This window comes from Stegostoma tigrinum, chromosome 45, assembly GCF_030684315.1.
Source record: "Stegostoma tigrinum isolate sSteTig4 chromosome 45, sSteTig4.hap1, whole genome shotgun sequence".
NCBI classification, from domain to species: Eukaryota; Metazoa; Chordata; class Chondrichthyes; order Orectolobiformes; family Stegostomatidae; genus Stegostoma; species Stegostoma tigrinum.
The window spans coordinates 8,696,736-8,768,824 of record NC_081398.1 but is presented as its reverse complement, the minus strand read 5'-3'; the positions used below and the strand labels follow the sequence as shown (position 1 = coordinate 8,768,824).

General features: G+C 47.3%; 1 protein-coding gene across 2 annotated transcripts; it reads left to right on the top strand.

Moving 5' to 3' along the window:
• The first annotated feature begins 13,709 nt into the window (after positions 1-13,709).
• Positions 13,710-63,446, top strand: LOC125448745 (fibroblast growth factor 11-like). Of its 2 annotated transcripts, XM_048524239.1 has the most exons (6): positions 13,710-13,881; positions 14,767-14,787; positions 47,391-47,501; positions 49,107-49,210; positions 57,231-57,429; positions 63,292-63,446. In XM_048524239.1, the coding sequence occupies exons 1-6, from the start codon at positions 13,710-13,712 to the stop codon at positions 63,423-63,425; spliced, it is 741 nt and encodes a 246-aa protein (XP_048380196.1). In that variant the 3' UTR covers positions 63,426-63,446. The 2 variants fall into 2 exon arrangements, with proteins under 2 accessions (XP_048380196.1, XP_048380195.1); XM_048524238.1 differs by lacking the exon at positions 14,767-14,787 and having other exon boundaries at positions 13,710-13,902.
• The last annotated feature ends 8,643 nt before the right edge of the window (positions 63,447-72,089 follow it).

Sequence of the window (72,089 nt, the reverse complement as noted above, 5' to 3'; positions counted from 1 at the left end):
GGCACTACAGGACAATTTAGCACGGCCAACCCACCCTAACCCGCACATCCCTGGGCACTACGGGACAATTTAGCACGGCCAACCCACCCTAACCCGCACATCCCTGGGCACTACGGGACAATTTAGCACGGCCAATCCACTCTAACCTGCCCATTCCTGGGCACTATGGGACAATTTAGCACGGCCAATCCACCCTAACCCACACATCCCTGGGCACTACGGGACAATTTAGCACGGCCAATCCCACCCTAACCTGCACATTCCTGCGCACTACGGGACAATTTAGCACGGCCAATCCACTCTAACCTGCCCATTCCTGGGCACTATGGGACAATTTAGCACGGCCAATCCACTCTAACCTGCCCATTCCTGGGCACTACGGGACAATTTAGCACGGCCAATCCACTCTAACCTGCCCATTCCTGGGCACTATGGGACAATTTAGCACAGCCAGTCCACCCTAACCCGCACATCCCTGGGCACTACGGGACAATTTAGCACGGCCAATCCACTCTAACCTGCCCATTCCTGGGCACTATGGGACAATTTAGCACGGCCAATCCACCCTAACCCACACATCCCTGGGCACTACGGGACAATTTAGCACGGCCAATCCACCCTAACCCGCACATCCCTGGGCACTATGGGACAATTTAGCACGGCCAATCCACCCTTAGCTGCACATTGCTGGTCTGTGGGAGGAAACCGGAGCACCCAGAGAAAACCCACACAGAGTTGGGGAGAACATGCAAACTCCACACAGACAGTCGCCTGAGGGCAGAATGTATCCTGGGTCCTTGGTGCTGTGAGGCAGCAGTGCTAGCCCCTGAGCCACCCTAAATAAGTAGGCTAGTACAATACTCAGTACCCTGGTTGCATTGTCACCAGTGCTGAGCCTAACCTCGCTACTTTTAGTTTGCCGCACGTCTGTTTTGTTAAATCCTCACTGTAACCCACTGATGAAGGAGCGGTGTACGATCCCATGGCTGTGAACTGCCTGTCTTTCTGCAGCCATTAGTTGTCTCCCATCTTGAGGCAGCTGGTAGAGAGTGGGAATGAGGGCAGTGACTCACTGAGGTGACCCCTTTTCATGTCATTAGCTTGTTTCGGAACGAGCCAGAAAACAATCTGAGTGTGAGCCAGAAAGTGCAAGTCCTTTGCTAGATTGAATGGGACAGAAATCAAACCTGCAGTTTCTGCTCAGGCCCTGGGCAGGCTCAGCGGAGGGATACCTGGCGATGGGGACACAGTGTTCCAAAACCCTCCTCCCTCCCAACTGACCCCCATTGTGCAGTAAATCAGGCAGAGAACGCGTATTCAGCAACGACCTGCACTCTCAGAGCCCCGTTATTGCTGCATGTACACCCCCAAATGTGCTTCACCCAAACTGTTACTGAACAGATTTCCGTTCTGACATGAGCAAACGCCTGGACAAAGAGGTAGGCTTCAAGGAGCTCCGTGGGCAGGGAAAGACAGTGAGAGAGCGAGAGACAGAGAGGATAAGGCAGACAGGGAAAGACAGAGAGAGGCAGAGAGGGAGAGGCAGAGAGTGGCATAGAGGGAGAGACAGAGGGAGGCAGAGAGGGAGAGACAGAGAGAGGCAGACAGGGAAAGACAGAGAGAGGCAGAGAAGGTGAGACAGAGAGAGGCAGAGTGGGAGAGACAGAGAGTGGCAGACAGGGAAAGACAGAGAGAGGCAGAGAGGGAGAGGCAGAGAGAGGCAGAGAGGGAGAGGCAGAGAGTGGCATAGAGGGAGAGACAGAGGGAGGCAGAGAGGGAGAGACAGAGAGAGGCAGACAGGGAAAGACAGAGAGAGGCAGAGAAGGTGAGACAGAGAGAGGCAGAGAGGGAGAGGCAGAGAGTGGCAGAAAGAGAGAGACAGAGAGAGGCAGAGAGGGAGAGGCAGAGAGGGAGAGACAGAGAGAGGCAGAGAGGGAGAGGCAGAGAGGGAGAGGCAGAGAGGGAATTCCAGAGCTTAAGGCTTGAGCAGCTGAAGCCACAGTCACCAACATGCAGCGATGAAAACTGAGAAAGCATGAGAGGCCAAAATTAGAGGAGTACACTGATCTCAGAGTGCACAAAAGGCACGGTTATTCCAGCACCCAGTGAGGGAGGGTCTGCTGGGACACAGTGAGGGAGGGTCTGCTGGGACACAGTGAGGGATATCCTGCTGGGACACAGTGAGGGATTCCCTGCTGGGACACAGTGGGAAAGCGCCTGCTGGGACACAGTGGGGGAACCCCTCCTGGGACAGAGTGGGAAAGCGCCTGCTGGGACACAGTGCGGGAGTGCCTGCTGGGACACGGTGGGGGAGTGCCTGCTGGGACAGAGTGGAGGAGTGCCTGCTGGGACACAGTGGGGGAGTGCCTGCTGGGACACAGTGGAGGAGTGCCTGCTGGGACACAGTGGGGGAGCGCCTGCTGGGACACAGTGGGGGAGCGCCTGCTGGGACACAGTGGGAAAGCACCTGCTGGGACACAGTGGGGGAGCGCCTGCTGGGACACAGTGGGAAAGCGCCTGCTGGGACACAGTGGGGGAGCCCCTCCTGGGACACAGTGGGGGAGCCCCTCCTGGGACAGAGTGGGAAAGCGCCTGCTGGGACACAGTGCGGGAGTGCCTGCTGGGACACGGTGGGGGAGTGTCTGCTGGGACAGAGTGGAGGAGTGCCTGCTGGGACACAGTGGAGGAGTGCCTGCTGGGACACAGTGGGGGAGCCCCTCCTGGGACAGAGTGGGAAAGCGCCTGCTGGGACACAGTGCGGGAGTGCCTGCTGGGACACGGTGGGGGAGTGCCTGCTGGGACAGAGTGGGGGAGTGCCTGCTGGGACACGGTGGGGGAGTGCCTGCTGGGACACAGTGGAGGAGTGCCTGCTGGGACACAGTGGGGGAGCGCCTGCTGGGACACAGTGGGGGAGCGCCTGCTGGGACACAGTGGGAAAGCACCTGCTGGGACACAGTGGGGGAGCGCCTGCTGGGACACAGTGGGAAAGCGCCTGCTGGGACACAGTGGGGGAGCCCCTCCTGGGACACAGTGGGGGAGCCCCTCCTGGGACAGAGTGGGAAAGCGCCTGCTGGGACACAGTGCGGGAGTGCCTGCTGGGACACGGTGGGGGAGTGCCTGCTGGGACAGAGTGGAGGAGTGCCTGCTGGGACACAGTGGGGGAGTGCCTGCTGGGACACAGTGGGGGAGCCCCTCCTGGGACAGAGTGGGAAAGCGCCTGCTGGGACACAGTGCGGGAGTGCCTGCTGGGACACGGTGGGGGAGTGCCTGCTGGGACAGAGTGGGGGAGTGCCTGCTGGGACACGGTGGGGGAGTGCCTGCTGGGACACAGTGGAGGAGTGCCTGCTGGGACACAGTGGGGGAGCGCCTGCTGGGACACAGTGGGGGAGCGCCTGCTGGGACACAGTGGGAAAGCACCTGCTGGGACACAGTGGGGGAGCGCCTGCTGGGACACAGTGGGAAAGCGCCTGCTGGGACACAGTGGGGGAGCCCCTCCTGGGACACAGTGGGGGAGCCCCTCCTGGGACAGAGTGGGAAAGCGCCTGCTGGGACACAGTGCGGGAGTGCCTGCTGGGACACGGTGGGGGAGTGCCTGCTGGGACAGAGTGGAGGAGTGCCTGCTGGGACACAGTGGGGGAGTGCCTGCTGGGACACAGTGGGGGAGCCCCTCCTGGGACAGAGTGGGAAAGCGCCTGCTGGGACACAGTGCGGGAGTGCCTGCTGGGACACGGTGGGGGAGTGCCTGCTGGGACAGAGTGGGGGAGTGCCTGCTGGGACACGGTGGGGGAGTGCCTGCTGGGACACAGTGGAGGAGTGCCTGCTGGGACACAGTGGGGGAGCGCCTGCTGGGACACAGTGGGGGAGCGCCTGCTGGGACACAGTGGGAAAGCACCTGCTGGGACACAGTGGGGGAGCGCCTGCTGGGACACAGTGGGAAAGCGCCTGCTGGGACACAGTGGGGGAGCCCCTCCTGGGACACAGTGGGGGAGCCCCTCCTGGGACAGAGTGGGAAAGCGCCTGCTGGGACACAGTGCGGGAGTGCCTGCTGGGACACGGTGGGGGAGTGCCTGCTGGGACAGAGTGGAGGAGTGCCTGCTGGGACACAGTGGGGGAGTGCCTGCTGGGACACAGTGGGGGAGCCCCTCCTGGGACAGAGTGGGAAAGCGCCTGCTGGGACACAGTGCGGGAGTGCCTGCTGGGACACGGTGGGGGAGTGCCTGCTGGGACAGAGTGGGGGAGTGCCTGCTGGGACACGGTGGGGGAGTGCCTGCTGGGACACAGTGGAGGAGTGCCTGCTGGGACACAGTGGGGGAGCGCCTGCTGGGACACAGTGGGGGAGCGCCTGCTGGGACACAGTGGGAAAGCACCTGCTGGGACACAGTGGGGGAGCGCCTGCTGGGACACAGTGGGAAAGCGCCTGCTGGGACACAGTGGGGGAGCCCCTCCTGGGACACAGTGGGGGAGCCCCTCCTGGGACAGAGTGGGAAAGCGCCTGCTGGGACACAGTGCGGGAGTGCCTGCTGGGACACGGTGGGGGAGTGCCTGCTGGGACAGAGTGGAGGAGTGCCTGCTGGGACACAGTGGGGGAGTGCCTGCTGGGACACAGTGGGGGAGCCCCTCCTGGGACAGAGTGGGAAAGCGCCTGCTGGGACACAGTGCGGGAGTGCCTGCTGGGACACGGTGGGGGAGTGCCTGCTGGGACAGAGTGGGGGAGTGCCTGCTGGGACACGGTGGGGGAGTGCCTGCTGGGACACAGTGGAGGAGTGCCTGCTGGGACACAGTGGGGGAGCGCCTGCTGGGACACAGTGGGGGAGCGCCTGCTGGGACACAGTGGGAAAGCACCTGCTGGGACACAGTGGGGGAGCGCCTGCTGGGACACAGTGGGAAAGCGCCTGCTGGGACACAGTGGGGGAGCCCCTCCTGGGACAGAGTGGGAAAGCGCCTGCTGGGACACAGTGCGGGAGTGCCTGCTGGGACAGAGTGGAGGAGTGCCTGCTGGGACACAGTGGGGGAGTGCCTGCTGGGACACAGTGGGGGAGCCCCTCCTGGGACAGAGTGGGAAAGCGCCTGCTGGGACACAGTGCGGGAGTGCCTGCTGGGACACGGTGGGGGAGTGCCTGCTGGGACACGGTGGGGGAGTGCCTGCTGGGACACGGTGGGGGAGCGCCTGCTGGGACACAGTGGGGGAGTGCCTGCTGGGACAGAGTGGAGGAGTGCCTGCTGGGACACAGTGGGGGAGTGCCTGCTGGGACACAGTGGGGGAGCCCCTCCTGGGACAGAGTGGGAAAGCGCCTGCTGGGACACAGTGCGGGAGTGCCTGCTGGGACACGGTGGGGGAGTGCCTGCTGGGACAGAGTGGGGGAGTGCCTGCTGGGACACGGTGGGGGAGTGCCTGCTGGGACACAGTGGAGGAGTGCCTGCTGGGACACAGTGGGGGAGCGCCTGCTGGGACACAGTGGGGGAGCGCCTGCTGGGACACAGTGGGAAAGCACCTGCTGGGACACAGTGGGGGAGCGCCTGCTGGGACACAGTGGGAAAGCGCCTGCTGGGACACAGTGGGGGAGCCCCTCCTGGGACACAGTGGGGGAGCCCCTCCTGGGACAGAGTGGGAAAGCGCCTGCTGGGACACAGTGCGGGAGTGCCTGCTGGGACACGGTGGGGGAGTGCCTGCTGGGACAGAGTGGAGGAGTGCCTGCTGGGACACAGTGGGGGAGTGCCTGCTGGGACACAGTGGGGGAGCCCCTCCTGGGACAGAGTGGGAAAGCGCCTGCTGGGACACAGTTCGGGAGTGCCTGCTGGGACACGGTGGGGGAGTGCCTGCTGGGACAGAGTGGGGGAGTGCCTGCTGGGACACGGTGGGGGAGTGCCTGCTGGGACACAGTGGAGGAGTGCCTGCTGGGACACAGTGGGGGAGCGCCTGCTGGGACACAGTGGGGGAGCGCCTGCTGGGACACAGTGGGAAAGCACCTGCTGGGACACAGTGGGGGAGCGCCTGCTGGGACACAGTGGAGGAGCGCCTCCTGGGACAGAGTGGGAAAGCGCCTGCTGGGACACAGTGCGGGAGCGCCTGCTGGGACACAGTGGGAAAGCGCCTGCTGGGAAACAGTGGGGGAGTGCCTGCTGGGACACAGTGGGGGAGCGCCTGCTGGGACACAGTGGGGGAGCCCCTCCTGGGACACTGTGGGGGAGCGCCTGCTGGGACACAGTGGGGGAGTGCCTGCTGGGACACAGTGGAGGAGCGCCTGCTGGGACACAGTGGAGGAGTGCCTGCTGGGACACAGTGGGGGAGCCCCTCCTGGGACACTGTGGGGGAGCGCCTGCTGGGACACAGTGGGGGAGTGCCGGCTGGGACACAGTGGAGGAGCGCCTGCTGGGACACAGTGGAGGAGCCCCTCCTGGGACACTGTGGGGGAGTGCCTGCTGGGACACAGTGGGGGAGTGCCTGCTGGGACACAGTGGAGGAGCGCCTGCTGGGACAGAGTGGGGGAGCCCCTCCTGGGAAACAGTGGGGGAGCCCCTCCTGGGAAACAGTGGGGGAGCGCCTGCTGGGACACAGTGGAGGAGTGCCTGCTGGGACACAGTGGGGGAGCCCCTCCTGGGACACTGTGGGGGAGCGCCTGCTGGGACACAGTGGACGAGCGCCTGCTGGGACACAGTGGGGGAGCCCCTCCTGGGACACTGTGGGGGAACGCCTGCTGGGACACAGTGGGGGAGCCCCTCCTGGGACACAGTGGGGGAGCCCCTCCTGGGACACAGTGGGGGAGCGCCTGCTGGGACACTGTGGGGGAGCCCCTCCTGGGACAGAGTGGGAAAGCGCCTGCTGGGACACTGTGGGGGAGCCCCTCCCGGGACACAGTGGAGGAGCGCCTGCTGGGACAGCCAGATGCTCGGTCCTGTTCTAGGTAGTTTCACTGTTCAATACTGACTACACCACACGGGGTATTGGATTAAGATTGTTGAATACAACTGTCTTCTGTCAGCGACGAAACGCATTGCGGCTGATTTACCAATCCCTCCCCCTCCCCCACCTACTCACTTCTCCAATCCGCCAGTAATTTAATTAAGATGTGATATCTGATGTAGGTTTGAATCTCTTTGGGGAGCTGCGTAACAGACAGATGCTGATTAAAACTCTGCAACTTGTTGTAAATGAATCTTCCCCAAGGCACTGAAACCTCAGAAACAGATATTACAGGACAATCTCTGATGAAGGGTCTAGGCCCGAAACGTCAGCTTTTGTGCTCCTGAGATGCTGCTTGGCCTGCTGTGTTCATCCAGCCTCACATTTTATTATTACAGGACAATCTGATGGGCACTTTGATGTTTGCTCACTCTTTGTTTTAAGAAAAGGGGAGAGTAAAACTGAAAAGAGCTGAAGAGTGACGGAGGAATGGAGAGAGGAGGGTGAGATAGTATGGCAGACAGACTGCAGGATAGAGAGAGCCAGAGACAGGGAAAAGGTTTGAGAGACTTGGGTGTTGAGTTTTGGAGTGGCACTGGGAGTGAAATCCACAATGGAGAGAGGGAGAGTGGGATGAAGGAGATAGAGTAGTGATCGCCTGAAAGATAGAGAGGCAGAGTGAGACGGCCACAGAGTTTAGAAGTGGAGAGGCAGAGAGGCAGAGAGAGAGAGAGAGAGACGTAGGGTGGGAGAAGTAGAAAGAGACAGAAAGACTGGATGAGAGGCAGAGAGGATAGATGCAGAGAAAGAAAGCTACAAGGTGAGAGAGCCAGAGACAGAGATATAGGCAGAGAAACAAAATCACTAGTGGAGGAAGGGCAAAGAGAGAATGTGTACTAGAGAGAGAGAGAGAGTCAGACAGACAGGGAGAGAAAGAAAGAGACAGAGCCAGACACACAGCGAGAGAGGGAGAGAGACAGCTAGAGAATGAGAGAGAGAGAGAGAGAGCCAGACCACACAGCGAGAGAGAGAGAAAGAGACAGACACACAGCAAGAGAGAGACAGAGACAGACAGGGAGTGAGAGAGAGAGAGAGAGCCAGACCATACAGTGAGAGAGACAGACAGAGAGTGAGAGAAAGAGACACAGAGCCAGACACACAGCAAGAGAGATAGAGACCATGCTTCGTACTGACATATCACAAGGGGACAGTGTGTGGTATAACCTTGTGCTGTTGCTCGTATCCCTGTGTTTATTTGAACTGGTCGCCCACCATCTAAGAGGTGGCATATAGAGAGAAAAGTGGACCACAGCACAATCATCAGAGACACATGCAAACACACACTCATTCCCTCATAAAACTCACACTTACAAACACACACTCACACACAAATACATACACACACACACACATACAAATTCACACACACACAAACACACACACACACAAACATGCAAACGCACACATGCTCACTCTCCAAAACTCTCTCAGTTTTTATCTCTCTACATCTCTCACACACAGTTTCACTTACACACACATACACGCTCACAGTTTCTCTCTTTCCCACATGCGTACATAGTCTCACTCACACACGCATGCACACACACTCTCTCACAAATGTGCACACACACACTATCTCATGCACAGTCTTTTTCACATGTACACAGTGTTTCTTGCACACTCTCTCACACACATACTGTCTCCCTCGCACACACATGCAGTCTCTTTCACACGCACTGCCTCTCGCACATACACACAAAATCATAGAGAGAGTGAGTCACCATTAGACAGGGATGGTGAGAAAGGAAGATGCCTCACAAAGACAGTGATACACTGTATAGAGGAGAGAGGCAGAATGAGTGTGAAACTTATGCACTCTGTTAGTCCCTGTGCACACTTAGCGAAGTCCAAACTTCTCTTCAGTTTTGTTCCAAATCTGGCTCCTGGATTAGGAACAAACAGGTTGCCCTGGAGAATCAGAGATAATGGGAACTGCAGATGCTGGAGAATTCCAAGATAATAAAATGTGAGGCTGGATGAACACAGCAGGCCAAGCAGCATCTTGTGCTCCTGAGATGCTGCTTGGCCTGCTGTGTTCATCCAGCCTCACATTTTATCTTTGCCCTGGAGAATCTCCTTGACAGTGATCTCAAGCTGCACAGGGCCATATCCTTCAGGACATCAAAGTGCAGGTTAGCAGCTCAGACATGGTGGGGGTGGTGGTGAGATGGTGACATGGTAACCTGAAGCTGAGTAAGGTGGGGGTTGTGGGACAGAAGGGATTGTGTAGGATTACGAGTTGTGTTGACGTGTCACATTCCAAACTCCTCTAACGCTGGCCTGTATTCCCTGCCCACCATGATTTAAAATCTTCACCACAGGTGGGTCATGCCCTCAGCTACCTACGTCCTTCAACAGCTGCTTAAAACTAATTCTGAGGAAGAGTCACCAGACCTGAAACATTAACTCTGTTTTTTACTTCACAGATGCTGCCAGGCATGCTAGCCTTTTCCAGCAACTTTATGTTTTGTTATCTTCCTAAATGAAAAAATGAAACTAGAGATATTGTTGGTCTTACAAGTCCCAGAATTCAATCTAAAGATCGCCACTTAAAAAAAATTCACTGGGGACAAACATCTGTATTCCCATCATCCACCCTATCCAACCAGCGCCCCCTCAGTCCTCCTCGGGCCATTTCAATAAGATCAACCTCTCATTTCTCTAAACTACAATGTGTACCAGACCAGCCTGTCACACCTTTCCTCATCTGGTAACCATCCCCATCCCAGGTACCAGCCAACTGGACATTCTCTGAACCAATTCTAATGCCTTTACATCTCTCACTTTAAGTAAGGAAACTATAGCAGCTCACAATTCTCCAGATGTGGCCTCACCAAAAACTGTCCAACCATGGTAAGACATCCCTAATTTTCAATTCCATCCCCGTTGTGGTAAAAGGATGATAGATAATTAATTCAGAGGAGAAAAGAGTCCTGACTTTCACTGTTGAACCCTGCTCCCTCCCTAGACTCCGGACTCTGTCCAGCTCTGGGTAGGGATGTAGCGTCAGGACTAACGCCAGCCCTGGGCGAGTGGAAAATATGTGTCTCTTATGTCTTTGAGCGAATCTCTGACCCCTGTGTCTGTTTCCCTCGTATCTCTGCCCCTTGAGTTCCCAGCTCCTCATGTCTCTCCCTGTGTATCCATTGCCTCATGTCTCACTCTCTCTGTGTCTCCACTCCATTCTGTCTCGCTCCCTGTGTCTCCACTCCATTATGTCTCGCTCCCTGTGTCTCCACCACCCCCTCGTGTGTCTCTCCCTGTGTCTCCACCCCTTCGTGTCTCTGTCCCTCTGTCTCCACACGCTCATCTCTCTCTGTCCCTCTGTCTCCACCCTATCGTGTCTCTCTTCCTGTGTCTCTACTCTTCTGCCTCTGTCCCTGAAATCACTGTTTCCTTATGTCTTTCTCCCGCTGTCTTTCAGTTTCTGTGACCTCATGCCCAATCAATGCCCCTGTTGCTTTGGGTAATTCTGTTCAATTCAATAAATAAATAAATAAATAAAGGTAAAAGTAATTCTACTTCTTTCTCTGTGTTAACTTGCTCTGTATGCCTAGGGAATATTTTCCTTGACACTGCTACAACAAGCAATTTGTATGTTTGCACTTGGGAGTCTCTCTGAGCCCATGATCGATGCTGTTGCAGGACTGAGAGAGAAACGAAAGCACAGCGGCAGCTTTGGTGTAATTTCACTGTCAAAGGTGCAAAATTCCCTCGGGCCAGGAGGACAATCTGAGCAGGCGTACGGCTGTTTCCCAGTTAAATTATGGGAAAAAATGGAGAGATTTATAAAGGCATTTTATTGATCCAGTCTGGATTGTGGCCCCCGGCATTTCTGCTGTTTCCAATTCCAAATCGGTTATCTTGTCACCATCACAATTTGAAGTGTCTGATTTTTCCATTCAGTCTCCTGAGGAAGCGCGTCAACTCAATTATCCAACGAGATAATGCTTCGTGGAAGATGGGCGTGGTTGTTGGCGGTTGCTCATTCCAGCTCTAGGACCTCGCTGCAGGAGTTCCTCAGGCTAGTGTCCTAGGCCCAACCATCTTCAACTGCTCCATCAATGACCTTCCCTCCTTCATAAGGTCAGAAGTGGGAATGTTCGCTGATGATTTCACAATGTTCAGCACCATTTGTGACTCCCCAGATACTGAAGCAGTCCGTGTTCAAATGCAGCAAGATCTGGAGAATATCCGAGCTTGGGCTGACAAATGGCAAGTAACAAAAACAGAAGTTGCTGGGAAAGCTCAGCAGGTCTGGCAGCGTCTGTGAAGAGAAATTGGAGTTAATGTTTCAGGTCCAGTGACCCTTCCTCAGACCTGAAAGTGGCAAGTAACATTTGCGCCACACACAAGTGCCAAGAAATGCCATTGCAACAAGAGAGAGTCTAACCATCACCTTTGACTTTCAATAGTATCGCCATCACTGAACATCCCTCCTACTATCAACCTCCTGGAGGATTATCGTTAGACAGAAACTCAGCTGAGCCAACCATATGAATGCAGCAGCTACAAGAGCAGGTCAGAGGCTGGAAATCCTGTGGTGAGTGACTCCCATCTTGACTCCCCAAAGTCTGTCCACTGCCAACAAGGCACAAGTCAGGAGTATAATGGAATACTCCCAACTTGGCAGGATGGGGGCAGCTCCAACAACACTCAGGAAGCTCTTCCAGGACAAAGCAGCACCCCCTTGTTTGTCACCATGTCCCAACAAGTTCATAATTCATCTCTCAACCTCTGTGATCCTCAGTAGGATTGGAAAGCATCGCAGCAACTTACCAAGGGTTACGCAACACTTTCCAAGCCCATGATCTCTACTATCCAGAAGGACAAGGGCAGCAGATACATGGGTACGCCGCTCGCCTCAAGATCCACTCCAAGCCACTCAGCATCCTGACTTGGAAATAAATCGCCGTCCCTTCACTCTCGCTGGGTCAAAATCTTCAAACGTCCTCCTTAATAGGCCGTTTGTGTCCATTACATCACACAGGTTGCAGCTGTTCAAGAAGACAGCTCACCACAACCCTCTCAACAGCAATTAGGGATGGACGGTAAATGCCTTAAATACCATGCCCACGTCCTAGGGAAAAGAATAAAAGATGTCTTTAAAATTCTTAAACTCTGTTTTGAAGTAACTGGGTGGTTTTTCAGATAGATTTCTGGATGTCACTGACACTGCCAGTCAAGACAGGAGAGCTGGCCACCCATTGCGAGGCCCCTTTCAATAGTTGGGCTTCAGATAGGTATGCCAGGTCATCACAACATCGAGGGCCGAAGGGCCTGAACTGTGCTGTAATGTCCTTTGTTCTATGGTGGCAACCACAGTCGGCCATTTTAGACTGGGTCCAAAAATCCAGGAGATTGAAACTTCACTCCAAGTTAGGGACTGTGAAACCATCACTGACTGTTCTAAAAACTCTTCCTGGTTCACTAATGTCCTTTAGAGAAAGCAATCTGCCTCCCTTACCCGGTCTGGCCTGAGAGTGATCCCAGACCCAGGGCAGCGGGGCTATCTCTTAACTGCCTGGTGAAATGGCCAAGCCACTCAGCTCGGCAATACGGAAACGATCACTAGCGATGCCCACGTCCTGTGAAAGATCTTTCAAACAAAAATGTAGTGAGCAGGAGGAGTGAGTAGGTTGGCACAGGCTCCATAAATTATTCACGGTGCACAGAAACAGACCCTTCGGCCCAACTCATCCATGCTGACCTGATATCCTAAATTAATCTAGTCCCATTTGCCAGCATTTGGCCCATATCTCTCTAAACCCTTCCTATTCATGTACCCATCCCGATGCCTTTTAAATGTTGTACCAGCCTCCACCACTTCCTCTGGCAGCTCATTCCGTACACACACCACCCTCTGCGTGAAAAAGTTGCCCCTCAGCTCCCTTTAAAATCTTACTCTCTCACCTTAAACGTCTAGTTTTGGACTCCCCTACTCTGGGGAAAAAGACCATGTCTATTTACCCTATCCAAGCCCCTCGGCCTCCAACGCTCCAGGGAAAGTAGCCCCAGCCCACTCAGCCTCTCCCTGTAGCTCCAACCCCGGCCACATCCTTATCAATCTTTTCTGAACCTTTTCAGGTTTCACAGGGCGGCAATTAAGGAGCAGAGTCTCCTTTAAGGACAGGTGATTCCCCCACCCTGCCCCCACACCCCCAGCTTGGGCTTTGTTCACAATGCCAGTCAATCTGGGTAAGAAAGCCCATTCCATCCTTTCTGTTTTAAAAGAAGGCAGTGACTTGTACAGCACCCAGCTAGGGGCAGCAGTGTGGCATTTCTCATTGGAGCGCATCGGAGAGGGAGAGAGAGAGAACTGGTGCTGTACTGGATCAACTGCTCCCAGCCTGCTATTCCCCTGTCACTTTAAGTCAGTGTAGTGACCAATCTCCAAGGCTGAGAGAGATAGAGAGAGAGTCAGGCATTCACCTTGTGCCAGCTCCTGAGTAACACAGACAGGAGAGAGAGAAGGAAAGCACTGGTGCGATAAAACCAGAATCCAACCAGCAGCTGCTTAAAGGACACAGAGTCTGCAACTGAAGACGGGCAATGTGAAGGGACTGCGAGACCAGGAGGTATTTTAACTAAGGGACTGTGTAGCCCAGGGAGAAATTGAAACCCTGCTCTCTCTCTCTCTCTCTCTCTCTCTCAACGTCACTGACCCCTTTGCCTGGTCACCTCCAGCTCCCTCACTGCCACCCGCACCCCCACCCCCTTCCACGGTGGGTGAACTGTGCATGGCAGCATGGCAGCGTTAGCCAGTTCACTCATCAGGCAGAAGCGGGAGCTGAAGGAACAGGGCAGTAGCCGGCCCACCCCTGTTAGCAAGAAACCGTGCACCAAGGCGAAGAAGTCTCTGTGTGAGAGGAACATCCTCATCCTTATCACCAAGGTACAGCTGTGCGGAGGCTGGAAGGGCCGGCAGGACAGCGGGCCAGGTAGGTGGGCATGGGGCATGGGCTGGCAGGGTTGGGGTGCACGGGGCATGGTCTGGCAGTGCTCTGCGTGGCATGGTCTGGTCAGTGGGCATGGTCTGGGCAAGGCAAGGCTGGGCATGGTCTGGGCGAGGGAGGCTACAGAGCATGGGCTGGAGGGCAGGGCAAGGCTGGGGGTTTCGGAATGCAGACATGAGCCCTCCTTCCTGCCCACCGTCCCCTCTCTTGATGCCCCCCTCCCTCCCCCATTCCCAGAGCGCTGCCTTTACTAGGTTAAATGTCACCAACAACAAAAACAGAAGTTGCTGGAAAAGCTCAGCAGGCCTGGCAGCATCTGTGAAGGAAAATAATCAAAGTTAACAAAAAAATCAGAGTTGTTAAATATCAGCAGCTCCATTTAGGACCCTAGTAACATCTCGCACCAATCCCCCCACCCCCATCCCCTCCCTACACTCACTGCCCCTTTGGGTTTTGGAAAGCACAAACAGTGTCTCCGATCCACCCCCCAGGAGTTTTCAGTGTGTCAGTGTTTTTTGTGTGTGTGTGTGTGTGTGTGTGTATGTGTGTGTGTGTGTGTTGTAGTGTGCGAGGGAGTGAGAGGGAGTGGGTTGTGAGAGAGTGAGGGAGGGAGTGTGTGAAGGGTGAGGGAGTGGGTGTGAGAAAGTGAGAGAAAGTGAGTTTGTGAGAGAGGGAGTGAATGTGTGAGAGAGAGAGAAAATGTGTGAGAGAGGGAGTTGGTGTGAGAGAGAGTGTGAGGGAGTGAGTGTGTGTGTGAGAGAGAGTGAGTGTGTGAGGGGAGAGGGAGTAAGTGTCTGAAAGAGGGAATGAGTGTGTATGAGAGAGGAACTGAGCATGTGAGAGAGGGAGTGAGTGTGAGAAAGAGGGAGAGTGACTGAGCTTGAGAGAGTGAGGGATTGAGTGCTTGAGATAGAGTGAGAGAGTAAAGGTGTGACTGTGTGTGTGTGTGTGTGTGTGTTTGAATTTATATGTTTGAGAATAAACATGTCTGAGCTCAGGGTGAGTGTGAGCTTGGGGCGAGTGTGAGCTCAGGGTGCGTGTGAGCTCAGGGTAGGCGTGAGCTCGGGGTGAGTGTGAACTCAGTGTGAGTGTGAGCTCAGGGTGAGTGTGAGCTTGGAGTGGTGCAAGCTCAGTGTGAGTGTAAGCTCAGCGTCAGTGTGAGCTCGGGGTGAGTGTGAGCATAGGAGAATCATTTCTAGTTCCTTACCCCTTGCAGACATTGGTGTGTGTTCAGATAGAAGTCCCCAGGAAATACATGGGAATGGTTCCGAGCCCAGCAGGAGATTTCCCAAATCCCACTGACCTCATGTCAGCTTGTGGAATGTGTGCAGGTAAATCCCCACAGAGCCTTCCCCAGGGAAATGAAAGGTACAGATTTCATCACAACAATCGATCTGACCAGCATTTGATCTTAAATGGATCAGGCTGGAGCGGTAGCCTGTGTGAGCATCAAATTGATTGAGAACAGTTGGCCGTTAACAGCCAAGTCAATGCAGCAGCTCCCATAGGACACTGAGCAGTGTGGGAGCTTTCTGCCGAGGAGGGAGTGGGGAATTGCCAGTTTGTCCTGTGCGATTGGCTGGGAGACACGTTTGCAATCTCCTGTACAGGAAGATGGATTGTTCTCAGAAGATTGGGGAATGTGGGAGGGGCAATGAGACCCCGGGTGTCCTTGTACATCATTCGCTGAAAATAAGTGTTGCAGGAGCAGCAGGCAGTGAGGAAGACAAGTTGTCTTCATCGCAAAGGGTTGCCTTACAGGAACAGGAACTGTACAGTGACCACCCCTGGAGTATTGTGTGCAGTTCTGGTCTCCTCTTCTGAGGAAGGACATTCTGGCAATGGAGGGAGTGCTGCGAAGGTTTCCCAGGCTGATTCCTGGGAACGACAGAACTGACACACGAAGAGAGCCTGAATCGGTTAGGGTTACGTTCACTGGAGCTTCGAAGAATGAAGGGGGTGTCTCGTCTATAAAATACTAACAGGACTTGACAGGGTAAACACAGGAAACGATGTTCCCAATGAGTGGGCGGTCCAGAACCAGGGGCTCACAATCTAAGGGCAAGGAGCTGAGGACTGGGATGAGGAGAAATGTCTTCTGCCAGTGAGTGAGGATCACGTGGAATCCTCTGCCACAGAAATATTAAATGGCTTCAAGAAGGAGTTAGATATAGTGACTGAGTTTGAGAGAGTGAGGGATTGAGTGTGTGAGATAGAATGAGAGAGTGAAGGTGTGACGGTACAGGGCTAAGGGTATGGGGGAGAAAGTGAAATGAGCGCACTGAGTTTGATGAGCAGCCATGAACATATTGAATGGGGGGAGCAGGCTCAAAGGTCTGAATGGCCAGCTCGCAACGTCTATGTTTCTATGCAGGGCCTGAGTCAGAAACAGAAGGCATATGTAATCAATCAGAGTGCCCACACTGCTTTATTCTCACTGAGGCACACTGACAGGTTGGTCACTGCTCTGATATGCGGTCAAATTGCACACAGCAAGATCCCCTCTAGCGGCCCTGGTCATGGGGTAGATTTTGACCCATTTGCCTCCCCTATCCAGAGAAATGAAGAGGATCCCAATCTCCACTTACCGCCCCTTCGCCTCTCGACCCCGACCACAACCACCACCATTGTAACTCTTCAAAATGGCAGCTGGTAGCCCTTTTACACCTCAGCTAGAGACAAAGTGGAGTCCCCAGTTTAACATTCCAGTTCAGAATTCCGAAATGGATCCTATCACAGGCAGTCAGCTGTCGGAGAGCCTGAAAGTCACAGAGATCACATTTCTTGGCCGGTCCTGAGCACAGCGGGTGCATTCAGCATAATTTAATCAGCTCAATGAAGATACGTCCACTTCCCAACATTGTCTACCTGATGGGGTCAGTCCAACAGCATGTTGATGAGGCCTCTCCTGAAGCTCTGTATCCAGTTGGGTCGCCCTGTTATAGGAAGGATATTACTGAGCTGGGCAGGGTTCAGAAAAGATTCATCAAGATGATGCCAGGAATGGGTTTGAGTTAAAAGGAGAGACTGGATAGGCTGGGACTATTTTAACTGGAGTGTAGAAGATTGAGGGGTGACGTTATAGATGTTTATAAAATCATGAGGCATATAGATAAGGTGAACAGCAAATGTCTTTTCCCAAGGATGGGGGATTTCAAGACTGGAGGGCATTATTTTAAGGTGAGAGGATAAAGTTTTTTTTAAAAAAAGAGGGCAACTTTTTTACACAGAGAGTAGTTGGTGTGTGGAATGAACTTCCGGAGGAAGTGATGGATGCAGATACAGTTACAACATATGAAAGACATTTGGATAAGTACATAAATAGGAAAGGTTAGGAGGGATATGCGCCAGGAGCTGACTGTGCTACCAGTTTAGTTTGGGACTATGGTTGGCACAGACTGGTTGGGCTGAAGGGTCTGTTTCCATGCTGTATAATTGTAAACTGCCTGAAGGTGGGTTTGTACTCTGAATGTGGCCAAGGTGAGTCTTCCAGGAGGCATTTGTTACAAACCTACGAGGGAGATGGTGAACGTGTACAGACAGTATAAGATAAAGGTTGCAATTCTGGAAAGGAGGAGACCAGGAGCAGAGGGGTCGGGGAAGTGTCAGGGAAGGAGAATGGCATGTGTGCATAGTCCATTAAAAGTGGCGGGACAGCTTAAGAGAGAGAGAGAGAGAGAGAGAGAGAGACGGTCAACTCCAATGGTGTGGTCCCCCCTCAACGCTGACTCTGGCGTTTGGCTTGGCTGTGAACTTAAGATTGTGCAGTGGGATGCGAGCCTGAGACTCAGACTCAGAAAGTGCCAGCCACTGAGCCAGTGGAATAGATCCTCAACTTGGACTTTGTGCCCAAGCGTCAGCCAAGGCAAGAAACGCATGTCCCTTTTAAGAGAAAAGATTCCTCCAATGCATGTCTGTATGACAGGGATACGTGTGATTTCTCATTCTTAACGGTGCCAGTCAGTTAGTTTTCCTCACATCCCCCCAGCCCCCACCAGGCAATCCCTCGCTTCCGACATTGACACATCCTATCCTCTGGCTGTACAATCAGGGAATATTAATTCAAACCTGCTCTACAACTCACAATTAACTAATCAGTGTGATTAATCAGAGCATGAAATGCTGCAATGCTCGGCTGGATCCCTCTGGGAGTATGGCCCAAAGGACACACTCACACACATACACTCTCTCACACACACACAGACACATACACACAGACACACACACACACACACACACACACACACACACACAACATACACACACACACACGCACACTCACACACACACACACACACACGCACACTCACACACACACACAACATACACACACACACGCACACTCACACACACACGCACGCACACACACATACACACACACACACTCACACTCTCCCTCTCTCTCTCTCGCGCGCACACACACACAAACACACACACACACACACACACACACACATACACACACACACACACACACACACACACAGATCCAAGCCATCTATTGGATGAAACGTTAAAACAAGCCATATCTCAAACCCCACAACATCCTGCCCAAACCCCCCACCCTCCCATACCCCCCAAGCCCTAGTCGCCTGGCCCCTGTTGAGTGGGATCCCCCTGCCCCTGATTATTTTACACAAGAGCAGCTGGAGATCCTCACCTCTGTGCATTCCTCAGAAACCCCACAGCAACACCACCTGCCCCTAGCATTGCGACAGCACCTTCCATTAACACACCATGGTCACAACACCTGATCAAAGACTATCCTCTTGACAACAACCTCTTAAAAATTCAATCATGGGATGAGGGTGTCGCTGGCCAGGCCAGCATTTATTATCCATCCCTAATTGCCCAGAGGGCAGGTAAGGGTCAATCACATCGCTGTGGGCCTGGAGTCACATTTAGGCTAGGCCAGGTAGGGATGGCAGTTTCCTTCCCTAAAGGGACATTAATGAACCAGAGATAGTGGGAACTGCAGATGCTGGAGAATCTGAGATAACAGGGTGTAGAGCTGGATGAATACAGCAGCCAATCAGGATCAGAGGAGCAGGAAAGCTGGTGTTTTGGATCTGGACCCTTCTTCAGAAAAATGAACTAGGTGGTGCCCACATCCTAAGAATGTTGGGATAATGCTTTGGCCTCAAGAGGTGGATGTTATCCTTTTTTTCCTATGTGGAAAGGTTGTGACAGAGGTACTGGGCAGTCTGTCACATAGCCAATAAAGTAAACAACTTGTGAGGCCTTGATTTTTGTTTAAAGTTGGAACAATAGAGGCAGCCTGAATGGGTGAGGTCAAACTCCCACAGGATTTTGAGTTTTAGTTTTTCAGTCACAGTTGCTGGGTTCTTAAAGCTGGGTTTGGAAGCTGCAGTGCATTTCTCCCCGTTACTGTCTCTCTCTCTCTCTCTCTCTCTCTCTCTCTCCCTCTCTTATAGAGATTTCTCTTGATGGTTTTCCTTCTGGTTTGGCGAATTCCTGTGAGTCAATCTATTTTACTGAGTTTGCCACTGCCAAGGGTGCGTTCATGGGCTGTTACTATATTGGAACAATCCCTGTTTAGTAGTTAAATAAGCTATTATACTCTTAAGTTTTCCAATAGAGGTAAGTTATTCCAATTTTGCTGTATTTGAACGTATAACATATGAACAAAGTGTATTTTGCTTTAAGGCAGGCAGTTTGACCAAACTAATTGTGTTCAGAATGCAATGCCTTGCCTTTAAAATAAGAAAAGGCTATCTCCTTCATGTATTTATTGAGGGGGTTTGGTCTGGTCCATAACAATGTATAAATAAAAAGACATGGATGAGTTTGCAGTCAGATTGGAATTACATTAGGAATATGCCTGATTGTTTCTCCATCATCTGCCCAAGAGGGAAAAGTCCTCCTGTGCTGAAGGGGGCGCTGCATTGTCCAGAATACTGTCACTCGGAGGAGACAATAAACCAAAATACCTTTTCTCCTGGTATGGGCCAAGAAGCCACTATTGGAAAAAGTCTTAAGGTTAACGTTTATCCCTCAACCGACCCGATTCTCTTGCATGGCTCTTTGTGGGATTTATAGTGAAACAAAGCCGGCATGAGAGGGCCAACTGGCTAAGTCTGATTGGAAAGCTGATTAAACTAGGTATTGTGGTAAATAGACATAAGAGAAATTATTCAAGACTTCAACAAAAATACGCTCCTTTGTAAAATAAAGACTTGAAAAGACCCATCCACAGCTCACTCTGGAATTGAAGGAGAGCATCAAATTAAAGGAAGGAGCTTATAAGGACCAAAAACAGAAGTTGCTGGAAAAGCTCAGCAGATCTGGCAGCACCTGCGAAGAAAAAGGATCAGAGTTAACGTTTTGGGTCCAGTGACCCTTCCTCAGAACAGTTCGGTAACTAGACCCAAAATGTTAACTCTGATTTTCTTTCTTCACAGATGCTGCCAGAGCCGCTGAGCTCTTCCAGCAACTTCTGTTTTTGTTCCTGATGTTGCAGCAACTGCAGTTGTTTTGGTTTTTATTCAAGGAGCTTATAAGGTTGTTCAGAACAGTCCCAAGTCTGACAATTGGGTGTATTTTAGAAACTAACAAGTTGATCAAAAGAGAAAACATTGCAATTGGCTCTAAATCCATTTTCATCACTGACAATCCCTCACAGAGCAGGATGACTCTGTCCCACTCTCTGGGTGAGTCCATAGGTGGTTGTACAGACCGGTGCAGGGGGGCAGGTGGGGGCAGGGGGAGGTGGGGCATTGGTGTGACAGCCTTGCTTCCACTTTTTCCTCCAACAGCATGTTGCAAGTTGCTCAACACCTTTCCTCTTCCACTTTGGATGGTCTTGGGCCAGTCATTACCAGGTGATGATGGGAATGGCGCACTTCACCAGTGAGGCTTGGAGGGTATCCCTGAAGCACTTCCTCCATTCGCCTGGGCCATTTTGGAGCTGGGAGTAGAGCACCCACTGGGGAGTCTCATGTCGGCCACGGATGTTGCGCCCAGCCCATTGTAGCTGATCAAGGAGGGGTCAGTGCCTCGATGCTGGGGGATGTCAACCTGGTCAAGGGCGCTGGCCTTGGTGTGAATATCTTCCCAGCAGATTCACAGGATCTCGTGCAGGGAGCGATGGTGGTACTGCTCCAGCTCCTTGAGGTATCTGCTATAGACAGTCCATATGGGAGGGCAAGTCTGTATGCTATAAGCTTACTTTGGGATCTGATATTGCTGTTCTTGAACACCCTTTTCCTCAGGTGGCCAAAGATGCTGGCTTTCTTCATCAATAGCAGTAAATTAGACATCAATATGAAGGCAGGACAGACATAGACACACAGGCTAGACCAAGGCTACAGGGCCACAGCAAGGCCCGATCACCCAAAAGAGGAGAAAGGTGGTCTCCTGGCATGGCGGTCTTGTCCCGGCTCAGAGATCTCATCTCCATGTGGATGTCTTCCTCATTTTTGACATCCAGGTGTTCCAGTGGTCTGGCAAGTGGTGTCACCCAGGAGCGGAGGCCTTGGCCCAGCTTGGCTGTATTCTTCGACGGAGGCTTCTGGCCCAGCATTCCAGTAGCCCAGTGCGGCGGTCTTATCTCGGAATGGTGGTCTTATCCCAGCTGCATCTTTTGGGTATTCCATCCTAAATCAGCTTTCCCTGAGACCAGGTGCTGTTAACTGAACTGCAATGACTGTGTTAACTGAACTTTGTCTTAATTTGACTTTTTTTAACAAAGAATTATGTACGACTTCTGACATTGATGTAGGCACTGTGGTTGGGTGACGTAGAAAATTTTTCCCTGTATTTTCCATGTGGTACACGTGACAATAAATTTTCTGATATAACAAAGTGTGGAACTGGATGAACACAGCAGGCCAAGCAGCATCTTAGGAGCACAAAAGCTGACGTTTCAGGCCTCAACACTTTTCTGATGAAGGGTCTAGGCCCGAAACATCAGCTTTTGTACTCCTAAGATGCTGCTTGGCCTGCTGTGTTCATCCAGCTCCCTACTTTGTTATCTCGGATTCTCCAGCATCTGCAGTTCCTATTATCTCTGATCCAATAAATTTTCTATTCTATTCTATTCAACCGATACCATGCACCCATTCATCCTCAACTAACGTAGTATTATCCAGGATTACCCTCTCAGCCCATCAGCTGATCTGATCAGGACATCCCGAGCAGTATCCAGTGAACTCAAGAACTTCTGTTTCTACTGTTATAACACCATGTCCATTTTAAGTCTTGATAAAACTCTGTGAAGAACATTAACTAATGTGGTTTGCCCCACCTTAAGGCAGCAGATTTGCCTTTGCAAGGTGCTATGATCTTAGTTGTCTCTACAACAAGATAGTAAGTATGTGCCCTGTGCAATGCCACCCTCCTGAGTACTGGCAAGAGTTTATGTGACAGAGAAGGTATTTGGTGATGACAGTTTCATTAAGTGACAGTTGGCATGTGGCACAGAGGAGTTCAACAGCAGATTGTCAGTAACGTATCCCATCATTTCGGGTAACTAATTAACTTTCACTGCCCTTGTCAACTTGAAACACAGTCATTGAAAACTGGGGAATTAATCTTCAACACTCTACAACTGTACCATCACTCTCTCACTGAAGCTACTTTTACAGCATTACTAAAACATGTGATAGCCACATCCTAAAAAGACAAGGGAATCAAATACATGCAAAAACCATCACCTTGAATTTCTCCAGCAATTCACACACAGCATTCCTGATGTTGCCATAAATCGCCCTTGTACTCTGTTTGTAATATTCAGAGTTTGATACAGTATGACCAATCTAGAGATTGATACTCTGTATCTACATTTGAGAGATCAGTACTTTCAGACTTGATTAGAGATATTGCTGGTCTAGATTAGGGAGATCAATACACTGTGTCTGGACTTTGGTGATCAGTAGCCTGTCTTTAGACCAGGGAGATCTGTAATCTGTGTCTACACTATGGAGATTCATACTCTCTGTTTAGATTAGGAAGATCTGGTCACCCTGTTGTAGGAAGGACAGTGTTCAGAAGAGATTTACCAGGATGTTGCCAGGAATGGAGGGTTCAAGTTATAAGGAGAGGCTGGGACTTTTATCATTGGAGCGTAGGAGGTTGAGGGGTGCCCATATTGAGGTTTATAAAATTGTGAGGGACATGGATAAGGTGAATGACAACAGCCTTTTCCCTAGAGTGGGGAAGTTCAGAACTAGGGTGGTGTATTTTTAAGGTGACAGGAGAAAGATTTGAAAAGGACATGAGAGACAACTTGTTTTCACAGAGAGTTGTTCGTGTGTGGAATTAACTGCTAGACCAAGTGGTGGATGTAGATGCAGTTACAACATATAAGAGACATTTGCATAAGTTCATAAATAGGAAATATTTGGAGATATTTGGGCCAAACACAGGCAGGTGGGATTGGTTTAGTTTGGGAACATGGCTGGGGTGGACTGGCTGGACCGAAGGGTCTGTTTCCATGCTCTAAGACGCTATCTATATTCTATGTCTCGATTAGGCATATCAATACACTGTGTCTGGACAAGGGAGATTGTTGCTCTATGACTAAACAAGGGTATAAAGAGGGGGAAAGAGAGTATGAGAATAAGCTTGCGGGAAACATAGAGCTAACTATAAAAGTTTCTAGAGGTGTCTACAGAGAAAAAGTTTGGTGAAAATTGATAAAACCAAAAGAACTGCAGATGCTATAAATCAGGAACAAAACAGAAGTTGCTGGAAAAGCTCAGCAGATCCGGCAGCATCTTTGAAGAAAAAAATCAGAGTTAAAGTTTCAGGTCCAGTGACCCTTCCTCAATTATTTATTAGTGTGGTGCCATTCAAGGGCTGCTTTGTTCTGGGTGGTATCGAACTTCAAGCTGTTTTGAGGAAGGGTCACCGGACCCAAAACTTTAACTGTGGTCTTTTTTCTTCACAGATGCTGCCAGACCTGCTGAGCTTTTCCAGCAGATTCGGTTTATGTTGGTGAAAGTTGATGTGCATCCCTTACAGTCAGAAATGGGGCAGGTTATAAAGGGGAACAAAGGAATGGCTGATGAAATCATTAAATTCATCTTTTGCTTCTGTCTTCACAGAGGAAGACACAAACAACGCATCAGGAATGATGAGGAGCAAAGGGTTTGGTGAGAGGGAGGAACTGAAGCAAATCTGTATGAGTAGAGAAATGGTTGGAGATATTGATGGGATTGAAAGCCAATTTAACCTCAGGGCCTGATAATCTACATCCCAGAGTACTTAAGGAAGTGGCCCTAGAAACAGTAGATGCATTGGTGGTCATCTTCCAGGATGTTTTATTCTCTGAAACAGTTCCTGTAGATTTTAGTGTGGCTAATGTAACCCCACAATTTAAAAAAAGAGCTAAAGAGCAAACAAAAACCCAGTGAGTCTGGCATTGGTACTAGGAAAGATGCTGGAGTCCATCATCAAGGATTTTATAGCAGGGCACTGAAGGAGCTGAAGTAGAATCAGGTACAATCAGTGTGGATTTACAAAAGAGAAATCATTCTTCACAACTATGCTGGAATTCTTTGAGGATGTAATGTGTACAGCAGATTAGGGGAGCCAGTGCTTGGTAATTATAATAAGGTCAGCCAGATGGACCGCATGGAATATGAGGTCCCTGATTTGGGCTGTTAATCTGGTTCATCCAGGGAGCCCTGGCTGACCTATAAAAAGGCGAATGTCAGATATAGTGACACTCTAGTACCTGACTCTGTGTGAGGCAGAACTACGGTTGGGTGTGGGTGGATACCACAGTGGCAAGTGGTTAGCACTCCTGCCTCAGAGCACCAGGGACCTGGGCTCAATTCCATCCTTGGGTGCCTGCCTGTGTGAAATTTTCATGTTCTCCCCATTTCTGTGTGGGTTTCCTTCAGGTGCTTCTGGTTCCTCCCACAGTCCAAAGACGTGCAGGCTAGGTCAATTGGCCATGCTACATTGCCCCATCATGTTTGGGGATGTGTAGGTTAGGTGTGTTAATCATGAGAAATGCAGGTTTACAGGGAAAGGGTAGAGGGACTGGTCTGGCTGGGATACTCTTCAGAGGGTTGGCATTGACTTGTTGGGCCAAATGACCTGTTTCCACATTGTAGAAGTTCTCTGATTCGATGACTGTTCATGTGTAAATAAAGGGTGACAGAAGGTTGGTTAGCAGACAGGAAGCAAAGAATAGCAATAAATAGCTTTTTTTTCTGATTGCCAGGAAGTGATTTGTGGGATACCACAGGCCTCAATACTAGGATCCCGGCCATTCTCAATATATGTTAATGATTTAGGCGAGGGAACTAAATGTGTTATGGACCAGACTAGACTGCCTCAAAATCTATTATGAAGATAGGCTAGACTCTAACCTTTTCTTATTTTAAAGGTAAATGTCAGGTGTTGTGTTCCAGATGCAATTCAGTTGGTCAAACTACTCTTTGTTAGGCAAAACACAATTTATTCGAACTATATTTAAAATACAACAAAAGAAAGAGGAACTTGGAATAGCTTAACTCTATTGGAAAACTTGACAGAATAATAGATTATTTTACTACTAAACAGTAACTGTTCCAATGTAGCAACATCTCATAAACATGCCCTTGGCATAGGCAAATTCATGTCTCACATGCAGTTCTCTAATCTAGGAGGAAAGAACATCAAAAGACAATTCTGAGAGAGAGACAGTGTAGCAGCTGGGACAGATTTAGTGCCTTCCAACCTGGCTGAGACCTCCGCAATAACTGCTGAGAACTAAAACTAAAAATCCTTGATTTGTGAGAGCTCAACCACACCCGGTCAGGCTGCTTCTATTATTCTAACTTTAAAAGAAAAACCCAAGGCCTCACAAGCTATTTATCTTCTCATAGATTGCTCATCACCCATTCCCCAATCTTAATCTAAAGGAACCAGGACTAAATAATGTCTTAAAGCCACAGCATCATCACAAATATAATGTCTCAATTTGCAGGTGACACAAAGCTGGGTGAAAGGGTGGGCTGTGAGGAGGATGCAGAGATGTTGCAGCATGATTTGGATAGGCTGACGAGTGGGCAAATGCATAGAAGATACAATATAATGTGGATAAATGTGAGGTTATCCATTTTGGTGCCAAAAGGAGGAAGGCAGCTTATTATTTGAGGAGTTGTAATTTGATGAAAAGGAGTGTTCAATGAAGCTGGGTGTCCTTGTGCACCAGTTGCTGAAGGTAAGCATGCAGGTGCAACAGGAAGTCAGGAAAGCAAATGGTATGTTGGCCGTCATTGCAACAGGGTAGAGTAACATGGATATCTTGCTGTAATTATACAGGACATTGGGAAGGCCATGCCTATAATATTATGTGCAGTTGTGTCTTTGTAGCTGAGGAAGGATGTTCTTCCTATAGAAGGAGTGGAATGACCGTTTACTAAATTGATTCCTAGGATGGCAGAGCTGACGTATGAGCTGAAATTGAATTGGTTTGGGTTGTACTCCCTGGAGCTTAGAAGAATGAGGGTGGGGGGTGATCTCAGAGGAATCTATAAAATACTAACAGGATGAGATAGGTTAGAAACAGGAAAGATATTTCCAATGGTAAGGCAGCCTAACATCAGGGGTCATACAGTCGTAGTGTCATATAGCATGGAAACAGACCCTTGTTTAATACTAAGGGTAACCTTTTAGGGTTGAGATTTCTTCACCCAGCGAGCAGTGAGCCTGCGGAAGTCACTGCCACAGAGAGTGGTTGAAACATTGTGCTTTCAAGAAGGAAGTAAATGTCTCTCTTGTAGTTAAAAGGATCAAGGGATATGTGGGGCGAGTGGAATTAGGATATTGACTTCGATTATCAGCCATGATCATATTGAATGGCAGAGCAGGCTGGAGGGGGTCGGGTGACTGACTGGCTTCTAGTTTCTATGTTTCCATGTCTAGGTAAGCGATACAGGACTCAGTGCCTAGACAAGGAGATTAATATTTTGCAGCTGAAAAAAGGGAGATCAGTACTCTAAATCTATTCAAGGGAGATCGACAATCTGTATCTAGATGAGTAGGCGGGTATTTATATTAGGGGATTTCAACTTTTCCAACTTAAATTGGGATGATCAGTGCTAAGAGTTTAAAGGGGACAGATTTCTTAACATATCCAGGGGATTTATTATTAAAAGGTCCAAAAAGGGACAGCACAGTGACTGGATCTGGTTCTGGGGAAAGAAAATGGGAAAGAGTTTGATGTAGCAGTGGGAAAACATTTGGCAACAGTGACCATAATGCCCTACAGTTTGAATTTGTCATGGAGAAGGAAGAATGAGGGTCTGCAAAAGATGGTTTAGTATTGGGGGAAGGCTGATTTTATTAAAATAAACCTGGGTCTGGCCACAGTTGACTGGGAACAGATCCTTGCAGGTAAGTCTGCTGCAGAGCAATGAGGGACATTGCTGGGGAGAATATAGATCCAACATTTACCCTTCAGGGGGAAATGTAGGAGCAATAAGTTCAGGGACCCCTGGTTTCTAGGACAATTCAGGACTGGATAAGGAAGAAGAGTAGGGCTTTTAACAAGAGTAACACAGAAAGTTCTGGAAGGAACTTAAGAAAGCAATCAAAAGAGCCAAGAAAGAGCATAAGAAAGGACTTGCAAACAGGATTAGAACGAAACATTAGTTATTTTATAAATACATTAAAGGAAAGAGATTAACCAGAAAAAAAGTATGTTACATGAGGGACCAAGAGGGCAAACTGTGTGTGAAGCTGCAGTATATTGAAAGGGGATTGAACAAATACAGTCATCACTGTGGAAAAGGATAACGTATGTATGGAATTCAAGGAAAGGGACTGTGAGAGGAACTTACACAGTTTGACAGAGGAATGAAGAAATATCAGAGGCTCTGTTGGGCTGAGAAACAGAACAATCCCCTGGTCCAGATGGATTGCATCTCAGGCTCCTGTGAATTGCGAGGCTGGAATTTGCAGGGGCCATGACACACATTTTGAATTCCACTCTGGCCACGAGAGAGATGCCAGAGACTGGAGGACAATTATTATGGTTCCACTCAAGAAAGAAAGATAAGATGAAACAGAAAAATTACAGACCACTGAGTGTCACATCACTGGTCGGGAAATTTTTGGAGGAAATTCTGAATGACAGAATTAATAGCTGCTTGGAAAGGCTGGGTTGATTAGAGATAGTCACCATGGCTCTGTCAGAGGGAGGTCACGCCTAACAAATTTGTTAGAATCTTCTGAAAATGTGATTAAGTGTGTGGGTAAGAGAAGTTAAATTGATGTAGTTTATGAGGATTTTAGCAAACCTTTTGACGAGTTCCCACATGGGAGACTGATGGAGAAGGTTAAAGCACGTGGAATTCAGGGAAACTTCGCGAGATGGATCAGAAACTGGCTCAGTAATAGGTCCCAAAGTATGGTTGTGGAAAGTTGTCCAAGTGATTGGAGGCGGTTGTCCAGAGGTGCACTATTTCCCCCATCACCTCTTTTAGGACCCTAGGATGCATTTCATCAGGGCCAGGAGACTTGTCTACCTTTAGCCCCATTAGCTTGCCCAGCACTGCCTCCTTAGTGATAACATTAGTTTCTAGGTCCTCACCTGCTATATCCTTCTTGCCATCAGTTTTTGGCATGTTATTTGTGTCTTCCACTGTAAAGATCGACACAAAACAACTGTTTAATGCCTCGGCTATTTCCTCATTCCCAGTTATTAAATTGGCCTTTACACAGTGCATACTGATCTCCCTTGTTTACACGCAGTGTACTGATCTCCCTTGTTTAAACACTGTGTACTGATCACCCTTGTTTAAACACAGTGTACTGATCTCCCTTGTTTAAACACTGTGTACTGATCTCCCTTGTTTAAACACTGTGTACTGATCTCCCTTGTTATACAACTTTGTCTAAACATGGGAGATCAATAATCTGTGTCAAAGCAAGGGAGATCAGCGCGCTGTGTTTAAACAAGGGAGATCAGTACACAGTGTTTAAACAAGGGAGATCAGTACACAGTGTCTAAACAATGGAAATCAGTACAAAGTGTTTAAACAAGGGAGATCAGTACACTGTGTTTAAACAAGGGAGGTCAGTACACAGTGTTTAAACAAGGGAGATCAGTACATTGTGTTAAAACAAGGGAGATCAGTGCACAGTGTTTAAACAAGGGAGATCAGTACACTGTGTTTAAACAAGGGAGATCGGTGCACAGTGTTTAAACAAGGGAGATCAGTACACAGTGTCGAAACAAGGGAGATCAGTGCACAGTGTGTAAACAAGGGAGATCAGTACACAGTGTTTAAACAAGGGAGATCAGTACACAGTGTTTAAACAAGGGAGATCAGTACACTGTTTAAACAAGGGAGATCAGTACATTGTGTCGAAACAAGGGAGATCAGTACACAGTGTTTAAACAAGGGAGATCAGTACACAGTGTCTAAACAAGGGAGATCAGTACACAGTGTTTAAACAAGGGAGATCAGTACACAGTGTTTAAACAAGGGAGATCAGTACATTGTGTTTAAACAAGGGAGATCAGTACACAGTGTTTAAACAAGGGTGATCAGTACACAGTGTTTAAACAAGGGAGATCAGTACACAGTGTTTAAACAAGGGAGATCAGTACACTGTGTTTAAACAAGGGAGATCAGTACATTGTGTTTAAACAAGGGAGATCAGTACATTGTGTCGAAACAAGGGAGATCTGTACACAGTGTTTAAACAAGGGAGATCAGTACACAGTGTCTAAACAAGGGAGATCAGTACACAGTGTTTAAACAAGGGAGATCGGTACATTGTGTCGAAACGAGGGTGATCAGTACACAGTGTTTAAACAAGGGAGATCAGTACACAGTGTTTAAACAAGGGAGATCAGTACACTGTGTTTAAACAAGGGAGATCAGTACACAGTGTTTAAACAAGGGAGATCAGTACACAGTGTCTAAACAAGGGAGATCAGTACACAGTGTTTAAACAACGGAGTTCAGTAGATTGTGTTTAAACAAGGGAGATCAGTACACAGTGTTTAAACAAGGGAGATCAGTACACAGTGTTTAAACAAGGGAGATCAGTATGCTGTGTTTAAACAAGGGAGATCAGTACACAGTGTTTAAACAAGGGAGATCGGTACATTGTGTTTTAACAAGGGAGATCAGTACACAGTGTTTAAACAAGGGAGATCAGTACACTGCGTGTAAACAAGGGAGATCAGTACACAGTGTTTAAACAAGGGAGATCAGTACACTGTGTTTAAACAAGGAAGATCAGTACACAGTGTTTAAACAAGGGAGATCAGTACATTGTGTTTAAACAAGGGAGATCAGTGCACAGTGTTTAAACAAGGGAGATCAGTACACTACGTTTAAACAAGGGAGATCAGTACACAGTGTTTAAACAAGGGAGATCAGTACACAGTGTTTAAACAAGGGAGATCAGTACACAGTGTTTAAACAAGGGAGATCAGTATGCTGTGTTTAAACAAGGGAGATCAGTACACAGTGTTTCAACAAGGGAGATCGGTACATTGTGTTTAAACAAGGGAGATCAGTACACAGTGTTTGAACAAGGGAGATCAGTACACTGCGTGTAAACAAGGGAGATCAGTACACAGTGTTTAAACAAGGGAGATCAGTACACAGTGTTTAAACAAGGGAGATCAGTAAGCTGTGTGTATACAAGGGAGATCCGTACATGCATGTCCAGGAGAAGGAGCTCGATACTCTGTGTCAGAACAAGGGAGATTGATATTCTGTATTACAAAGTGTGAAGTTGGATGAACACAGCAGGCCAAGCAGCATCTCAGGAGCACAAGAGCTGCACGGTCTAGGCCCGAAACGTCAGCTTTTGGGCTCCTGAGATGCTGCTTGGCCTGCTGTGTTCATCCAACTCCACACTTTGTTATCATGGATTCTCCAGCATCTGCAGTTCCCATTTTCTCAGATTGGTATTCTGTGTCTGCATTAGTTTCCTCTAGACTCTGTGGCTAAGCATAGAGTATAGATCTCCCTCTCTTGGATACAGAGTATCCATTGCTGCCTCTGAATTTGGGAGCTTGGTGGTCTTTGTGTCCCAAATGAAGAGATGGATGGTCTGTATGTGAACATGGGAGGTTCACATTTTCTGTCAAGCCAAGGGAGATAAATAATCTGTTTTGAAACAATTGAGAACTGTACTCTGTAACTAGAGAAGGGCTGAGTGTAGATTTGAACGATAGACACTCTGTGTCTGGATGAGAAAGATCAATATTTTGTCTGGATGAAGGAGGTCAATATTCTGTGTTTGGATGAGGGAGATCAACATTCTGAGTCAAAATTAGACAGATCAATACTCTGTGTGTAAACAAAGGAAATCGTTACACTATGAGTACAGAAGAGAGATCAGTACCCTGTGTCTAAACAAATGAGATTGATACACTCTGTCCAACTGCATGACAAAATGGCAGTTGGCAGGCCAATCTCCCTTGTTCCATGTCTGAAGTTCAATTTGCCAAAAGATCCAAAGTGGATCATTAAACTTTAATCTTCTTTGACAAATACATGGTCTGACAAGGCTTCATCTGCTATTCTTACTGATCATTACTCAATTTTGAGTTAAACTTTTCATCAGTGCAATAATCTGCTGGCTATAAAGATAATTAATAATGACTCCCTGCCTGCTCCATTCTCTCTACTTTCTACCCTCAAAACATTTATGCAAACATATGAATTAAGAACAGCAATAGGCCACTCAGCCCTCCAAATCTGCTCCACCATTCAGTAAGATCATGGATGATTTGATTATCTCTCATTCCTGCCTGTTCCCTATAATGTCTCACCCCTTCACTTGTCACAAATCTAACATTCAAGTGGTTGAAAAACATAAGACTAAAGAAAATCTTTATTGTGCTAAATCATTGATTCTAAGAATATATGGTAGAGTGTCAAACTGGGAGTAAATGGACATGAAATGGACTCAATGCAGGAGCTGGTGTCTTAGAATTGTTCAAACATTCTGGTTCCTTTTAAGGAAAAGAATTCCAAAGATCTACAACCCTTCTGTGGGAAAACCTTTTGCCTCATTTCTATGTCAAATGGGGTACCCCTTTATTTTTAAATAGTGACCCCTAGTAAGAGACTTTGCCAAGATGATTTAATGTTGTTTAGATACATGCAACACAGAGACTTACAACTCAGGATGTCCCATTCACAAGGCGTGTGCTTTACCCCACCACATTGTCAACAATCTGGGAGCTACCATTGGCCAGAAACTGAACTGGACCAGCGATGTAAATAATATGCTCCAAGAAGGTTAGAAGCTAGGAATCCTGCAGCGGGTAACTCACCTTCTGCCTTCTCAAAGCCTCACTATTGACAAGGCACAAGTCAGGAGTGTCCGAGATAACAAGGTGTCGAGCTGGATGAACACACCAGGCCAAGCAGCATCTCAGGTACAGGAAAGCTGATGTTTCGGGCCTAGATCCTTCACTTTATCTCTGATACAAGTCAGGAGTGTGTGGAATACCACCCCCCAACCCCCCAACTTGCCTGGGGTCTCCAGCTCCAACAACACTGAAGAAGCTCATGACTAGGCAATGGCCTGCTGGTATTATTGCTGGGCTATCAATCCAGAGACCCAGATAATGTTCTGGGGACTCGGGTTCGAATCCTGCCATGGCAGATCGTGGAATTTGACTTAAATAAAAATCTGCAATTAATAGCCTAATGGTGACAATGAAAACCTCATCTGATTCACTGATGTCCTTTATGGGAGGAAACTGCCATCCTTACCTGGTCTGGCTGACATGTGACTCCAGATCCACAGCAATGTGGTTGACATAAATACTGGTCTGGCCAGTGATGACCACATCCCATTAATCAGTAAAAAAAAGTCCAAAACAGTCCCCAGTTGATCAGCATCAGGTTCACCACCTTCAGTGTACACTGTCTACAAGGTATACCACAACAACTTACAGAGGTTTGAGCTTCAGTTTTTGACTACCTGACCTCACGAAGGATCCACTTACTTTAGAGCAATTGAAGTGAAGATTTACCTGACTGATTCCCAGGATGGGAATATGTCATTTGAGGAGCATTGAGGAGACATGGCCCATTTAGGGTTAAGAAGATTAAGACAAGGTCTCATTGAAAATTGCAAAACAGAACCCTGAAATAACTCTGCGAAGGCTAGAACCCTGTCGCCAAGTCACCCTTTATTTACATGTAGGTTGTACATGACATTGATCTAGCTAACACAAAACTGACTCCTAAAGTGAACAGAGCCCCTAACATTCCTGTTTCTATCTGTCAGCCAAGGCTCTCTGATTGGACCAGGTTAACATCCCCCAATCAGGGAACTCATATTCAAAAACGTCTACCTAACTAACCTCATTACAACCTCTACAGGCTCAACATGGTAGATGCAGCATGGTGGCGATTTGTAATGGACCAGAGCAGATCCCCTCAAGGTAGTCTAGACCCTAATGTTTCCCTATTTCAAAGGGAAATGTGAGGTGCTGTGTTCCAGATGCAATTTGTTTGGTCAACCAACTCAATGTTAAACAAAGCACAATTTATTCAAACAGTAGAGTTAAAAAACAGCAAAAGAAAGAGGAACTTGGAATAACATCTCTATTGAAAAACTTAACAGAATAATAGATTACGTTAATACTATACAGCAACTGTTTCAATATCGAAACATCCCATAAACATGTCCTTGGCAAAGACATATTTACAAAACAGATTATCTTGCATGCAGTCCCCCAATCCAAGAGAATAGGACATCAAAAGACGATTCTGAGATAGAGAGAGTGCAGCAATTAGGGGAGATTTGGTGCCTTCAAACCCTGCTGAGACCCCAGCAACAACTGCTGAAATCTAACTAAAAATCCTTGGTTCTGCTGAGTCAGGCTACGTCTATTGTACCTGCTTCTAAAAAAACACACCCGAGACTTCACAAGTTGTCGATCTTCTCACTGACTGCTCAGCACCTGTCCCCCAGTCTCTCTCTAAAACAAACCAGGACTAAATAACCTTTTAAAGCCACAGTGTTGTCACAGGTCCTTATACCAGCTATAACTTAGATAAGGAGAAATGAGAGGTTGGTAAATTGTAATTCACCCCCTATAGTGGCCTGTGAGAACTCAGTCATTGAATATGTTCAACACAGAGATCAATCACTTTCTAGGGGTGGCACGGTAGCTCAGTGGTTAACTCTGCTGTCTCACAGCACCAGGAACCTGGGTTTGATTCCACCCTCAGGCAACTGTTTGTGTGGAGTTTGGACATTATCCCTGTGTCTGTGTGGGTTTCCTCCCACAGTTCAAAGATGTGCAGGTTAGGGTGGATTGGCTCTGCTAAATTGCCCCAGGGATGTGCAGATTGGGTGGGTTAGCCCTGAGGGATAACAGCAATAGGGTAGGGTTTCCCTTCAGTGGGGTGGTGTAGACTGAATAGGCCGAATGGCCTGTTTCCACATTGTAGGGACTCTATTAAGGATATCAGGTGATAGGGAGAGCATTGAATTAAATGTTATGTCATGGTCTAGAATGACAGAGCAGGTTGAAGGCTTGAATGTCCTACTTACACTTCTAATTACTCTGCTCCTTAGACAGCACCTCCCAAAACTACAATTTCCACTGAGTGGAAGGATAAGGCCAGCGGATATGTGGGAACCCCACTCTTTGCAAGTTCCCCTCCAAGTCACCTACTATCCTGACTTAGAAATATATATTCAGCATTGCTGGGTCAAAATCCTGGGACTCCCTCCCTGCAGTTTAATAGCTATGCGGTCAACTAATTTAGAAAGCTCTGGAATTAGTAACAAATGCTTGTCAGAGCGCAGGCACCTCTTAAAATTTCATTACCTCCCCAGTGTTGTGGCTTTTTTTGTAAAAAAAAAGCCTTGTTTCTATTGGAATGATGAACGTTCTATCGATGATGGGTTGTTAAATGTGTGAATTCAATTAGCTGCATATTAATTGGCAACCAATTCACAGCAAAGTGTTGGCATTCATCAGCACAATCAATAAACTTCACTGTGAATCTCTCAAATGCTGTCACGTCACCTGCTTCCTTTAAGGTGCTTTTAAATTGATTGAAAGGATGATGTTTTCACTGGTCTCCCTGACACCGTGCCACTTGTCCTGTGATGTACAGCTTCTGAGAGTCAACACTTGACTCCCCCAACCTTCATTCACACAAAAGAAAGGAAGGGTCACATTATGTAGTGCCACCTCCGGACACCCCACTGTAGTAGATTTGAAGTGTCACTATCGGAGAAATCCTTCAGGTGCAGGAGAAGGCCATTCAGCCCGTCATGTCTGCACTAGCTCTCTGAATGAATGGTACAGTCAGTGCTTTCACCCTGTAAATCCTGCACATTCTTGCTTCTCTGCTACTAGTCCTCTTGAAAAACCTCAAGAGAAACTACCTACCCGACACTCTCAGATGGCATATTCTAGTTTCTAACTACTCACCAATCCTCAGAAATCTGTGGCCTCTGGTTCTGCATCCTTCAAACAATGGAAGTGCTTTCTTCCCTTCGGCTCTACCTAACCCCCTTAGGGTTTCGGCCTTCCCAATCAAATCTCCCTCTCCATCTTCTCTTCTCTAAGGAAAACTATCCCACCTTCTCCAATCTATCCACATCACTGAAGCTCCTCAGTTATGGAATCATTCCTGTCAATCTTTTCTCCCTCTACTGGTTTCAGATCTTTCCAAAAGGTATGATCGTTGGCTGCAGGATGCTGAGAGAGTTGCCCCCAGCTCTCCTTCCAATAATGGCCTGGAAATCTTTCCATCTCCACCCAAGAGGGAGACAGGACCCTCATTTTCAAGCCACATCAGAAAGTTGGCACACTCTATAGCACCCCCTCAGCACTGCACTGGGGTGTCCACCAGTTCTGGATTCCCAAAAAGGGGGCATCTGACTCAGACACGAGCTGAAGCTCAGAGACTGACCACTCTACTTCCTCCCATTGTCAGGCAGTGCCGCATTTGACTGGCCCACAACCAATACAGCACCATTGGAGAAGCTTTTCTTTCCTCTGGGGCTCACAGTGAACCACAGATAGACCGCCTCTTTCATCAGCCCTAGATCTTCACTCATTGGGGTAGACAAACTGCACTGACATGGACAGGCATTTAGTTATGCTCTTTACAACGGGACTGACTGTGAAGAGCTTTTGGAAGTGTTTGATAGGGACAGTGTAGAGGCAGTTTTACTCTGTATCTAACCCTGTGCTGACCGTGTCCTGGGAGTGTTTGATAGGGACAATACAGAGGGAGCATTACTCTGTATTTAACCCTGTGTTGTCCCTGTCCTGGGTGTATTTGATGAGGGGGCAGTGTAGCAGGAGTTTTAATATGTATCTAACCAGTGCTGTCCCTATCCTGGGAGTGTTTGATGAGGGCAGTGTAGAGAGAGCTTTACTCTGTATCTAACCCTGTGCTGTACCTGCCCTGGGAGTGTTTGATGGGGGGACAGTGTAGAGAGAGCTTTACTCTGTATCTAACCCTGTGCTGTACCTGCCCTGGGAGTGTTTGAAGGGGGGATAGTGTAGAGAGAGCTTTACTCTGTATCTAACCCTGTGCTGTACCTGCCCTGGGAGTGTATGATGGGAGGGACAGTGTAGAGAGAGTTTTACTCTGTAGCCATGCTGTACATGTCCTTTTTGATGAGGAGAGTGTAGACAGGGCTTTATAAAAGAATAGAGGAAGGTTTACTTTCAACTTTAAAAGAGTAGGAAAATCTTTGCTCTGTATCTAACCCCGTGCTGGGAGTGTTTGATGGAGGGAGGTGCAGAGGTAAGCTTTACTCTGTATCTAGCCCCATGCTGTCCCTGTCCTGGGAGTGTTTGATGGGGCACAGTGTAGAGAGAGCTTTACTCTATATCTCATCTTTGTGCGGTGAATAACTCACTCTCAGTTTCCCCAAAATCCTTCCAATCACCTACAAGGCATGTCAGGAGTGTGATGGAGAGGCCTTTCTCCAGAGTGTACTATTCATCTGCAGTGTTAATGTCAGCACTGTGTTACGTAATGGTCCTTAATTAAAACACAGCTAATTGAATCCCATCATTTAAGAGGTAATTGTTCACTCATAAAGTCTGTGAAAGCCCTTTTATTGAGAAACTATGTAAGTGTTAGTGATGCAAGGCCAGTGCAGAACTGGCTTGACACACTGCATCTTGCCCAAAACAAAATCAGCTGATTGACCTTGTGAAGTCCTTCTCACCAGCATCTTGGAATGTGTGCCAAGGTTTCATAAAGCAAACTAGCCAAAAAAATGTCTGAACTAATCCTGATACTGAATCACATCCGTTAGCTAGTTCTCCCCTCAAACTGTTCCTGGAAGTGCCTTGTCCCATGGCTGGTACAATCTCAGATGGATTTTGGCGTGCTGGGTGTGGGTAGTAGGTAGTGGGTGTGGGTAGTGAGTGTGGGTAGTGGGAAGTGGGTGTGGGTCGTGCGTAGGTGGTGTGGGTACTGGTTGTGAGTAGTGGGTGTGGGTAGTGGGTGTGGGTAGTGGGTGAGGGTAGTTGGTAGTGGGTGTGTGCAGTGGGTACTGGGTGTGAGTAGTGGGTGTAGGTAGTGGTTGTGTGTAGTGGGTGTGGGTAGTGGGTAGTGAGTGTGGGTAGTGGGTGTGGGTAGTGGGTGTGAGTAGTGGGTAGTGTGTGTGGGTAATGGGTTAGGGCGTGGCATGCAACTGCTCTGTTTGCAAAATGTAAAGTGGTAGGAAATTGTATCAACACTAGAGTCGGGGAGGTTTTTTTTAGCAAAAGGCTGGCACTGTCTCAGTCCCACTTACATCTAGTGGTTGTTGTTTGACTCACAGATGTTACAAAACACTGTATCTTGAGGTTTGCAAATGTTATAGCTCCCAGTGTTTAGTTCAAACTACCATGCTGTCTAGTCGCTAGACTACCTTAAGCCAGTACAACAAAATGTGAGGCTGGATGAACACAGCAGGCCAAGCAGCATCTCAGGAGCACAAAAGCTGACGTTTCGGGCCTAGACCCTTCATAGCTTTTATGCTCCTGAGATGCTGCTGGGCCTGCTGTGTTCATCCAGCCTCACATTTTGTTGTCTTGGATTCTCCAGCATCTGCAGTTCCCATTATCTCTACCTTAAGCCAGTGTTATATTCCCTGGCTCTCCAATACAGGCATGAATGTGGCACCCTGAAACACTTACACATCCAATTCCTTCCTATTAGCCCTAGTTCTTTACAGATAAAGCATCAGCATATAGACACCACAGTGACAGGTACCAAATTGTCAAACTGCCATGAGGAACCTTTGAGTGGGCTGGTTTTGGACAAAATCTTACAGATGATGGAGGACCGTTGGATATAGGAACAGAACTAGGCGATTGGGCCCATGACTCTGCTTCACCATTCAATTGTAGCTGATATGTTTCTCAAACTTATTCTGCTGCCTTCTCCCCATGATCCCAAAATCTCCAAGAACCTGTTTATCTCTGTCTGAAAGATAGTCAACGACTTGGTCTCCGCAATACCCCGTGGCATCGAGTTCCACAGATTCACCACTCTCTGGCTGAAGAAATTCCTCCTCATCTTGGCACTGAAAGGTTGTCCCTTCACTCTGAGGCTGTGGCCTCAGGTGCTGGTTTCTTTTACTGGTGGAAACATCTTCTCCATGTCCACCCTATCATGTCCTCTCAATTTTCTGTAGGTTTCAACCAGATTCCCTCTCCCTCATGTTTCTAAACTCCATTGAGTTATGACCCAGAGTCCTGAAGTAGCAAATCCTTCATCCTCGGGATCATTCTTGTAAACCTCCTCTGGACTCTCTCCAGTGCCAGTATATCCTTCCTTAGGTATGGGGCCCAAAACTGCTCACAGAATTCCAAAAACAGTTGACGCACAGCCTTACACTACCTCAGCAGTACATCTCTTCTCTCGTATTCTAGCCCTCTTGAAATGAATGCTAACAGTGCATTTGCCTTCCTAACTGTCAAACCATCCTGCATGTTAACTTTAAGAGAATACAGAACCAGAACTTCTAAGTCCCTTTGTGTTTCAGATTTCTAAAGCCTTTCCCCATTTAGAAAATATTCTCATTCTATTCTTCTTACCAAAGTACATAACCTCACACTTTTCCACATTATGTTCTATCTGCCACTTCTTTGCCCACTCTCCTAGCCTGTAAAAGTCCTTCTGTAGCCTCCCAACTTCCTCATCATATATTTGTGTCATTTGCGAACTTAGCATCAATAGCCTCAGTTCCTTTCTCCATATCATTAATGTACAGCGTGAATAGTGATGGCCCCAACACAGACCTCTGCGTAACTCCACTAGTCACTGGCCGCCCTCCTGAAAAAGCGCCCTTTTTGATTCTACATGTAGGTAAGAGATAGATGAAAGCCTGGATCCAGAAACAAGTGGGTTTTGGCCTACGAACCAAAGTGGGTGTAGGCTGGTTTGAGCTGTAGGATTTGGACTTGGGAGCCAGAACGAGTAGTAGGGCTGGATATGGTTCGACAGCTCCAGATGAGAGGATATGGGGCTAGGTTTGGGCTAAAGACCCCAACTAAGTGGTAGGGCTGGATTTGGACTTAAAGGCCTAGATGGGTGGATGCAAGGCCAGGCTTTCGGCTTAGGCCCCAGAGTGAACGGTTGGGCTGGATTTAGGCATATAGGCACAGATAATGCGGGGCAGTTGATGTCCAGGGCATAGTGGTATTGCAGTGGAGTTGTACATTGTTGACCTTTCATCACCATCCTCCCAGCCTTCAGGTGGCACTGCACTCTGGAATTCCTCCCAAATTCACCCTTTTCCTCATTTCAAATGGCTCCCATTGTTTGGTGTCACATTCTTGCCCATTAACTTTCTTGTGAAGTGACGAGGCATTTAGCAAGGTTGAAGGTGCTATATCGACACAAGCTGTTGCTATTTCAGACATGATCGGAAATTTGTTACCGCCCGGTATAACTAACTACCTGCCCTGCAGTGAGACAAGTCTGTCAGGCCTGCTCGAACCCAAAGATCCCCTCAGCCCCCCTGACACTGGGCCACCCACACAAGATTAAGGGACAGGGATAAAAGCCCCTGATGATAGAGGTTGCCCCACACCCTGGCATAGCCATGGTAATTATTCACCACCTTCCTCCCTCCGCTGGCTTGTTACAATGCTGAAGAAAGAGTAAAGGAAATGACTTAACTGCCATAATTGGTTCCTTTGGAAAAGGTAAAGAATTGCATCATATTCCATATTTTATTGTCCATTGGCCTGATTGGACTTAGTCTGTCAGACTTTCGCCATTAATCTCTCCCAGTAAAAAGCTGAGTGATCCGTTTGAAGTCACTTTACTGTCTTGGCATGCAAACCCCATTAATGAATAGAAATGCAACATAATTTGATGAATCTTGTTTAATCCTTTACCTCCCCATCCAGGCTCCGACACCAACCCCACCACCACCCCCACCCCCCACCCCCAAGCACAGAGCTCACCCAACGAAAGAAAAGACAGAATGTACATTTCTGTAGCACCCTTCTAGACCTCTGGCCATGTCAAATTGCCTCACTGCCATTGAATTCTTGCTGGCATGCACCTTAGGATAGTTGGCAACCAATTTGCTGACAGCAAACTTCCTGAAATGGATAATGTGATAATGACCGAATTGTCTGTTTGTGAGCACATTTGGTTAGGTGGTAGAAAATGGCTCCAGATTTCCTTCAAGCAGGCAGCCATGGGGATTTGTCATCCGTCTGAGAGGGTAGAAGGTTCAGGGCAATCTCAGTTTAATATCCCATTTCTGAAAGCCAGTGCTGCACTCCCCCCACAGTACTGCCACAGGCCAGAGTTGCAAATCATTTTGGTGAAAGAAGTGCAGTGTGAGGCATTGTTTTGTGATTCTCTTGACTAATTAACACACAAGTGAACTGTGTTTATTATAGTGCGTTTCCATTCATTCATTCAGAACTCTTTACTAACTCACTCATAAGCGTGCTGTGTTTACCAAACTGCGTTTCCATTCGTGCATTCCTAAAACTGCATTAAACTCAATTAACTATCCCTTCCAACCTACTGTGTCTTTACACCTTTCAATTCTTATTAGCCCCAAACCGCAAACAGTGTTTAGACCAGTTACTGCATCAAAGGCTACCCCTAAATAACAATGTAACCTACTCAGAACAATGCCATCCCCCCACCATTGTGTCTCCATAACCCACTCAAAACTATGAAAAGATTATAATATTAATTAGCCCTAGCAACGAGCTCTCAGGAACCAAATAGGCTGCAGAACATCAAACAATTTCATCCACTAGTATGCATATTAAATAGGGCTGCTACCCCTTTTACAAAATTTACTGTTGAAATAGCACTTCCATGAAATGTCAAAACCAGCAGCAGTAAATGAGATATTGTGACCCAGCTGTGGGAGATCAGTTTAATATCCTCTATACTTGTATAATTTTTCACTTATTTGGACCATAAGGTGGTTCAGTGGGTAGAACCACTGCCTCACAGCAACAGGGACCCAGGTTTGATTCCACCCTTGATTGACTATCTGTGTGGAGTTTTCACATTTTCCTGGTTCCTGTGTAGTTTTTCCTCTGGATGCTTTTGTTTCCTCCCACGGTCCAAAGATGTGCAGGCTAGGTGGATTGACCATGCTAAATTACTTTTAGTGTTCAGGGATGTGTAGATTAGGTGGTTGGATCTGGGTGGGATGCTCTGTGGCTCAGTGTGGACTTGTTGTGCTGAAGGGCCTGCTTCCCAGGACTATCATCTCTTAATTACATAAGGTCAGACCAGACAGATATTCTAATCCCATTGGGAGTAACAGCCCGCATTTAGCAAGAGTTTAAACAATCTGCTGCTTTCCCACGACCAATGTCACACAAACTTGTGTACGATAGATACAATGACATGACACCATAGTGCTAAAATTTAAATGTATGTGAAAACTGGCGAGTTGCTTATTTCTCGCTCCCACGCTGTCAAAGTTACTCAGACATCTTTGTATTTGCAAACAGGTTTTCCTCATGTTAGAAGCTGCTCCCGTGAGGAAGGCCACAGCTAATCACACAGCCAAAGTACTGGTTAAGGATTCCATACCCCAGTGGGGACTACTCACTAGCATCGAGTCAGATCAGGGGATTCATTTCACAGGAACAGTGTGTCAGGAGGTTTTCTGTTATTAAGAGTCAGCTGGAACTGTCACTGTCCCTATCATCCTCAATCATCAGGGCAGGTGGAAAGGATGAGTCAGGTCCACAAATCAGCAACTATATCAGCTAAATATTATCAGGAGGGAATGGCCTGGCCCCAGGCTTTTCCAATAGCTCTGTGCAGTGTCAGGCCTATCCCCGACAAAATGACAGGTCGGAGTCCATTTGAAATAGTGACAGGCAGGCCAATGCCCTCACCCAGGACAATAGACCGACAGAGGGTCGACTTGAGTAATTATATGTGTGACGCCCTTTTGCCTTATTGCGAGCACTAATACATGCTGTAAGCTCTGCCTCCTCACAGGTATCGGCTGCCTGGAAGATACCCACCCGTCCCCAACATACGAATTACTTCTCCACACACCCCCTCCAACATCTGAAAGACCTAAGTGGTACATTTGAGTTATGAGAGGAATTGAGTGAGTCTCTCTGAAGGGTCTCAGTAGAATGAAAAGGGAGGGGGCTGTGAGATATTGTTTTACGATTCTCTTTACTAACTCACTCGCAAGCACACTATGTTTACGAAATCACGTTTCCATTTACTCATTCATAAAACTGCATTAAACTCAATTAAACACCCTTTCCAATTCATTACTGTGTCTTTACACCTTTCAATTCCCATGCTGTAAGCAGTATTTAGACCGGTTTCTGCATCAAAGGGAGGCAGGAACAAGCTGAGCTGGTTTTGGGATGCAGTTGGGGCAAGGGGAGATTTTGAAGCTGGTGAAGTCCACATTGATACCATTAGGCTGCAGGGTTCCCAAGCGGAATATGAGTTGCTGTTCCTGGAACGTTCAGGTGGCATCATTGTGGCACTGCAGGAGGCCCATGATGGACATGTCATCTAAAGAATGGGAGGGGGAGTTAAAATGGTTTGCGACTGAGAGGTGCAGTTGTTTGTTGTGAGCTGAGAGTAGGTGTTCTGCAAAGTGGTCTCCAAGCCTCCGCTTGGTTTTCCCAATGTCGAGGAAGCCACAACAGGTACAGCGGATGCAGTATACCGCATTGTCAGATGTGCAGGTGAATATCTGCTTGATGTGGAAAGTCATCTTGGGTCCTGGGATGGGGGTGGGGGGGGGGTAGGTGTAGGGACAGGAGTTGCACTTCCTGCAGTTACAGGGGAAAGTGCAGGGCGTGGTGGGGTTGGAGGGGAGTGTGGAGCGGACAAGGGAGTCCCGGAGACAGTGGTCTTTCCGGAAGGCAGTGAGGGTGGGGATGGAAAAATATCTTTGGTGGTGAGGTCGGATTGTAGATGGCGGAAGTGTCGGAGGATGATGCGTTGTATCCGTAGGTTGGTGGGGTGGTATATGGTATATGGGGTGGTATGGATGAGGGGGATTTCTCTTTTGGTGGTTATTGCAGGGACGGGGAGTGAGGGATGAGGTGCGTGAAATGCGGGAGACACGGTCGAAGGCAATTTCGATCACTGCCGGGGGGAATGTTGCAGTTCTTGAAGAACGAGGAAATCTGGGATGTCTGGGGGTGGAACGCCTCATCCTGGGAGCAGATGCGGCGGAGGCAAAGGAATTGGAAATGGGGGATGGAATTTTTACAGGAAGGTGGGTGGGAGGAGGTGTATTCTAGGTATCTGTGGGAGTCGGTGGGTTTGAAATGGATATCAGATTCTAGGTGGTTGCCTGAGATGGTGACAGAGAGGTCCAGGAAGGGGAGGGTTGTGTTGGAAATGGTCCAGGTGAACTTGAGGTTAGGGTGGAAGGGGCTGGTGAAGTGGATGAACTGTTTGAGCTCCTCTTGGGAGCATGAGGCGGCACCGATACAGTCATCGATATAACAGAGGAAGAGGATGATGCATTGTATGCAGAGGTTGGAGGGGTGGTATGTGAGGATTAGGGGGATTCTCTTATGGCGGTTATTGCGGGGATGGGGTGTGAGGGATGAGTTGCAGGAAATGCGGGAGACACGGTCAAGGGCATTCTCAACTACTGCAGGGGGGAGTAGTTGCGGTCCTAGAAGAAATTTCCCCTGCAACCGCAGGAAGTGCTACACTTGGCCCCACACCTCCTCCCTCACCCACATCCCAGGCCCCCGGTATGACTTTCCATTTCAAGCAGATGTTCACCTGCACATCTGCCAATGTGGTATACTGCATCCGCCAGACCCGTTGTGGCCTCCTCTACATTGGGGAAACCAAGTGGAGGCTTGGGAACCACTTTGCAGAACACCTCCGCTCAGTTCACAACAAACAACTGCACCTCCCAGTCGCGGACCATTTCAACTCCCCTTCAAGTTCCTTAGACGACATGTCCATCCTGTGCCTCCTGCAGTGCCACGACAATGCTACCTGATGGTTCCAGGAACAGCACCTCATATTCCACTTAGGAACCCTGCAGCCCAATGGCATCAATGTGGATTTCACAAGCTTCAAAATCTTCCTTCCCCCAACTGCATCCCAAAACCAGCTCAGCTCGTCCCCGCCTCCCTAACCTGTTCTTCCTCTCACCTATCCCCTCCTCCCACCTCAAGCTGCACCTGTATTTCCTACCTCCTAACCTCATCCCGCCCCCTTGACCTGTCCATCCTCCCCAGACTGACCTATCCCCTCCCTACCTCGCCACCTATATTCACCACTACAGGCTCCATTCCTGCCCCTTTAACCTGTCTGTCTCCTCTCCACGTATCATAGAACAAACATAGAACATAGAACATAGAACAGTACAGCACAGAACAGGCCCTTCAGCCCACAATGTTGTGCCGACCATTGATCCTCATGTATGCACCCTCAAATTTCTGTGACCATATACATGTCCAGCAGTCTCTTAAATGACCCCAATGACCTTGCTTCCACAACTGCTGCTGGCAACGCATTCCATGCTCCCACAACTCTCTGCGTAAAGAACCTGCCTCTGACATCCCCTCTATACTTTCCTCCAAACAGCTTAAAACTATGACCCCTCGTGCTAGCCATTTCTGCCCTGGGAAATAGTCTCTGGCTATCAACTCTATCTATGCCTCTCATTATCTTGTATACCTCAATTAGGTCCCCTCTCCTCCTCCTTTTCTCCAATGAAAAGAGACCAAGCTCAGTCAACCTCTCTTCATAAGAGAAGCCCTCCAGTCCAGGCAGCATCCTGGTAAACCTCCTCTGAACCCTCTCCAAAGCATCCACATCTTTCCTATAATAGGGCGCCCAGAACTGGATGCAGTATTCCAAGTGCGGTCTAACCAAAGTTTTACAGAGCTGCAACAAGATCTCACGACTCTTAAACTCAATCCCCCTGTTAATGAAAGCCAAAACACCATATGCTTTCTTAACAACCCTGTCCACTTGGGTGGCCATTTTAAGGGATCTATGTATCTGCACACCAAGATCCCTCTGTTCCTCCACGCTGCCAAGAATCCTATCCTTAATCCCGTACTCAGCTTTCAAATTCGACCTTCCAAAATGCATCACCTCGCATTTATCCAGGTTGAACTCCATCTGCCACCTCTCAGCCCATCTCTGCATCCTGTCAATGTCCCGCTGCAGCCTACAACAGCCCTCTACACTGTCAACGACACCTCCGACCTTTGTGTCGTCTGCAAACTTGCTGACCCATCCTTCAATCCCCTCGTCCAAGTCATTAATAAAAATCTTCTCTAACCACCTTCAATCTGCCTCCCCCTCCCCCTCTCTCCCTATTTATTTCAGAACCCTTTCCCCAACCCCCTTTTCTGATGAAGGGTCTAGGCCCGAAACATCAGCTTTTGTTCTCCTAAGATGCTGCTTGGCTTGCTGTGTTCATCCAGCTCCACACCTTGTATTCTTGGATTCTCCAGCATCTGCAGATCCCATTATCTCTCTACTCTAAAACTGTACTTTGGATTCTATTGCTGCCTCAAACTGTGCTACTGTGGATGCTCAATAAAGAGGCTATTTTTGCCACGCACCAATCTGGGTCATTATTGAACACGATCCCTCAGCAGGTTACGTGGATTTGCCATGATAAATTGGCCCGTATTGTCCGGGGATGTGCAAGTTAGGGTGGATTGGCCATTCTAAATTGTCCCATAATATCCAGGCTAGGGTGGATTGGCCGTGCTATATTGTCCTGTAGTGTCCAGGGATGTGCAGGTTAGGGTGGATTGTCCGTGCTAAATTGTCCTATAGTATCTAGGGATGTGCGGGTTAGGGCGGATTGACCATGCTAAATTGTCCCGTAGTGCCCAGGGATGTGCGGGTTAGGGTGGATTCGCTGTGCTAAATTGTCCCATTGTGCCCAGGGATGTGCGGGTTAGGGTGGATTGGCCGTGCTAAATTGTCCCGTAGTTCCCAGGGATGTGCAAGTTAGGGTGGGTTGGCCTTGCTAAATTGTCCCATAGTGCCTAGGGATGTGCAGACTGGGATGGATTGGCCATGCTAAATTGTCCCATAGTGCCTAGGGATGTGCAGGCTGGGATGGATTGGCCGTGCTAAATTGCAGAATTGTGGAGATAGTATGTTGGGCTGAGTGTGAGTGGGATATTTTTTGGAGGGTCAGTGGAGACTCAATGAGCTGAATGACTTCTTTCTGCACTGTACCAGTTCTAAGATTCTAACTCCAATGTCGGACTTGAACACACAATCATTTGACAGAGGGCTCAGAGTTTTTGTATCTTTACCGTTTCGTGGGATGTGGACATTGTTGTCTAGCTCTAATTGCCCTTGAGGGTCTTGCTTGACCATTTTAGGGGGCAGTTAAAAGTCATAATCCAGTTCTGTGGGTCTGGAGTCAAGTGTTGTCCAGATGGGGTAAAGAGGGCAGAGTTCCCTCCCTAAAGGACATTAGTGAACCAGGTGGGTTTTTACAACAATCGATGATTAGAGGAGAATAGTTTAGGTCCTCTTGTTCCAAATGGTCATTGCTTGGCTGTTCATGTGGCCTGGACTCATCACCTGGTAGTTGGATACTGCCCAAGGCTCCCACCTGGCGCTGATCCATTGTCGGATTATACATGATCATAGCTGAAGTTTTTGCTGGCTCCTATGATGAATCTTTATATGATGGAGATGGTGGAGTATCTTGGAGATACTTGGAGCAAAATCCTGGGACTTGAAACAATTGGCGTCCAATAACTGCAAACAACTTCTCCTGTGTACCCAAAGTGGCTCACTCTCCACCCTGAGCCTCTGGATGATTCTTGTATCTCGAACAACACATTCTTGTTTTAGAAAAATGCATATATTTCAAGTCATCGATCTTCTTGCGGCTCTGGGATCTTGCCGTTTAGTAACAGGCTGCTGTGTTTTCTGTCACCACAAGTTTGACGGCCACTTCAAGAGGTATTCAGTTGGTGGAGGGGGCAGAATATTCTGATGCTGTGCAGGGAACTATATTAACATGACTTTTACCTTTTTCCCACTCCTCTCTAGATCCCCAGCTCAGGGGCATCATCACCCGCCTGTACTGTCAGGTTGGGTATTACCTACAGCTGGTGCCTGATGGTGGGCTCGATGGCACAAAGGAAGAGATGAGTACCTATGGTGAGTCAATGTCATTTGGGGCATGACCCCTCGGTGGAGTGGACACAGATGAGGTGGGGGTGGGGGCGGGGTGAGCAGGTGTTGGGGAGGAGAATGGGAAGGAGTGGGTGAGAGGGAGGTGTCCGTGAGGGTGAGGTAGAGGAGGAGGAGGTGTGCAGTGGGTGTGGAGGAGAAGGGGTTGGGGGGAGAAGGGGGTGAGGGGGGAGTGGGTGACAGGGTACAAATGGGTGAGGGGTGCATGAACAAAGTGCTGCTATTTGTAATGGTGATGTCCTTCTGCACACTGAGGTACAAAGGAATGTTCCAGACAGTATAACAGGAGAACAAGCTATTAGGCAGAGGGGGTTAGCCTAGTGAATCAGCTAATCCAGAACCCCCAGGCTAATGTTCTGGGGACATGGGTTCAAATCCCACCTCGACAGATGGTAAACTTTCGAGTTCAGTTAAAACACTGACAATATCGATTGTTGTTAAATACCCACCTGGTTCACTAACACCTTTAGCTGGTCTGACCTACGTGTGACTGCAGACCCACAGCAAGGTGGCTGGCCGACTAGTGACAGACAGAAAATGCTGGCCGAGCAAGCCAATGCCCACATCCTGTGAAGAGATTTAAAGTGGGGGGGGGGGGTGTTAAAAAAGAAGTCCCTGGAGGAGGCCCTGCATTCCTGTAGCGCCTTTCACCCCCTCACGGCTCGCCGAAATACACTGCCGGTGAGGCTCAGTCCGTCGGGAACGGGGAAGGATTTGCTCCCACTCTGGTTCAGTAGAGGGGCAGACTTTGATGGACAGGGAGGTAAAAGTTGGTTGGGGGAGATGGATGTTTGGACTGCGGTGACCGACACTGCTTGTTTCCAGTGAAACCTCTGCACTTTGTCCGATGCCTTCTGTTTCTGTGAGTTAGAGTTCATGATCTCCTGTCGGAATGTTTTTCTGGGGTGTTTTGATAAAAGATTTTCCCCGCCCCCACTGCCACAACCCAGGTCTGGTGTTAGTCCTACAAGCTGAACGCTCACGCTATGACCAGCTACCCTTCAGTCGTTAAGCACTTTATCTAGTTGCAGGCTGTCGGATCTTGCTACGCTGTTTATCGCTCGCAACTCTTCCCATGCTCGCAAGGTGCTTCTGCAAGTCCTGAGGCAGTGGAAGGTGCTACAGCAATGCAGAGATAGCAAGAACTGCCGATGCTGAAGTCAGATTCAACACAGCCTGGAGCTGCAGGAACACAGCAGGCCAGGCAGTATCAGAGGAGCAGGGAAGTTGGCATTTCGGGTCGAAACCCTGCTTCAGAAATTTTCCCAAAACGTCAACTTTCCTGCTCCTCTGATGCTGCCTGGCCTGCTGTATTCCTCTAGCCCCACGCTGTGTTCTCACAGAAATGCCAGGGCTCCCCCTGCAGGGAACCGGTGTGTCTGGGAAAACTGTCCGGCAAACGTCTAGTAGTGAGTGAGCGAGATTGGGGTGGGTGGCATGTTTGTTACAGAAGAAGAGAGAACTTTTGGGTGAACAGGATATTTTGGAGATCTCCCTCTCTCCCTTCACAAACACACACAATGAGATTTTGGTGAGGCTCAATACAACTCAATTGCATCTTCTTTTTCTCAGCTCTCTTTAATCTAATTCCAGTCGGACTGAGAGTGGTGGCGATTCAAGGGGTGAAGACTGGACTCTACGTTGCCATGAATTGCGATGGCCACTTGTATACATCGGTGAGTGACTGTGAGTAGGGGACTAGGGAAGACTCTGGAGTTGGAGATACCCACATACAGAGCAACCTGATGAAAACCTACTGCAGTAGTCATAGACTAGATCAAATCTCCCCGAGTTTGAGTGAGCCAACACGCACAGAGAGGGAGCTTTTATTCTATATCTAACCCCACGTTGTGCCTGTCCTTGGAGTGTTTGAGGGGCACTGTGTCAAGCTTAACTTTCAGCTTGAAGGAGTTAGAGGCAGCTTCACTCAGTCTTTAGCCGATGCTGTATATGTCCTGCCTGGGATTGTTGGGTTGCTGCTGTAATATTTCATCCACCCAGCACTAACATCACTCGACTTATCAGTACCAATGAACGTCGCAGCTCTTTAAATTAAACATATATACTGTGCGTCTGTGTGAGAGAGAATGAGTGTGTCTGTGTGTGGGTGTGTGTAGGGGTGTTGTGCAAAAGAGACTGCATGAGAGAAATGTGTGTGTGAGGTGTGCACGCCAAAGTATGTGTATTGTGAGAATGTGTGAGACAAAGACCGAGAGCAGAGGGAGTGTGACAGAAGAGAGAGTATGCGTAACTGTTTGTAAGACAGTGTGTATGAGTGTGTGTCTGTGTGAGAATATGAGTGTGTGTATGTACGTGTGAACAGCTAAGTAAAGTTGTGTGCATGAGTAAGTATGTGTTTATGTGTGTCAAAGAAATGTGTGTGTGAGAAAGTGTGTGAAAAAATGTGAGACAAAGAAAGAGAGCAGAGGGAGTGTGACAGAAGAGACAGCATGCGTAACTGTGTGTTTGTGAGACAGTGTGTAAGTGTGAGTGTGTGTATGGTTAAGTGTGTGTGGGGGGTAAGTATGTGTGTGGTGAGTGTATGTGTGACTGTGTGTCAGTGTGCGTGAGCGTGTTAGTGTGTGTGTGTGTGCACTGCAGTCTGTACTCACACTGCAGAGTACAGGTTCTCCTTGCATGGTTGTTTCCATTTGCATTGTACACAAGGCATCCAGAACATGAGGTAGAAGTGTCCTCATTCTGTCTGTGCTGTAGGACACGTTCCTGACTGATGTCTCAGTCTCTCACTTACAGCTTTGCCCAGTCATTGTGACTATTGGGTTCTCTGGTTCTCAGAACTGGGTCAGGTATCAGGAAAACTGCGCTGAAATTCTCCAAAGGAAGCAGCCCCTGCTCAGCATAACTCACTGAAAGCTGCTGAAGGATGCCCACTCAGAATTCCGTCTAGGCTCGTGTAAACGTCTTTTGACATCACTTTCTCATTTGCTTAGGGACAGTGATTCAGTTTCTTTGTGTAAGCTGAGATAATGGGAACTGCGGATGCTGGAGAATTCCAAGATAATAAAATGTGAGGCTGGATGAACACAGCAGGCCAAGCAGCATCTGAGGGGCACAAAAGCTGACGTTTCGGGCCTAGACCCTTCATCAGAGAGGGGGATGGGGAGAGGGAGTTGGAATAAATAGGGAGAGAGGGGGAGGCGGACCGAAGATGGAGAGTAAAGAAGATAGGTGGAGAGAGTATAGGTGGGGAGGTAGGGAGGGGATAGGTCAGTCCAGGGAAGACGGACAGGTCAAGGAGGTGGGATGAGGTTAGTAGGTAGCTGGGGGTGCGGCTTGGTGTGGGAGGAAGGGATGGGTGAGAGGAAGAACCGGTTAGGGAGGCAGAGACAGGTTGGACTGGTTTTGGGATGCAGTGGGTGGGGGGGAAGAGCTGGGCTGGTTGTGTGGTGCAGTGGGGAGAGGGGACGAACTAGGCTGGTTTAGGGATGCAGTAGGGGAAGGGGAGATTTTGAAACTGGTGAAGTCCACATTGATACCATTAGGCTGCAGGGTTCCCAAGCGGAATATGAGTTGCTGTTCCTGCAACCTTCGGGTGGCATCATTGTGGCAGTGCAGGAGGCCCATGATGGACATGTCATCTAGAGAATGGGAGGGGGAGTGGAAATGGTTGCGACTGGGAGGTGCAGTTGTTTGTTGCGAACTGAGCGGAGGTGTTCTGCAAAGCGGTCTCCAAGCCTCCGCTTGGTTTCCCCAATGTAGAGGAAGCCGCACCGGGTACAGTGGATGCAGTATACCACATTGGCAGATGTGCAGGTGAACCTCTGCTTAATGTGGAATGTCATCTTGGGGCCTGCGATAGGGGTGAGGGAGGAGGTGTGGGGACAAGTGTAGCATTTCCTGCAGTTGCAAGGGAAGGTGCCGGGTGTGGTGGGGTTGGAGGGCAGTGTGGAGCGAACAAGGGAGTCACGGAGAGAGTGGTCTCTCCGGAAAGCAGACAGGGGAGGGGATGGAAAAATGTCTTGGGTGGTGGGGTCGGATTGTAAATGGCGGAAGTGTCGGAGGATGATGCGTTGTATCCGGAGGTTGGTAGGGTGGTGTGTGAGAACGAGGGGGATCCTCTTAGGGCGGTTGTGGCGGGGGCGGGGTGTGAGGGATGTGTTGCGGGAAATACGGGAGACGCGGTCAAGGGCGTTCTCGATCACTGTGGGGGGCAAGTTGCGGTCCTTAAAGAACTTGGACATCTGGGATGTGCGGGAGTGGAATGTCTTATCGTGGGAGCAGATGCGGCGGAGGCGGAGGAATTGGGAATAGGGGATGGAATTTTTGCAGGAGGGTGGGTGGGAGGAGGTGTATTCTAGGTAGCTGTGGGAGTCGGTGGGCTTGAAATGGACATCAGTTACAAGCTGGTTGCCTGAGATGGAGGCTGAGAGGTCCAGGAAGGTGAGGGATGTGCTGGAGATGGCCCAGGTGAACTGAAGGTTGGGGTGGAAGGTGTTGGTGAAGTGGATGAACTGTTCGAGCTCCTCTGGGGAGCAAGAGGCGGCGCCGATACAGTCATCAATGTACCGGATGAAGAGGTGGGGTTTGGGGCCTGTGTAGGTGCGGAAGAGGGACTGTTCCACGTAACCTACAAAGAGGCAGGCATAGCTGGGGCCCATGCGGGTGCCCATGGCCACTCTCTCCATACTCTCTCCACCTATCTTCTTTACTCTCCATCTTCGGTCCGCCTCCCCCTCTCTCCCTATTTATTCCAGCTCCCTCTCCCCATCCCCCTCTCTGATGAAGGGTCTAGGCCCGAAACGTCAGCTTTTGTGCTCCTGAGATGCTGCTTAGCCTGCTGTGTTCATCCAGCCTCACATTTTATTATCTTTGTGTAAGCTGTTGGCTTTTACTTCAACTGCAAAAGCTGATTCACTCCTACTCTCTTTCATTTTTGTGTGTATTCAGCAGGAATTCTCCCTGCTTCCCACTGAGAGGACTATGTGTCATTCTAATTTCAGCAGAGTAGGGAATATCTCTCAGCGTGTCCTGTTTCAACGCGTGGCCAATTAATATCAAAGACAAGTCCACAGAACAATCACAAAAGCTAAGTTGGCTACTCAGTGCAGTGAGTCCCTGAAAGTGTCATGACTGTGGCGAAGCTGTACTTCCCATAGAAAGCAGGAGTGTACCAAACCATTTCTCTAACTATCCTCCTTTTCATGAAAAGAACAATGCACATTGCATGCACTATCTTTTGCAATTGCATGTTAGCCACAGACGCAGTTTACAAAGAATGTCATCTCATGTGAAAACAGAGTACGTGGAATCAAGTCTGTCTCACTTTTTGTCTGTCTCTTGCAATCTGCAATGTTTTTCGCCTTGCATTTATCAGGACTCCAAAAATAAAGGGATTTTTGCCAATATCGTGTTGGAGAGTACTGGTTGGTTGGCATGTGGGCTCTGATTGGCAGAGGAGGTGCATTTTTTTTATTCCCTTGTGGGAGGTCAGTGTCACTGGTTGAACCAGCATTTATTGCCTATCCCAAGTTGCTCTTAAGAAGGTGGAGGAGAGCTGAGTTCTTGGACTGCTGCGGTCCACCTGCTGTAGGTTGACTCAGTTCAAATGAGGCAGTCAAAAGGGCATTCTGAGAGGAGTGCCAGGGTATAGGACAAAGGTACGAGACTGACATTAGATATTGATGCTCTTTTGAAAAGCTAGTGCAGGCACATAGGCTGAATTGACTCCTGTGCTGTTTCAATTCTGTGATTCTGAAAGGTAAACAGCTCCTGCGAGAATTAAGAGCTTAATCTATAATCTGTCAAGATGTAATGTGTTGTCAGGGCTTCCATATGTATCTTAGTAACCAGAAATAACCAGAAATGTGGTCATTATGTCTTACCAGCACAGCACTTCTTTTGCCTTCCTCACACTGGACTGAATTCCGTCTAGGCTCGTGTAAACGTCTTTTGACATCACTTTCTCATTTGCTTAGGGACAGTGATTCAGTTTCTTTGTGTTAGCTGTTGGCTTTTACTTCAACTGCAAAAGCTGCGATACAAGTCATACAAAGCTGTAGTTGGACCAACTCGATTCAGTTCTGTATCCTGCACCACAGGAAGAATAGATTGGACTAAGCTAAAAATGTTAAAACATGAGCAGTGGTTTCCCTCAATCCCCAGACATTTCAAGGTGATCCAGCTGTGATGACCGCCCCAGGTAAAGTTCTCCAATTTGCTACCGTTCTGCACCAGATACTCCAAATTGTTAAGCTCCCTGGTGGCGAGGTTGAACTGATTCTCTTTGGTAAATCACCTGTTTCCTTGGTTGGTGACAACAAGATTAACTTAGAAGAATCTCTCTTTTGTGGAAACATTTCTCCCAGTTTCAAATGAACTTGCATTTAAAAAGAAAGGACTCAACCTAACCAGACTTTCCTGAATTAAGAAAAAGACCAAGTTTATTGATTACAAAACACAAGAACAAATAATAGTGTGACACATATACACACAAAAAGACTAGAAATAAGATGCGAGCCCAAAAATAAAAATGAAATAGATATACAGATCAGTCTGAATTTCTTGTGAACAACACATAAGACAATGTTGTAGCTATTACTGGATGACACTAGTAACAATAATGTTGGCAGCTAATTTCAAGGATCTTGGTTGTAAAGGTTGGTGGAAATTCTGTTGTTCTGATTCATTTTGACAGTTTCTGAATTCCAGCATTCAGAGCGTGAGAGTTTTTTTTACCTTTTATTTGTGGTGCAGGGGCACACACACACACACACACACACACACACACACACACACACACACACACACACACACACACACACACACACACACACACACCAGGTGTAAGCCCTGTTCAGTACAGTCCTGCCAATAGTCAGCCCCATTGTTTATGACCAAGAATGTGGTTCTTATGTCTTGCCGTCACACCCTGTTTGAAGTTTCCTTGACACTTCACAGGTTTGACATTTTCACAAGAACTTTTCCAGACACTCACTGAATTTACATTCATGATTTCTCTTTATCTCTGTAGCAGTCCTCGTTTTAAGAAAAAAATAGAATAATAAGCATGGAAACGCACCTTCAGTCCAACCAGTCCATGCTGAACATAATCCCAAATTAAGCTAGTCAAATTTTTAAATTAAAAGCAAAACATAATTATAAATACTTCAGGGTTTTGATTCATTGTCACAACACAACTGACCTGTATATTATGTTAAGGTAATTTGATGAGGCCAACACAATTCTCTGTCTGGAGGGAGTCCAGAACTTTCAAATTAGGGCCAACAATCAGAGGATGATAAAAACTGAAAGCATTGCGGATGCTGTAAATCAGGAACAAAAACAGATGTTGCTGAAAAAGCTCAGCAGCATCTGTGAAGAAAAATATGAATTAACATTTCGGGTCTGATGACCCTCCCTCAGGATTCAGATGATAATGTTAGGTAGCACTTTTTCATAAAAAGAGCAGAAATCCAAATCTATTCCTCCAGAATGGCTGTTATTGCTGGGAATCATTTCAGCCTTTTAATACTTAGATTTTTTTTGTTGGTGTTAAGGGAAATGGTGTCAAAGCAGGTAAATGCAGCTAGATACAGACCGACATGAATTATGTTGTAGAGTAAGATCAAGGGGCTGCATGGTTCCTTCTTTTTAATGTTAATAATTCTAGACCTTGCTTCTCTGGGTTTGAATACACACTTCATCTAACATTCCTCTAATCCCTCACTTTGCCTGAGTTGAATGGACTCCTACCAGTCCCAGCCAGTGATGGCAGTGAGGCCCACACTGTGTTAAACTGGGCTTGACTGTGACAGCCCACTCACATTGTGAATCGTAAAGGGACAGGGAAGCCTGTTTGTGTGAGACTTGAGGCCTGTGTGTATGAGAGAGACAGTGAGACATGCGAGTGTGAGGGACAGTGAGGCATGTGAGTGTGAGACTTGAAGCTTGTGTTTGTGAGAGAAACAATAAGGCCTGTGAATGTGAAAGAGACACTGAGGCCAGTGAGTGAGAGAGGGACAATGAAGTCAGAGTGGGAGGTGTGAAGCCTGTGAGGGTGAGAGAGACAGTGAGGTCTGAGTAGTGACCATAATACAGTGAGTTTTAAGATACTCATGGATAGGGATAACAGTATTCCTCAGAAAAAGGTGTCAAACTGGGTTAAGGTGAACCGCAAGAATATTAGACAGGAACTGGAGAATGCTGATTGGAGGTGGCTGTTTGAGGGTACGTGGGAGTAGTTCAAACAGCAGTTGATAAGAGTTCAGGAGTTGCATGTTCCTGTGAGAATGAAGGATGAGCATGGCAAGTTACGTGAAGCTTGGATGACCAGGAATGTTATGATCTTAGTCAAAAAGGAAAAGAAAGCATATGTAAGGTCTAGGAGGATGGGAATTGACAAAGCCCTTGAAGTATATAAAGAAAGTAAAAAAGAACATAAACAAGGAATTAGTAGGGCTAAAAGGGATTATGAAAGGTCATTGGCAAACAGGTTTAAGGAGAATCCCAAGGTTTTATATACATATATAAAAAATCAAGAGGGTAGCCAGGGAAAGGGTTGGCTTACTCAGGGATAAAGGAGAGAATCCATATGTGGAGCCGGAAAAGGTAGGTGAGGTCTTAAATGAATACTTCGTGCCGGTATTCACTAAAGAGAAGGAATTGGTGGAGGATGATCTCAGGGAAGGGAGTGTTGAGTTTCTAAATCATGTTCCTATTAAAAGAGAAGAGTTGTTGTGTGCCTTACGGTAGATAAGTCCCAGGGTCCTGATGATCTAACCCAGAATATTCAGGAAGACAAGAGAACATTGGAGCATTGACAGACATCTTTGTATCCTCTTTGGCCACAGATGAGGTGCCAGAGGACTGGAGAAGAATCAATGTTGTCCCAATGTTCAAGAAGGGTAACAGGCATAATCTTGAACATTACAGACCTGTGAGCCTCATGTTGCTGGTAGGGAAATTATTGGAAAACATTCTCAGGGATAAGATCTTTACTCATTTAGAAGCAAATAGACTTATTAGTTCAAAAGAGATGAGTGAGGCACGTTTTTCAAACAAAGGGTGGTGAGTGCCTGGAAAGCACTGCCAGAGGAGGTTGTGGAAGCAGACATAATAGCAGCGTTTGAGAAGCACCTGGATGAATACATGAATAGGAAGGGAATACAGGGATATGGATCCTTTCAGTGAAGGCAGTTTTAGTATGGAAGGGCAAATCGTGTCAGCAGAGGCTTAGAGAGCTGAAGGGCCTGTTCCTGTGCTATATTGTTCTTTGTTCTTTGAGTGTGAGATGTGAAGCCAGTGAGTTTGAGAGAAACAGTGAGGGCTGTGTAAAACCTGAGGCCTATGTTTGTGAGAGATACAGTGAGGTCTCTGTATAAGATGTGAAGCCTGGGAGTGAGGCCTTTCAGTGAGAGGGACAGTTGAGCCTGTGAGTGTGAAAGGGACAGTGAGGCCTGTCAATGTGAGAGGGACAGTGAAGCCTGTGAGTGTGAGAGGGACAGTGAAGCCTTTGAGTGTGAGAGGGACAGTGAAACCTGAGAGTGTGAGAGGGACAGTGACGCCTGTGAGTGAGAGATGCACAGTGAGGCCTGTCAGTGTGAAAGTTAAAGCCCATGAGCATGAGAATTTGATTTTTTCAGTACAATGGGAACCAAAACTCGAAGGGAAGGAGCCGGGGAAAGATACTACACCAGAGATCAGAAAGTAAAGTTAATCTTGTTCTAAACTCCACAGGAGCACTTCACATCTGAATGCAAGTTCAAGGAGTCCGTGTTTGAGAATTACTATGTGACATACTCTTCGGTCCTGTACCGACAACGGGAATCTGGCCGGTCGTGGTACCTCGGCATCAACAAGGAAGGGGAGACCATGAAAGGCAACAGAGTGAAGAAAACTAAGAGGGCTGCACATTTTCTTCCCAAACTCATCGAAGGTAAAGCAACCATTACAAGGTGCTCACCTGTTCTCATCCTCCATATATCTTTCTCCCATTCACAAATGCCTTGGCAATTATTGAAGTTCCATGAGATGCTAAATGGGAATACTTTTTGCCAACATCTCCTTGGTGACCAATGCTGGTTTAATCCCTGTCCAGCATCACTAGACACTGGAAAGTGTTCAGGGACAACAAGGTGTGACTGTAAGTGAGGCAGGTATGGGGATTCTGAGTTCAGGAGTGCAGGAGCCTCAGCCCTTGACCTTGAGCAACAGGTATGAGATTCTTGCTCCCTGTACGGTTGAGGAAAAGGACTGTGGACAGGATGAGCCAGCTGACCATGGCACTGTGGCGCAGAAGGTCATTCAAGAGGGTGTGCAAAAAGACAGGTAGGTGTTATAGGGGATTCTATAATTAGAGGGACAGATAGTATCCTATGCAAGCCGGATCGGGAGTCCCGCATGGTGTGTTGCCTGCCCGGTGCCAGGGTGCGGGACATCTCTGACCGGGTTGAAAGGATATTGGAGCGGGAGGGGGAGGATCCAGTTGTTGTGTTCCATGTTGGGACTAACAACATGGACAAAGCGAGGGTAGAGGACCTGTTCAGGGATTATCAAGCACTAGGAAAGAAATTGAAGTACAGGTCCTCAAGGGTCATAATCTCCGGATTACTGCCCGAGCCACGTGCCAATTGGCATAGGGAAAAGAACGTTAGGGAAGTAAACACATGGCTAAGGGATTGGTGTGGGAAAGAGGGATTCCATTTCATGGGGCATTGGCATCAGTTTTGGAACCAGGGGGATCTGTACCGTTGGGACGGTCTCCACCTGAACCGACCTGGAACCAGTGTTCTAGCGAAAAGGATAGATAGGGTGGTCAGTAGGACTTCAAACTTCTGAGTCGGGGGAAGGGAAAGTGAAAGTGACAGTGAGTATGGAGTTAAATGGAAAGATAAGCAACAGGATAGCATGTACAGGTGGATTTAAGCTCGAGGCAGACTAGGAATACAGCAAAAAGGAAGGATAGCTTAAGACATCTTAGGATTTCCAATATCTCTAATAATGATAAGAAAGCTAGCATTAAGGCACTTTACCTAACTGCTCATAGTATTCGCAACAAAGTAGATGAATTAACAGCACAAATCCTCTTGAAAGATTATGATGTGGTAGGCATCACAGAGACATGGTTGCAGGGAGTTCAGGACTGGCAGTTAAACATTCAAGGATTCACAACATATCGAAAAGACAGGGAGGTGGGCAGAGGGGGTGGGGTTGCCTTGTTAGTTAAGAATGAAATTAAATTTACGGCACTGAATGACATAGGGTGAGAAGATGTGGAGTCTGTGTGGGTGGAGTTGAGGAACCACAAAGGCAAAAAAAACTATAATGGGAATTATGTACAGACCTCCTAGCAATGATCAGGACCAGGGGCGCGAGATGCACCGGGAAATAGATAGGGCATGTCAGAAAGGCAAGGTCACGGTGATCATGGGGGACTTCAATATGCAGGTGGACTGGGTGAATAATGTTGCTGGTGGATCCAAAGAAAGGGAATTCATGGAATGTTTGCAGGATGGCTTTTTGGAACAGCTTGTGATGGAGCCCACAAGGGAGCAGGCTAGTCTGGACTTTGTGCTGTGTAATGAGCCAGACTTTATAAAAGATCTCAAAGTAAGGGAACACTTAGGAGGCAGCGATCATAATATGGTAGAGCTCAGTCTGCAGTTTGAAAGACAGAAGGCAAAATCGAATGTAATGGTGTTACAGTTAAATAAAGGTAGAAGCAGAGCCTAGCGGGGAAGACAGTGGAGCAACAATGGCAGGAGTTTCTGGGTGTAATTGAGGACACAGTACAGAGGTTCATCCCAAAGAAAAGAAAGATTATCCGTGGTTGGATTAGACAGCCATGGCTGACAAAGGAAGTCAGGAAATGTATCAAAGGAAGAGACAGCCTATAAAGTGGCCAAGAGTACTGGGAAAGCAGAAAATTGGGAAGGCTGCAAAAACAAACAGGGGATAACAAAGAGAGAAATAAGGAAGGAGAGGATCAAATATGGCAGTAGGCTAGCTAGTAATATTAGAAATGATAGTAAAAGCTTCTTTCAATACATAAGAAACAAACGAGAGGCAAAAGTAAACATTGGGGCGCTCCAAATTGATGCTGGAAGGCTAGTGATGGGAGATAAGGAAATAGCTGAAGAACTTAATAAGTACTTTGCATCAGTCTTCACAGTGGAAGACATGAATAGTATGCCAACAATTAGGGAGAGTGAGGGGGCAGAGTTTTACTAAAAATTGATAAATCTCCTGGCCCTGATGGGCTACATCCTAGAGTTCTAAGGGAGGTGGCTGAGGAAATAGTGGAAGCTTTGGTTGTGATCTTTCAAAAATCACTGGAGTCTGGGAAAGTCCCAGATGATTGGAAAATTGCTGTTGTAACCCCCTTGCTTAAGAAAGGAACAAGGCAAAAGATGGAAAATTATAGGCCAATTAGCCTAACCTCGGTTGTTGGTAAAATTCTAGAATCCGTTGTTAAGGATGAGATTTCTAAATTCCTGGAAGTGCAGGATCAGATTAGAACTAGTCAGCATTGATTTAGTAAGGGGAGGTCATGCCTGACAAACCTGTTAGAATTCTTTGAAGAGGTAAAAAGTATGTTAGACCAGGGAAACCCAGTGGATGTTATCTATCTAGACTTCCAAGGTGTCTCACGGGAGGCTGCTGAGCAAGGTGAGGGCCCATGGTGTTCAAGGTCAGCTACTGGCTTGGACTGAGGATTGGCTGTCTGACAGAAGGCAGAGAGTTGGGATAAAAGGCTCTTTTTCGGAATAGCAACCGGTGACGAATGGTGTCCCGCAGGGTTCAGTGTGGGGGCCGCAGCTGTTTGCTTTTATATTAATGATGTGGATGAAGGGACTGGGGGCATTCTGGCGAAGTTTGCTGATGATACGAAGATAGGTGGACAGGCAGGTAGTACTGAGGAGGTGGGGAGGCTGCAGAAAGATTTAGACAGTTTAGGAGGGTGGTCCAGGAATGGCCGATGAAATTCAATGTGAGTAAATGTGAGGTTTTGCACTTTGGAAAAAAGAATACAGGCATGGACTATTTTTTAAACAGTGAGAAAATTCGTAAAGCAGAAGTACAAAGGGATCTGGGAGTGTTGGTCCAGGATTCTCTAAAAGTTAACTTGCAGGTAGAGTCCATGATTAAGAAAGTGAATGTAATGTTGTCATTTATCTCAAGAGGGTTGGAATATAAAAGCAGTGATGTGCTTCTGAGACTTTATAAAGCTTTAGTTGGGCCCCATTTAGAATACTGTGTCCAATTTTGGGCCCCATACCACAGGAAGGACATACTGGCCCTGGAGCGTGTCCAGCAGAGATTCACACGGAATATCCCTGGAATGGTAGGTTTAACGTACGATGAATGGCTAAGGATCCTGGGATTGTATTCATTAGAGTTTAGAAGGTTGACGGGAGATCTAATAGAAACTTACAAGATAATGTACAGCTCAGAAAGGGTGGACGCTGGGAAGTTGTTTCTGTTAGACAGGGAGACTAGGACCCGTGGGCACAGCCTTAGAATTAGAGGTGGTAAATTTAAAACGGAAATAAGGAGACATTTCTTCAGCCAGAGAGTGGTTGGCTTGTGGAATTCATTGCCATGAGTGCAGTGGAGCCCAGGACATTAGATGCCTTCAAGGCAGAGATCAATAAATTCTTGATCTCACAAGGAATCAAGGGCTACGGGGAGAGTGCATGGAAGTGGAATTGAAATGCCCATCAGGCGTGATTTAAATGGTGGAGTGGACCCGATGGACCGAATGGCCTTACTTCCACTCCTATGTCTTATGGTCTTATGGACACTATCTGCTGTCTGTTGCTTTTGGCTGTTTGCGGTGAACCTTTCCCTAAGGGAGAGACCCCACCTCCCCTGGGGACACTTGATGGGGTACAGTTTGGAAAGATATTTAAAAAAGGTCTACAGCTGTACTGGAGCCTAGTTTTCTTTTACAAAGATGAGTGCAGTGTTAAAAATCTGAGTGGTAGTATTAATAAATTATTGAGCTGCCCTTACTTTGAACCTCATCCATCTTTGGTTGCCTCAGTTCCAGAAGGATATGCCAAGATGGGGCTGAGATGGAAAATGATCCCTGAGATGAGAGATATTTGTTGTGAAGGTTATGATTGGGGCTGCTCTCATTATAATGAAGGATGTTAACAAGCAAGTCATGATCGACAGTAAGATGCTCAGAGAGCCATTGCAGAAGTGATGGGCTGAATAGCCACTGTCTGTACACAGTGATGCTCCACTGTCGAGGCAACAAGGGGTTCTGTGGACATGAATCAGTGAAGAACCCACTGCTCCTGTTGGCTGAGACACAAAACTGGGAAGACATCCATTTACAAACCATCAGCTGAAAAAGAATTGTTGCCGAACAGATTTCACGAAAGCTTTTAACATCTTGCACTCATCAGGAAAAAGCAAGAATGCCAGATTTCCTAGATTTTTCCAGAAGTGAGATACATGCTCATTCTCTATAAGTAAAGGAAATAAATTCAGGCATTTCGCTTGGAGCCTATAGAACAATACTGCTTTCCCCAATGCAACGACTCAGTCAACCAGAATTGACATACCGATCAATGAGCAACTTTTCTTCCCATCGTATAAATCATTGTGATGGTTTGAAATTTAGCATTATTGCATTTGCCCTGATGAGTGCATGACATAAACCCTTAGCAACATATGCCTTTCATTCCGATAAGCTTCAAAATCTTCTCTAAAACGGTGAGTTGGTAAGAAATAAAAATGTCTGATTGGAAACAGAAGGGGAACCAAATCCAAAATCGTCTTCAAAAACAAAGGGAAGTATCTGAAAGGTTTTGGAGACTGCAGTGATGCCTATACATCATGGGTTAATTTACAAGGAGAGTTAACACAAACCACAGCTATATTTACTGGAATTTACAAACATGACTAGATAGGTACGGTGAGGGAGGGCATCTGGAGCAGTCAAATGGACCCAACCCTGACGAAAAGGGTATCTTTAGTGGAAAGAGGGCATACGGGAAGAAGGACACAACCGAAAAATTATTTTACATACAAGCCATAGGCCTCATTTCCACGTACGTACTGTAAATAATTCCTTCTTTATCCTTAATTTTGCTTCATATTTGTTATGACCTGATGCCAATGGAATAAGAAATTTTTGGACCATCTGTATGATCTCATTTAAAGGGAGAACTGGATTGAGGGGTTGAATGGCCTTCTTCTGTTTCTATGCTTTAGGATGATATCATGTATAACTGGGGCTCGGGTTCTCCATTGGACAGAAGGCACGGGTGACGTTCTCACTGGGCGTTAGGTACAAGGAGTAATATCCTGGGAAAGACGGGGTGGGGGTAGGGGGAGAAACAAAAGTAAGAGTCCAATCATAAGCGGTTTTGAAAGGCCTTGATTGCAAGTTAACGTTGTAGCTCGAGGGGATCATGTGCCCAGTATGTCTCCACATGGTGTCAGATACACTCAATAACAGAACTAACTTCACCAAAGCTGCGGTACTCTGTCACCGAGTTTTCCCCCTTTATTTACACTGACCCAGCTTCTTCAGAGCCAGCTCTCAGACTGAGCAGAACTGCTGATACTCCTGTTTATGTCCGTTAGCAAGGGCTCCCTGATTGAACCAGATTAACAACTCCCAGTCAAGGGCATTCAGATTATACGATGTCCAGTCAGCTTACCTCATTACAACTGCTACTATAAAAATCCATGACACTGCTTATTTTTGACTAAGCTAAAGGGGCATGTCAATGCAGATTGTTGTGATTGGATTCTGACTGTCTCCTGCCTTCTCTTGCAGCTGCTTTGTATCGGGAGCCGTCTCTACATGAACTGTTGGACGATCTCCCAGATATGAAGAAGGCCATAAAGATGGGCGATGAGCTGGTGACCATGGGCAACGGGAAGGGACAGCCCCTACAGACGGACACGTAGTCCACAGGACGATGCTGTCAATGAAAGCTTCAAGAAAAGGGAGGGTTAGGAGGCAGGGAAGGGGTGGGGCGGGGGTTGAATGTATGGGCATCTTGAGTCATTCAGGGGGGTGGGATTGGGGTATGGGGTTTGGTGGGGGTGGGTGGAGGGGAGCATTGGGGGGTGGAATTAAGGTGCTAGTGACCTGAACAGCCAATCATTGAGAAAGAGAATGCAGTCAATCAGTGGGCATGGCAAGGAGCACCCACAGGTGGTGGAAGTGGCACCCACTCCTTATGTGGCACCCTCTATGCACAGGCTTAAATCTTGCCTGGTCTTTGCACCATCATATATCGCCAGGAGGGAGGTCAGACAGGGAATGGGGACTAAAAATGTGGTGTGGGTGCTATAGAGGATGGAGTGGTGTGCGGAGCGGGGGCAGGCAGTTATCAGGTAGCCCCCAAGCCTGCTGGAGGGAACCACTCAATCCTCCATCTCCCCTTGCGCACACAGACCAGCTGTCTGTTTCCTGAAACCCCATTTCCAGGGATCTAGACTCCCACGTTCCAGGGATCGACACCTCTTTGTCCCACATCCACATTCAGGAAGAGGCCATTCAGCCCCTTAAATCTGGCACCATCCAGTTAGATTGTTGTCAAACTGGGTCCACCTGCCTTGTTTCTGTGATCCTGCCCCTACAAAACCTAAACCGAGTGGACAGATCAAATATCCAGTGGACCCCAATTAGTTAGGGGAAGGGAATTCAGTTGTTCCACTACCATTTGTTTGAATGGCCATTAACATCAGTTTTAGGTTCATACCCCCTTCATCTGTTCTCCCCTTGCCAATTTGTTGACATACCGAAAACAACCAACTCCATCCATCATTGTAAACTGATCAATTCAATCTCATTGCCATCTTCCATGCTCAACTTAATGCTCCAGGGCGCCTCTCACTCATTCCTCACACTGGGAAGTCCATTTTGTAAAGGGACTATTCGCCATGATCCCTTGAGGAAAGGTGGGCACGGCCTTAACACCACATTTACCAGCAGTTTTTAATCCACACTAACTCATTTAGAGAGCTCACTACAGGCCATTAGGCCCATCTTGTCCATACTAGAATTTTTTTTTAGAGACACCCAGATCATACCAATCATGAACATCCAGCCCTACAGCCCCATGTCAATCCCAAACTGATCCCACTGCTCCACTCTCTCCCCATAGTCTTGTATTAATTTCAAACAAATCTCATTACCTGGGCTCTCTCCCCATGGCCCTACGTCAACCCTAAACTAATCCCACTGTGTTCTACCCACGGTGTAATATAGTCAATCGACCAAGATTCCAACAGCACCTTAATGACGTAGGACAGAAAATGTGACTATCCTGATCCTTTCAAAGAGCTACACAATTTATCCCTGCCCCTGTCCTTGCAACATAAGCCTGACATAAATTGCTTTCTATCTTTTACTTGAGTTACTCCCCGTAACTCTTCCTCTAGTTTTTCAATGACATCATTGGTGCTGCATCCCTCTCTGGCTCAAAATTGGAAAAACGTATCAATTTTGCTTCCAATTTCCACTCTGCTCTCATCTTTCCTTCCCTTCAAATATCCAGTGGACCTCCCTTCCCTTCTTTGATGTCTCCATTTCCATTTCTGGGGATAGGCTGGCCACCAATATACATTACAAATCCATCCCCTCCGACAGTTAGCTAGCTTCCTGTAAGCACTTCATTCCATTCTCCCACTTTCTCCATCTCTGTTGCAGCTATCTGATGATGCCACCTCCTGCAGTGGGGAAACTCAGACATGTCCACCCTTGTCTGCAACTGAGGACTCTCTGCTAATTTAGTTGACAGGGCCCTCAGCTGTGTCTGATTTGTTTCCTGCTCTTCTGCCCTCACCCTTTCCCTCTCACTACAACAAGAGTCCTTCTGGTCCTCACTTTATAACCCACTAGGCTTCGTATATAAAGGACTGTAAGCAGCCATTTTTGCCACCACCAGCCATATCTCACTACCAGACACATCTTCTCCTTCCTTCCCCTTGCTTGTCATATCCTGCAAGGATTACTCCTTCCAGAACACCCTGTTCAACTCATAACACCTCCCCATACCCCAAAACCACCTTCCCATGCAATTGCACAATCTAGTCTACTGTACTAGATGTGATCTCCAATGGAATGCAGACTGGATGACCACTTGGTCAAACACATCCATCTTATCTGTAAAACTGACTCTGAACTTCTAGTTGCCTTGTTCTGCCTTGTTCCTTGGCCAACATTTTTATCTCAGGCCAGGCTGCAGTGCTTCAGAGAGGCTTGATACCTCATCTTTTGCTTGGGTACCTTACAACCTTAAAGACTCAACAGGAAGTTTATAATTTCAGAATGTGATCACACTGCTCTATGTTAATAGCCTATCACCACATCCCTATTCTGCATGGCTTGCTCCCAGTACAGCCAACCCATTTTCTACCATTCACATTTCTCATTAACAGTCTACTCAGCACTTAGCTCCTCTCGGCTTACCATCACCATGCCCCTTTATTTGCCTATCTTTTTTTCTCTCACTCCTTTGGCACCATGTTAATTCTGTTTCTCTCTTCGAACAGATGCTGCCAGACCTACTGAGTTTCTCCAGCACTTTCTGTTGGTTTCAGATTTCCAGCATCTGCAGTTCTTTGTGTTACATTATTTTCTCCCTGTCTAGTAGGTAACCAATTCCCCTTTCGGACATTTTTCTGACCCTCTGTTCCTGAAAGAACTTGCCAGGCTATTTGAAAAAAAAATCAAGGCTTACATCTGGTTCTTTTACCATTGACTGTTGATGGGTTCCCCCAATCTCGTCAACTGAAACCTGTCCCAACCACTGGAAAACTATTTTCAGACTTGAACCATTTCCATCCAGAGTGTGGCTGGATTTTTGTGTGGCTGTGAGTTATGTGTGCGATGCATACACTAGACTGCAATCCTGCCATCGTCAATTAAGCCTAAGACCATTCAAGAGCAGGGTGTGGTGTGACTGCGCCCTTGTTTTAGTTTGATTTTCGGCAGAAACTGAGGCTCCTTTTAATCAGCCTTTGGACAATGAAGTCTAGAATGATTCTGCTGTTATACCTCACAGGGTCTCTCTTGACCCTTCTTCAAAATCTTGACACGATGTCAATGACATCACCTAGAGGGTCAGCCTTTTTTTAAAAAATCTATATATTTATTCTGAATGTATTTATTTTTTTTACAAGCCTACCCATGATGTGTGATGTTAAAATAAACTAGCAGCCTCATACTGAGCTGTGTTCAAAACGGAATTTTCTAGATGTTGCCTCATTCCGCCATGCTTTTCTGGCTTACCTGTTGGTTTCATCGTCAAATTTTGGCTTCTTAGCCACGTTATAGCCATGTGACCTTGATTGCTGCCCTCTGGTTCTCTGGGAGGAAGAGGTGATTCCTAAAAACCTTTGACCTCTGGTGCTGCCTAAGACCTCTACCAATGAATCGAGGGTATGTTTGACGTTCCATCATACAAGGTCACCTGATGGAAGAATGTTCCAAAATTGACTGAAAGTGTTGTTTACTGATATGCAACCAGTAGAGGAGGATGTTTTCTGTTCATACACGAAGTCACAATTATTATCTACAAGATGCACTGCAGCAAGGTTCCTCCAACAGCACCTTCCAAACCCATGACCTCTAACACCTAGAAGGGCAAGGTGGCAGATACATGAGAACACCACTCTATAAGTTCCCCTCCAAGCTTCTAACCGTGCAGACATGGAAATATATTAAGCAGATTACGAGAGTACAAATTAGAGACAGGAATAGGCCATTTGGCCCCTTAGGAGTGCTCCGCCACTCTGTACAGTCATGGCTGATCTACCCTCTTATTATCCCAGATGTTACTACTGGTCAAGTCAGATTCTAGAAATCTTCAGAGATTTTTTTTTGTTTTAACACTCACTAAGACACAAGCACATTATTCTGCAGATTTGGTTTTAAAAATAAAACAGTGGTTCATTATGCAAAAGAAATTAACATAAAATAGAACAAACAAAGCTATTTACATAAAACAAAAACTTAAAGATTTTGCAATATATGGTAACATACAATCCCATTAATCCCCAAAGCACTCCTTTACAGGGCAAATCTAGTAATCCTACTGCAGAAAGGGTTCTGACAAAGGGTCAAAGGTTACAAAGGCACAGCAGTAAGTGGCTGGCTATATGGATTTCAGAAAATGTTCAAAAATGTTCCACATTGTTGAATTATTTGTAATGTTAGAATATATGGGATCCAGGGGAGCTAGCCAATTGAATTTCAAATTGGATTGAAGGGTGGTGGTGGAGGGGTGTTTTTCGAACTGGAGGCCTATGACCAGCGGTGTGCCACAAAGACCAGTGCTGGATCCACTGCTTTTCGTTATTTACATAAATGATTTGGATGTGATTGTAGGAGGTATGGTTAGTAGGTTTACAGATGACACCAAAGTAGATGGTCTAGTGGACAGTGAAGAAGGTTATCGCATAGTATAATGGCGCTTTGATCAGATGGACCAATGGACTAAAGAGTGGCAGATGGAGTTTAATTTAGATAAATGTGAGATACTGCATTTTGATAAGGCAAACTGGGGAAGGACTTACACAATTAATGGTAATGACCTGGGGAGTGTTGCCGAACAAAGAGACCTTGGAGGGCAGATTCATAGTTCCTTGAAAGTGGAGTCACAGGTAGACAGGATAGAGAAGAAGGTATTTGGTACTCCTGCCTTCATTGGTCAGAACATTGAGTATAGGAGTTGGGACATTATGTTGCTGCTGTACAGGTCATTGGTGAAGGGTCTAGGCCCGAAACGTCAGCTTTTGTGCTCCTGAGATGCTGCTGGGCCTGCTGTGTTCGTCCAGCCTCACATTTTGTTATCTTGGATTCTCCAGCATCTGCAGTTCCCATTATCACTGAGGTCATTGGTGAGGCCACTTTTAGAATACTGTGTCCAATTCTGGCCACTTATCTATAGGAAAGATGTTATTAAACTTGACAGGGTGCAGTTAAGATTTACAAGGATGCTGCCAGGAGTGGAGGGTTAATGTTATATGGAGAGGCTGAATAGGCTGGTGCTTTCTTTCCCTAGAGTGTTGGAAACTGAGGGGTGACCTTACAGAGGCTTATAAATCATCAGGGGCATGGATAGGGGAAATAGCCAAGGTCTTCTACGGTATAGAAGTCCAAAACTAGAGGGCATGGATTTAAGGTGAGAGGGGAGAGATTTTAAAATGACCCAAGGGGCAACTTTTTCATGCAGAGGGTAGAACATGTATAGAATGACCTGTCAGATGAAGTTATGGAGGCTGGTACAATTACAACTTTTAAAAGGCATCTGGATGGGTACATGAATAGAAAAGGTCAAAAGGGATATGGGCCAAGTGCTGGCAAATGAAACTAGGTCAGATTGGGATATCTGGTCAGCACAAATGAGTTGGACTGAAGGGTCTGCTTCCATGCCGTACAGTTCAATGACTTGAATTATTGACTTTTTCTCTCCATTGATGTTGGCAGACCTGTTGAGTTTCTTCAGCACCTTCCAGCATCTGCAGTACTCACACCAGAGAGAATTCATTACTATTTCTCATCTATAAGACTTAATTTAACATTTTCAATTCCTAGTCTTGAGCCTCTTCCCAGAGTTTTCAAATGACTGAGCTTAGATTTTCTCAGCTTCAGATAACACCTTCAGGTTCACTTCTGGTCTGAAGCTTTAAAATGAAACCCTTTACACTGAAGTAATCTATTTCTTAATATTTCTGAACTCTTCCTGTTCTCAGGAACACCATTTTTTAAACATCTAACTTCAGCCAAGCCTCCCACAAACCTCTAAGCTGAAACTGAAATGCCTATTCCATGGCATCAGTGTTTCCCCTAATCCAAAGGGAAAAAAAAACCCGGACCTTTAAATTGAAGACTTAATGCACAACTGTTAACTTTGCTCACCGTGAAAGCCTCCAGGAGTAAACAAATTCCCATTAGCCTCCAAGAACTCTCTCTCAGACTGTTATGAAATTAATGGCCCTGACTATAGAACTACCTACAAATTCATCACTAAACCCCTACAGAAACATGCCATTTTGCTCAAGTCGGAGCTCTAAAATAATTGCAATAAAAATGTTAATAAAATAAATACATTACACCATACCCTGACAACTTTTGACTGTTATTAAGTGAGAAATCTACCTACCACTGCCCTTAAAAAGGTTTACTGACCCCACATCAAATGCTCTCTGAGTTCCAAAGGCACATGATCCTCTGAGAAGAAAAAAAATCTCTTAATTTCTGTCTTGATTATGCTAGCATTTATTTTTAAACCAGCTATTCACCTATTTGAGACCCTCTCACAAAACACTGTTCCAGTATACACCCTATCCAGCCCCCTCAGGTTCTTATATGTTTTAACCATTGTGGATCCTATTTGAGAGGTGGTGCAGTAGTGGCAACGTGACTTGTACTAGTAACCCAGACTCCCATGGGCGAGGGCTCAAATCTCAGATGGTGAAATTTGAAAGCAATTGCAGCCTGGAATTAAAAGCTACACCTAGATACAACAACAGTCATTTGTTGTAGAAACAGAGATAACATACAGTGTGGAGCTGGAAGAACACAGCAGGTGAGACAGCATCAGAGGAGCAGGAAAGTTGGCTTTTCAGGTTGGGGTCCTTCTTCAGAAATGACCCGAAATATCACCTTACCTGCTCCTCTGTTGCTGCCTGGCCTGCTATGCTCCTCCAGCTTGATACTGAGTTATCTCTGACTCCCAGCATCATCAGGTCTTACCATCTCTGTTGTAGAAACCAGTCTGGTTTTCTGAAATCCCTTAGAGAAGGAAATCTGCTGAGCTTATCTCGTCTGGTCTACATATGACCCCAGATCCATGGCAATAGGTTGACTTTAAATGTCCACTGGGCAATTAGAGATGGGCAATAAATGCTGGGTCTAGCCACCAAGTCCCATACCCCATGAGTAGATTAAAAATAACTTCTGTTTCTCTAGGAAATTGGGTATCTGTACCTGGAGTTCTCGTAGATAAGGTTGCTCTGTCTGACCAGGCAGTTGTTCAGACTCCCTGCCATTCCTAATTTCTCGTTATTCCAGTGCAAGGCTCTGTCTCACTCTCTCAATTCATTCACACGTTGAAACCTTGCAATTCTCTTCCAAATACAGAATGGACTGTGGAGGTTCATGGCAACTCACCACCACCTTCTACAGGGAAACTAGGGATGGACAACAAATGTTGGTCTAGCCAGCAATATCCTCATCCCATGAATGAATAAAAGAATATACAAATTGGAGCAGAAGCAGGCCATTCAAGCCTTCGAGCATGCTCCACCATTCAATAAGATCCTGGCTGATCTGATTATCACCTCAATGCCACATTCCCACTAACTTATGATAGCCCTTCACTCATTGCTTAGTATGAAATCACCTCTCATTCTTCTAAACTCCCAATCAGGGCCAATCTTTTTTTGTAAGATCACCCTCCGGCATCCCAGGTGTCAGTCAAATTAACATTTTCTGAACAGCCTCGAGTCATATCCTTTTCTCAATAAGGAAACCACAGCTCCACACAATACTCCAAATGTGACCATCCTGATTTGGAGCTACAAATTCCTTTAGTGTTGCAGGGTCAAAATCCTGCAACTTACTCTTTGGTAGCACTGTGGGTATTCCCTCCACTACATGGACTGCTGTGCTTCAGGAAAGGAGCTCACCAACACCTTTTCCAAGGTGGCTTGGGATGGGGTAATAAACACTGGCCCAGCTAGTAATGGCTAGAGTAATAAATACAAATAAAACCACCCCTGTCCACACAGTAAACATATATTCCCTCAGGAACAATATGGTCAGTATCACAAGCGTTAGGTATTCAGACCAAGTGACGAGAGTTTCATTCCATGCTGCCACGTTTGCTAACACTACCATAGTGGCTATGAATCACTTTGGGTTAAACATTAAGGTTGCTAACACAAAATGTTTCCACTATAAAATTTTGGACATGGACTGTATTTATCTGATTGGCGTAATGGCACAAAAAGGGAATTCTCCAGTTATTCCCCAACCCTTTTCCCCATTGCTGCAAGGCACTGACTGTGCACTGGCTGGTAGCTGTCATAACAACAGCTTGCATTTATACAGCACCTTTCATATTTAATGCCAATTCTCTCGCCAGTGAATAGCAAAACACTTGCAATATTACCTGTAAGCAGAATCCCTGATGCAAACTACAGCAAAGCTCACCCTTCCAATCCAGTAAAACGCAGAGTGATTTCTTCCTTAACATTACTGCTGTAATGAGGGGAGATATGTCTGAAAAACCGTCCAGTGAAAATACATGGGCAGGAATTACAAATAAGAAAGGAGAGATGGGATTGTACTGTAGAGCCCACCCAATAGTAAAAACGATATTGAGAAACAAATATGTAAGGAGATCTCAGGTATATGTAAGCGTATCAAGGTTGTAGTAATGGGGGATTTTAATTTTTCAAATGTTGACTGGGGCGACTGTGGTGTAAAATGTTTGGATAGTGAAGAATTTGTCAAATTTATTCAAGAAAATCTTCTTTATCAATATATGGATGCTCCCAATAGACAAGGAGCAAGACCAGACCTATTTTCGGGCAATAAGGCAGGGCAGGTGA

Bases quoted from the DNA above. Each gene is read 5' to 3' on its own strand.
- LOC125448745 (XM_048524239.1), top strand. From the start codon at position 13,710: ATGGCAGCGTTAGCCAGTTCACTCATCAGGCAGAAGCGGGAGCTGAAG. The intron at 14,788-47,390 runs GTGACTGAGCTT...ACTCCTCTCTAG, and splicing joins GAGTGTGAGAAAGAGGGAGA to ATCCCCAGCTCAGGGGCATC. The intron at 57,430-63,291 runs GTAAAGCAACCA...CTTCTCTTGCAG, and splicing joins TCTTCCCAAACTCATCGAAG to CTGCTTTGTATCGGGAGCCG.